At 50.8% G+C, this 69,840-nt stretch overlaps 3 protein-coding genes across 3 annotated transcripts; 1 reads left to right on the top strand and 2 right to left on the bottom strand.

Annotated features, from left to right (window-relative positions):
• Positions 1 to 22,657: 22,657 nt before the first annotated feature.
• Matn4 (matrilin 4) lies at positions 22,658 to 35,102 on the bottom strand. The gene is made up of 11 exons (XM_026408315.2): positions 35,020 to 35,102; positions 32,601 to 32,710; positions 31,319 to 31,888; positions 30,658 to 30,780; positions 28,712 to 28,834; positions 28,488 to 28,610; positions 28,279 to 28,401; positions 25,378 to 25,791; positions 25,144 to 25,296; positions 22,913 to 23,020; positions 22,658 to 22,832 (listed from the first exon to the last, which is right to left on the bottom strand). The coding sequence occupies exons 2-11, from the start codon at positions 32,677 to 32,679 to the stop codon at positions 22,774 to 22,776; spliced, it is 1,875 nt and encodes a 624-aa protein (XP_026264100.1). The 5' UTR covers positions 32,680 to 32,710; positions 35,020 to 35,102; the 3' UTR covers positions 22,658 to 22,773.
• Positions 33,086 to 43,389, top strand: Rbpjl (recombination signal binding protein for immunoglobulin kappa J region like). Its single transcript, XM_077800183.1, has 13 exons — positions 33,086 to 33,101; positions 33,423 to 33,813; positions 34,899 to 35,096; positions 36,373 to 36,498; positions 37,557 to 37,627; positions 37,813 to 37,928; positions 38,160 to 38,334; positions 40,697 to 40,834; positions 41,227 to 41,336; positions 41,584 to 41,736; positions 42,641 to 42,796; positions 42,913 to 43,016; positions 43,116 to 43,389. Exons 1-13 carry the CDS (start codon positions 33,086 to 33,088, stop codon positions 43,387 to 43,389), a joined length of 2,028 nt encoding a protein of 675 aa, XP_077656309.1.
• A 7,646-nt stretch (positions 43,390 to 51,035) lies between these two features.
• On the bottom strand, positions 51,036 to 69,402 carry Sdc4 (syndecan 4). Its single transcript, XM_026408325.2, has 5 exons — positions 69,317 to 69,402; positions 57,553 to 57,691; positions 56,365 to 56,411; positions 55,411 to 55,603; positions 51,036 to 53,112 (listed from the first exon to the last, which is right to left on the bottom strand). Exons 1-5 carry the CDS (start codon positions 69,386 to 69,388, stop codon positions 52,961 to 52,963), a joined length of 603 nt encoding a protein of 200 aa, XP_026264110.1. The 5' UTR covers positions 69,389 to 69,402; the 3' UTR covers positions 51,036 to 52,960.
• Positions 69,403 to 69,840: the final 438 nt, after the last annotated feature.

The following is a 69,840-nucleotide window of genomic DNA, read 5'->3' as shown; positions in this document are numbered from 1 at the left end:
AGAATGGAGCAGAATTAAATCTTCAAGCCAATTAGTGGGATCTGGGAAATGAAATTCCCTGACTGGTTTAAGTCAAGGTCACAAGACCCGTCGCTAAGTGAGGCCCCCAAACACAAGGCAGTTTTCAGAGTGGGAAAGAAAGTGGTTCTCTAGGAATGAATTAGGATTTAATACATAGTAGGTAGCTAGCAGAAGGGTGAAAGATGCTCTGTGGTCAGAACCATAATGTCCTTTTCAGTTTATCCCTCTGTGGCTACTTCAGCCTACATGACTCATCCTCATAACTGCATAGTTAATCTACGTCCACTCTCATCCGAACACGCTCTAAACCATCCCATCCTCAGAATGTACCAAATCTCCTTCCCCAAGAAATACAGTAGATTCCTCCTCTGGTCCTGCCTTCATCTCCAGTTCTGGAATCTGGATGAAAGCAGTTTTCTCCGTTAAATCCAGATAATGCTCCTTATAGTCTTTACAATTTAAGTTAAATTTAATTGAAATGTACCCAATATAAAAGGGTAAAGTGTGAACAGAATAACTGTAATAAAAACTCCTGTTTACAAAAGGGAAACATGTGTGGTCACTGGCCCAGAGTATATATTATATCCCGTCAATGAATGAATATATATATATGTGTATAGCTATATTTATATATATAGCATTTATATATGCATACATATGTGCTACCTGGTGGTAGAGGAACTTCCTTGTTCAGGAATCTAGAAGATCCAGTTCTGCTCTCTGGGAGCCCCTCCCTTACCAACTGCCTTCTTTGGCTCCATCTCAGAGAAATATTGCAGAGGATGCTCTTTTTGTTGAGAGAGGAAGGGGTGTGACTTTTGAGGAACTCACTTCATACGGGTGTGGTAGGACCTGGGGATGGGCACAAGCAATCAGTGGCCATTATTGGTGAGGCTTGAGTTTCTTGTTCAGTTGGTTCATGGTTCATTTAATTCAAGTCAAAGTGCAACCTAGCAGACTTATTCAGAAATGTTGCCCTGTCTTATTGCCTTTTATATGTTCTATTTAATTGTAAATGTGCACTTTTAATCTGAAAGTGCATTCTTAATTTAATTCTGGAAAATGTCCAGGATTTACCATTTACCTCTTTAATTACTATTTGTTTCTCCACTGTTTTCTCCATTCTCTTTCTGAAACTTTCATGTGGGCTGTTTGTTGGCCCTTCTAATCTATTCTCTTTGCTTTGCCTTCTTTCATATTTTTCTTTTCTTCATCTCTCTGTGCTGTGTTCTGCATGAATTCCTCAGTACTAGTTTCCAATTCACTAATTTTTCTTTTAACTGTATATATTCTAGACTTTATTCTAGACTTATTCTATATCAAATTTTTAAAACTTCAGCAATCTGGGGCTGGGGTTGTGGCTCAGCGGCAGAGCACTTACCTAGCACGTGCGGAGCACTGGGTTCGATCCTCAGCTCCAGATAAAAATAAAATAAAGGTATTGTGTCCAACTACAACTATATATATAAAAACCTTGAGTAATCATTTTTCCCCAGGATTTCTATTTAGTTCTTTTTTATATGTTCATGTTTTTCGGTTACTCTTCGGATAAGTTAGGCAGAACAATGCTTCGGTCAATTGTTAGGTATTGTTATGCCCTAAAAATTAAAAAAAAAAAAAAACAAATTTAAAGTCTTAGTTCTAATCAACAATAAGAACCTGATGACAACTGTCTTGTTTGGTGTTATTCTTCCTCCTGTGAATAAAAATAAAATCAGTCAGTGGTGTCCCTGAATGGATCCTGGTTCTCATATTCTCAGAGAGCCACCTGGGAGTGAAGGGCCACAGGCACTCTGACCTCATTTCTGCTGACTCATGAGCCGTGCATTGGCTGGCCTCTTCCAGGGTACTTGTGTGTGCCTCAGAGTGTGGAGTTGTCTGGGTATCTGCCACCAAAGGACAGCTCTGTTGATGCACACAATCAGAGACTCTGAGTTCTCCGTCACTGAGCAATTGGCAATGGCCGGCACCCTGTCTGAGAAGAACTCATGAGAAACGATTGCCTGTCTGATTAGTGATCCATGTGCATAGAGGACAGAATAGGACCTGATATCTACCATCTCTGGCCTAATTATAAATTGATTGTCATCTTGAAGTCAGAGACTGCACTGAAATATACTTCAGAAAAGATTAAGTCCCCAAAGGGAGGAACCCATCTAAAGTCACACAGTGAATTTATCACCCTATGTGAGGTTAGAATTTTCTGAATCTGGTCACTCCCAAGTAATCCCAAGAGCCTGCTCTGCTTGGCTGCACCCCTCCTAACTTGATCTGGATCCCAGATTCTTACTCCATCTCCTCCATCCAACATCTGTCATCTCCTATATCCATTAGTCTTAAGACACTTATCCATTTAATCACTCAAAAAAAATTATTAAATGCTTATTCTGAACTAGGCACTCTTTACACACCCTGGTGCTCACAGAGAGATCCCTGGTCTTCGGCCAGCTCAAAAGATCTTACTAAGTCCAGTTGACCATTAAGATAATATACTTCCAGATCCTAAAGCTTTTGTTATTATATTATTTTATGGTGTTGGTCGGGACACTGCAGCCCCCTCAGCCTCAATTTCCCCATCAATACAATGAGAGGTTGAACTAGAAGAAGAAGGGTGGGTCTCACCCGGAACTGATGTGTCTGAGACTCAAGACCCCCAATGTGGCCTGAAGACACCCTTCCACTGCCAGTGGTCTCTCCTGCTCTCCAGGCCCATCTTGACTTCACCGACAGGGCGGCTTCACTTTACCACCTCTTCGCCTCTCTGCACCTTAGACCACGATCTCCTTGAGGGAGCAAATTTATATTGATTTTGTTTTTTATAAGTGTGGTAACCAGTAGGTCTCCATATATGTAGTATATGTAGGTAGTAAATTTCATGATTTACAAACAGTGACTCTTGGGTTCTTTGCTGTGTCCTTAGTGCTTAGCCCACAGCCTGACACATTAAAAACAACTGAATGAGTGAGTGAATTAAGCACTGAGCCAATGGGTGACTTGGTGAATGAACCCAGGAACAGGCCATCAGTGGTCATCTATTCATTTTCAACCCTGTATAGTTTTCCTTTTCCTGGAGTGAAGGACCCCAAGACCAGAGTTCCAAGAGAGTGGCTAAATGCAGGTGTGGAAGTAGCTAGAGAGTGTTTAAACACACACACACACACACACACACACACTCACACACACACACACACACACACACACACACAGAAAACCTGGGAGGACCAGCATGTCCATTCAGCCCTGTTGTCTAAGAGCTACAGTGCACATCCAGAGAGACTTATGTCCCTTAAGCTCCCTTGGCTTGGAGTTCTGCTGTTTTTCGAGGTTGGCGTCTTCTCTGCAGTTCTCAGGAGACCAGAAAAGTGGCTGCCCTCAGAGAAGAAATCAGAACAAGAGAGGATTAGAGAGCTCAGGGCTGGGGAGGGCTGGCTGTGGGGACAGTGGCACGAATGTCTAATCCTGAAGTAGCTGCCAGGGAAAGGGCCAAGGCCTCTCCATTCAAGATAGGATTTCAGGTGGTATCAGATTGAAGACCAGGGTGTTTGTTCTGTTCTTCCCTCAAGGGCCTGAATATCTGCCCAGAGGAAGGCATCCGTGTTCTCCATGGCCAGCAGAACGGAGGCGGAACCCACGACAAGGAAGTGGCTTAGGGTTTGATGACACAGAGGGAAAGGTAAACGTAGCTCCTTGGCTGCTGCGCATGTGTTTGCTTTGTGATTATTCACTAAGCCTCACTCTTATTTTATGAATTTTCCAAAAGCCTATTTTACCATTTCAAAGTGTGAGAAGAATGAGAGTTGGGGGGTCAGGCAGTTGTCCACAAAACTAGAGCCCATGGGAGTGGCCAGGAGGAGAAAGGAAAATGGATGATCAAGCTAGGACAGGACGATGCAGACCCTGAGCTCCAGAATCTGGAAAAATCCAAATTAGTGGCTCCCAACTCCTGTTGCTTGATTTCAATGACATTCATTTAAAAACAAATCACAGATTTAGAATCAGGCTGTCTGATTTTCAGTATTTCCTTTAGATAACTCTAATAGTTCTGGCTCATAATAACTCTAATAGTGTCTGCTATGTGCCAGGCACTATGCTAAGTGCTTTGTATGATTTATCACATTTAAACCTCGTAACAATGTATTCAGTAGGTTCTGCAGTCCTCCAGGTTTACAAATAGAAAACTAAGGCTCCCGGTTGGCTGCCTATGGGGGGGCGGGGGGCGGGAAGGATACTAAGGACGAGGTCACCAGGAGGGCACTAGGGGCTCTCACCTAGCAAGTGCAAGGTGCTGGGTTCGCTCCTCAGCACCACATAACAATAAATGGATAAAATAAAGTTATTGTGTCCAATTACAACATTTAAGTCATTAACCCACATGGAATTTATTTTTCATGAAACATTTAAAGTAGAGACCTTATTTCTTTTCCTTTTTTTTTTTTTTTGCTCCAATTTGGATTGCCAATTGCTTCCTGTCTCATTGATCCCCCATTGATTTATAGAACCACATTTTTGTATCACATTTTTGTATATGAATGGATGTGTTTCTACTACGTTTTCTTACTCAATTTATCCATTCTCAAACCAACATTATCCTCTCGATTTAAATTTACATAGACATTTCACGTATCTTGGTGTTCATCGCGTCTTTTCTGTTTTATTTATTCAGAATTGTTTTGGCTATTCTCATGCTTTCACGTTACTATCAACATTTGGGTGAATTTGTCAAGGTCCTTAAAAAAAAATCTGTTGGAGGCCTGAGGTAGTGGCTCACATCTGTAATCCCAGCAACCCAGGAGGCTGAGGCAAAAGGATCACAAGTTTGAGGTCGGCCTCAGCAATTTAGCAAGATCCTGTCTCAAAGTGAAAAATAAAAGGTCTGGGGATGTAGCTCAATGGTAGCACATGCCTGGATTCAGTCACCAGTACTGCCTCCCCCCCACAAAAAAAATTCTGTTGGGACTTTTTATTACAATTGCACCAATGGTATGAACTACTGGGAGAACCAAACTGTTTACTATAGTAAGTCTTCCCAAGTATTAAAGATGAGTATCACTATTTAAGCCACCTTCTAATAATTTAATACAATTTTATGTTCGTTATATAATTCTTGCACTTTTCCTTGGTTTATTTCCCAGGGAGTTACAAATGTCATGACTTTTTGAATAGGATGTTTTTCTCTTTCCACTTCTTTGTGTCAGATACGTAAGCATGTGACTAATCTCTTGTATATTGACATTTGCGATGGAAAACCCAATGTGTTTTCCCACTAATTTTTAGTTTACCCAGGGCTTCTCTTGCATTTCATCTGAAGAGAGTCATATCATCTGCAAACATTGGTGCTTCTGTCTCTTCCTTTCCAATTCTTATACATATTTATTTTTCGACTAAATTTCATTGCATTGGACTAAGTTCACTAATCTGATATTAAAAGAGAGTGACAATGAGAACATGCCATCCTTGCACCTGTCTTTAAGGATGCTTTTCCAAAGTTTCGTCACGGGGTATACATTTGCTGTAGGCAGTTGGTAAATACCAGTTATTAAGTAAATAATGTTAGCTTTGTTCCTACTATAGGGTGTGCTTTTATCACCCATGAATATTGTATTAGTCAGGGGACAGGACCAACAGGGGACTTATTAGCTTGGCTTATAAGATCCGAAACTGGATAGACCCACATTGCTGTCTGCACGCTGGGGAGTTGGAGGAAAGTTGGAGTTAGCTGCTCAGCCAGAGCTGGAGCTTCAGAAGGAGAGGGCTCAGGGATGCAGCCCCGTCTAGAACTGCGTGAAGGAGCCGGAGCCCAGGGTCCTCAGGTGATCGCAGCTGCAATCAAAGTACCCACTAGAGGAGAATCGAGCTGTGTCTGTGTCCCCTCCTCCTCCTTCCCCTTGGGTTCAGAATTGCTGGGCTCTTCTAATGCTTCTACTCTACTCTCCAGACCCCAGCATGTTGGATGGGGCTACATTCAGGGTGGGTCCCCGCGGGTGGGTCCCCCCCTCAGTTTGCTGTCTCACATGCCAATCACTTCCGGAAACACCCTCATTGGCACACCCAGAACTCCCTTGATCTTAGATCTCTCTCAGCACAGTCAAGTTGACAATCCAGATTGACCACCACAAACATAAAACAATATGGAGTGACTTTTATGAACCTACTCAGATTCCTACGGGTCTTCTTTGAACGTTTAATTTGCTTAACCACATTGATAGATTTTCTCTTCTTGAGCTTGCCCCGCATTCCTGGGAAAACCCCTATTTATTCGTGAGGAGTTTTTGTTTGTCTGTCTTACCATACTGAAGAACCCAGTACCCTAACATTTATTAGACTTGCCACTTGGAGACAACTTCAAGGGCACAGGAAAAAAAACTGGAAGAAGAGTTTAAAGAACTGCCATGTTCCATCACCAAGATTCACTAAATAATGACATTTTGCTGCATTTGTTTTATATTGTTTTTCTGTGCATAAGAGAGAAGAGAATGTTTGATTCCAACCCTGAGAGTTGTAGACATCACATTCCTTTATCCAGACCTCAGTTCTCCAAACACCCAACGGCAATCAATTTGGAAGGTTTGGAGTTTCTCTTCCTACTCTCTGGTGACACCGTCATGCCCCATGTCCCAGAGCTTGCTTGTGCAACAGTTATATTAGGCATATATCTCATTGCATTAGTAAAGGAGCTGTGACAAAAGACTGTCACTTAAAAAAAAAAAAAAAAAAGGTATTGCTAAGGCTGAAAGACACTTATCTAGACAACGCCTAGAAAGATTCTGACCAGGATACAAGTCTGGGCTTATCTCCCTGCCACAGCAATGCCACGTCTCTTCCCGGTCCCAGCCAGAGATCCCAGCAAACCCAGGGGATCCCAACAAACTGGTAACTGGACCCAAGTCTGTCAGCTCACTGCTTAAAGCCAGTACTTGGGAGATGACAGTTTATTCATTGAAGGAAATCAGTTTATTCAAGGGCCAGCACCGTGGGATTCGGGAGATATTACCCCCCAAAGACCATTTAGGGAGGTCAGGCACATGAAAAGATTTTCCTGGGGAGAAAAAGAGGTGCAGGGACAAGGGGCAGGGAGGCTACATGCTGGGCAGAGTCCATCCCACAGTCCATGTTTTCTTTCCTCTTCTCCAGAATATCCTTGAGATAACAGTGGACATTCATCTCGTAGGCCCCAGACTCCACAATTCTTCAGAAGAACACACTATTCCCTTGCAAGTTAATGTTATTCCACCTTTAATTAAAGAACAAGAATTGGGGCTGGGGATGTGGCTCAAGCGGTAGTGTGCTCGCCTGGCATGCGTGGGGCCCGGGTTCGATCCTCAGCACCACATACCAACAAAGATGTTGTGTCCGCCGAAAACTGAAGGATAAATATTAAAAAAAAAAAAATCTCTCTCTCTTATAAAAAAAAAAAAAAAGAACAAGAATTACCAAATCCTTGACCCACACTTTGATTTATCTACAGATCATCAAATGTCCTGGGCTCTGAAGGTTGCTGAGTAAGGGTCTCAGGAGAAGCTTGTCTAGCTCCTTTTCCTGTGACAGCTGACGACAGCCGTCAGGGTGTTAGTCATTCAAACGTGGTTTTCTTAGAATTTATAACACTGGGCAAAAGGTGGAGGGAAAAAATATTAAATAACAACTTCACAGGGGTAATTTGCCAAGGAGTGCAGACCTGAAATAGGGTGCCTACCATGGGACCCAAAGGCACTGCCATGATTGCTGATACGAAGCCACTGTTGAAAAGAGAAGGCGACGCTGTGGCAGAATCCACAGAAAAATTTGCTCAACGTTCTTTTTTGACCACCTTTGGGGCCACCTCTCTAGAGCACTTTAAAATCCACAGTTTCCAGACCCCCTGAAACTACGGCTCCAGGGGAGATTTAGGTCCTGACACTCACACATTTTCTCACGTGCTGAGCCAAGACAGAGCTGGGGGAACAGGGTTCAGGACGCGGCCATCACGGTCCTGCCCTGGCAGAAGCACATGCTTCTCCAGCAGGTAACCTCCTGTGTGGGGGCCAAGTTGTGTGACTCAGGGGGAGGAAATATTTCCAACAGTCACTTCCCTCCTCCTCCAGTCCTTGAGTGATTTTGCAGGATACCTAATCCTGATAAGAAACCACATTTTTTTCTAGTTATTTTTTAGTTGTAGTTGGACACAATACCTTTATTTTATTTATTTATTTTTATATAAAATAAATTTATTTATTTTTATTTATTCATTTATTTTTATACGATGCTGAGGATCAAACCCAGGGCCTTGCACATGCTAGGCAAGCGCTCTACCACTGAGCCAAACTCCAGCCCCATAAACCACCTTTTGTTTAAACTACCTAGAGAGGTTCCTGGTTTTGCAATTGACCCTTAACCAGTACAGAGGTAGGAGGGAAACGGAGGCTTGCCTGAGGTCCATCAGCCAGTTGGTGGCAAAGCTGAAGCGCAAACCCATGACCCATTGGGCTGTGACCCCTGCTCCCCACCTCCAGAAATCCCCACTCTCAGGACCCCAATCAGAGAGGACGGGGGTAGAAGACATTCTTGATGAGATCCCACAGGCTCCTGGCGTGGTTGCCTCCTGTGCACCCCACCTTGAAGAAGGGATTGCCACTCTAGGGTATCAGGATGCATGTGCCATTCATGGTGGCACAGGTGAGACCACCTGGAGGCCCACAGTTGCATATGCTCACAGCATGGGGGTAAAGGACAACACATGCCACCCAGGGCCACCAGGGTTGTTCTCCAGAACAGAGTGAACTACCAGGGGCTGTGGGAGGCGAGATCTGTAGAGTCAAGGAGGTGGGGTGCCCTGTGGCTCCCACAGGAGGATAGGATGGACCTGCGGGAGTCACTCTGCAGGCTGGCAGGCGACTGAAGCTCACTACTGAGGGCTAAATAGAAACTGGGCCTGGCACCTTGATGAGGAGGTTAACTAGGGGACTTTATCCACAGGAGCTTGGTGGGAAGCGGGGAACTTGGGGTGAGATCATCCAGGTCCCCTGATCTTATCAGGTGTCAAATCATCACATAATATTGAGTCGTGATTTTTGCACCTTGGGCAAAATTTCTGAGACTGTGGAAGAAACTTTTGAAGATAGATATGCCAGGCAGATCCCCAAAGATCAACAGGCAGGTGACTTCTGATCAATGGCCGGAGCACCGAAGGTGGTGGTCTTAGTGGGTTATGCGGGGTCGGCCTCTCCTGGGTCATTCACAATGGGAAGACATGCCTTGTCCCACTCGCCCTTGATGGGCTAGGAGTCACAGCGGCCCTTTCTTCCCACAGTTGTTGGGGATTTGAGCCTGATGTACTGGCCTCGGATACTTCTAGGCCTCCATCACAGCAGGAGAGAGTGTGACCCCCTCCTCGGGCTGCCCCACCACTTCCTGTTGGCGCAATTCAGCCTGAGGATGGCCTTCGGGAAAAAGCAGTCTCCCTCTTGGCCAGTGTTCAGGTCTCTGGCAATTCAGCCTCGTCTGTTTGCTTCCAAGCAATGCCAGGGACTTGTAACCAGTGGCGAGTGTCCCGTGGTGAAGATGCTGATGTATTCATTCTGCTCCGTACTCGATTGTGCTTTTGATCTGATCACTCACATGATTCTGGAAAAGTGTCCCCTATTACTTCTTTATATACCCCCGCATTCTTTCTTCTGTGTTTTTAGAACTGCAATTGGATGTATTTATATCTTTTTATTTTTTCTATATCCATCCATTATTGATTCATATATGTCTGGTTTTATTTTATAACTTCTTGTTCTCTTTTTATTGATGTTACTCCTTCTGTCCTCTTAAGGATCTGAAATCATTTTATAAAGTGATTTTTTTGGAATCAGACTATTTGCATTTTGTTTTGAATAAACTCATCTCCTGGGCTGGGGATGTGGCTCAAGCGGTAGCGCGCTCACCTGGCATGCGTGCGGCCCGGGTTCGATCCTCAGCACCACATACAAACAAAGATGTTGTGTCCGCCGAGAACTAAAAAATAAATTAAAAAAAAAAAAATCTCACTCTCTCTCTCTAAAAAAATAAAATAAAATAAAATAAAAAAATAAACTCATCTCCTAGCTACTGTTTTGAGAGGGTCTTTTTGCAAGTGCTCTACTGCTGGGTTACATCCTCGGCCCGTTTTATATTTTTATTTTGAGACAGGGTCTCACTAAGTTGACCAGACTTACCTTGAACTTGCAATTTTCCTTCCACATCTTCCCAAATAGCTAGGATTACAAATAGCTTGTGCCACCATTCCCAGCTTCAAGGAATTCTTAAAATGACTTTCCTAAGTCTGCAACCTCCTAACACAATAAAATCATTTTTCTCTCTATTGGCTTCAATATAAAATTAATGGAGTATGATAATTAAGCAACTTATACCTAGATCAGAGCACATTTCCCAGAAACATGAAACCATTGCAATAAATAGAACATGAAATGATTACAAAGTACCCATGAGAAGTTTCTCTCGGGTCAGACACCATACTCCAGGGACTGTTTTGTTAAACACCCCAGAACAGAGAAGGACGCTTAGAGGATTAAGTGGCATTAAAGTAGGTTTCACCCTGAGAATCAATACTTCAAAGGAGATCAGGAAAGGGCACAGAAGAGTTCCCTTCTGAAAAATGAAGGTATAAGAAAAACCCTCTGTGCTCCCTCCCACCATTGCTATCCTCTCCCATAAACGTGGATATGAGTTTGGATTTTTGGAAAATAAAGAGAAATCAAACAGAGGATTGGAACCAATATGGTGTTTGGGGAACAGACTTCAGGGCAGCAGAAGACTTTGTGATTAAACTTTAGGTATCTTGATTTCCTAAAACTTCAGCTTCCTGGCTTGTATTAAATTCACCAAAATTAGCTCTAGCTTGAGAAAAGAGAGACTCCCTTGTTTTTGTCAAATGGCTAAAATAGCCTGCTCTCCTTGTTCTGTACTGAATTATTTCTATGCGTATGCTTTCCCATTTTAGTTTGCAGGCTTACCTAGAATGGAAGTTGTGTTTTTTTTTTCCTTGTCTCCTATTTCTGTGTCCACCCTCCCTAGGCCACCCATGGTTTAGTGGTCACTCCCTCCAGTCCCCAAATACCCTCCAGGCTAGAACCAGGTTTTATAGGAGTACCTCAGAGCCGTGCTAAGCAGGTTGTAATTGGTTTTAAACTTTAGTACCCTAGATAGGGCCTTGAAGATCCTCCAGGTCAAACCAACCATCTCTCAGAGGAGGAAAATCCAGACCCTGGGAGGAGGGTCTGCCCAAGTCACCTGTCAGGGTGTCACCCTGGGCACTTCCTGGGGTCTGCTCAGTGCTCCCATGCCCCTCTTGACATGAGCTGACTCCCGGAATCCAACTGAGCCTTCTCTATCGGACCTCCATCACTTCCTCCTAAGTCTTGCTTAACCCACTGGATCCTGCAAAACTGTCCACTATGTCCCCAGCCTTGTGCTGGACATTGGTGACATTACGTGAATAAGAAACACGTACATGCATTTGCAGTTAAGGGGAAGACTGAGCTGAGCATGACCTGAACCAAAGCCCAAATCTGCCCTTTGTTTCCTGAGTGAACTTGGCTCAAAATCAGGAGACCTCTGTTTTATCTGGGTCATCCATGTCAAGTAGATGTGATCATGCGTGCCTTTGTGGTGGGCTGGGGGGACTACCGACAGGATTAAATGTCAGGACAGTCATAAAGCACCCAGCTCAGAGTCTGGCATTCAGTAAGTCTAAAACAGCACTTATCATTAGTTCATTTCCCTTCCTGCTCACCTGGAATTCAAGAGCAACATCAGAGTCTTCTGTCAACTCAGATCCTTATCTTTGGGGAATTCTTGCTCAGGGTAGGTGACCACCATCCCCATCTGGTCTCATCCTTCTCTATCTAAGTCTGCAGTTCTCTCTTGAGTTCTCTCTACTCTGTGCCCCATCCTCTCTGAACTGGCTGCTCAGAGACCTCAGTGCTTAGAACCTTGCCCCTGACTCACTGTATCATCCTGACCAGGCATTTCCCCCATTTGAGCATCAGTTTCTCTGTCTGTACAAAGGGTGTGTGCTGGGTTAGGGGAAGGTGAAGGTCTCCTCCTAGCATGGACATTCCTGGGATTTCAGGAAATAACCATGTTTTCTGTGTCCCTCCCCAAGTCCTAGAAGCAGTCTGTGGATCTATTAATAAGAATAAGCCCTCCGTGGCTGGGTCTGTGCTAGCCAGCTCTGTTCAGGTTTCTCAGGGAGGAGGATTCCTTCTTAGAGGGGCATGATAGCTCTCCTCTGGTTCCACTTAACTCTAAGGCTGAGTCGAGCTCTGTACCTGCAGTCCATGGATCCTGCTGGATCACCAAATCCCAGGAAATGACATGTGCATTTTTTTCCAGAGGAGTGAATTCATCAATCTCCAAATGGTTTGGACTCCAAAAAGGTTAAGGCTCATTGCTGGGAGTCTAGTCCGGCCTCTGTCTCTCTTAACCTCTCATCTCTTGTTCTGTGTTGGATGCTCCTCTGCCATTCCCCAGCCCATCCCTTCTTTTTGGTTATAATCCCCTGTAAACCCATATCCCTCTACACTGGAATGAGAGCCTTTGAGAATAGGGACTGTGTCGGATCCCAGCAACCTAACACTGCACACAGGAAGCCCTCCGTGACTGTGGATGCTAGCTAGCCCGGTGAGTGCAGGGAATGCTTACGCTTGCTCCATTAACTCTATCTTAAGTGCAAGGCCTAAGAGATGACACATGGGCAGTGCTCAATAAACACTGGACACAGAAAATCACTGTGGAATGAATGAATGATGAGAGAATGAGAGCACTCAGAAAAGAGCCACCCCATTCTCCATGTCCGCCCACCCCTGGGGCCACCAGAATCTGTCTAGGGATTTATGGTTGTTCTTGTTCTTAATTAGAGAAGGTCCTTTAAAATTTGTAACACACTAAGCTGGGCTAATGGATTGGAGGGTCCCCAGGCTGAGTCAGGAGACCCAGGGAGCAGCCAGAAGATCCCCCGATGACAGGGCCACAGCAGGCGAACCTCTGCAAACCGGATGAGAAAGATCAGGAAAGGAGCAAGGAGTGGGAGCAAGGGAGATGAGGCTACTCAACCCTCCCTGACAACCAGGGTGACAGGTGTGGCACAACTCCCACACAGATGGCAACGGGGTGGCCCTGCCGCTCTCCCACTGGGGAAATCCCCACCCAAGCCTTCCTTCCAAATTGGCACTTTTGATCCCCCCCCCACACACTCACACACACTCTGGTTAGACTTCCCAGGATGTGACTCTGTGTGACGGGTGAGGAGGGGCTTCTCCTGAGCTGGAAATCCCTACAGAGCAGGGCTTTGGTTTTCAGGAAGATGAGAATCTGGGGTGAAGGCAGCAAAGACCCACCTCTGTGGGAGAAGATGGGGAAGCAGACTGAGAATGGAACAGCTGGAACACCTTCCCGTCACCAGCGACCCCAGAAATGACTTGTGAAGTTGTCAGAGATGCCCACGCATTTCTCAATCCCTCCAGGGTGTTTTCAGAAAGAAGCAAGACCCGGTCAAGATCCCACAGTGACTCAGGGGCCAGACACCGAGCACAGGACAAGACACGGAGCTGCCAGTGCAGATAGGAAGGGCCAGAGAGCAGAGGCACTCCAGCCAGAGTTAAAGACAGCATCCGTAAATCAGTTCACGATCCCCAGGGACTGTGAACACTCTCCCCTGAGTCTCAGGGACTGATTTTCATTTTCTTAACAGTTTCTTTGGAAGCTCAGAAGATTGAAATGTAGAAATCATTCTTGAGGCTCCACTGCAGCCCAAAATATGCTAGCTCCTGAGACCATTTCATCTATAGTCAAAGGAGAGGACCACAGGGAGGACATGCCTGGAGACTTCTGGAAGCCTGTTGTGGAGAGCCATACCTGCCAGGTTTGTTGTGCCGGAAAGAGCAACGGTGACAATAGTGGTCATCGGGGTCTGAGCGCTTGAGAGGTCCAAAGGAGCTTTAGATTCTTGTGGAATCCAATGGAAATAGGGGAGTGACTCAGCGATGTAAATTATTTATATCACACCAGCAAGAAGGGAAGGGTAAAATACCAGATCTAATTTATTTAAAAAAAAAATAAGCAAGTGAAACATTTCTTACGCCCAGATATCCTAGGAAAAAAATTGTAATAAGTACTTTCCAAGTTAGGAACTCTTCATAAGCAACCCTTTCCCAGCCGTGTGGCATCCTATCCGGTGAAATCCACTATGGTTTACTTAGCCAGTCTCCAATGTTGAAGGCTCATGTTGTCTTCTTGTCTCTGTGATAAATCACCCTGACATGAATGTCATCCCATCGCCTACAAACATTCCCCATGTTTTATGTATTTCCATCAGTTCACATTTCCTGGGGAAGATGTTCAGAGGTGTAATTATGTCAGTAAATACCAAGAGATGTAAATTTCTTTGTTCTTATTGCAAACTTGCTTTCCTGGAGACATGTACTAATTTTCGCTCCCACCAGCATGTCTGAAAGGGACTGAGCAACATTCTCAGTGACTAACTGGGTTTTCCATCTGCTTAAATAGCAGGAAGGGCAGAGAACGAGCTCCAGACATCATACCTGAGTGCTGAGAGTCTGGACAGGAAGAAACTCCCTGACATAAATGATTCCATTATCACCCAGACCCAGATCTGAATAGTAAGAGGGAAACTTCCAGGGAAACTTGACTTAGACTGACCTTGATTCTGAGTCCTACTTTGTCACTGGCTAGTTGCGCACCTGAGCAAGTCACCTCCCACTCTTCCCACCTCTCTCATTTATCTGCAAATTGGAGACAAGGCTACCTATTTCTGCAGAGGATCATGAGAATCAGATGATCTCCTATGTGTTCTCACTGTGTTATGAGTCAAAGCTTTTATTTCACCTTCCCAATATAGGACCAAGTCTGGGAACCAGAAAAGTTGGAGACTCAACCCTAGACCCAGGGGTGACTTCTACACAGGCTCAACATTTTCAGCTCTGAGAACAAACATTTCAGAAGCCTAACCTCTGCTTTTTTTTAACCCTCTCTTTCTTGGTGCAGAGAGCACTGAGCACTGTCCCCCTCAACCCACCCAGGACACCCCTTCCATGGGGTTAGTATTTCTGTGCTGGTGCCTTTGAGACGGACCCTCTGCTGGGCCTGCAACATTTCCCAACAGCTGCCCCTTAGCCTCAATTAGACATATCACAAAGGTTTTAAGTTACCTTTCTTAATGGTCTTCCTACTCATGATCACAATCTGACCATGAGAAAATATCAAGTGACCCTAGTTGGGAAGGATCCTAGAGAACTCCTGATGGATACTCCTCAAAACCACCGAGGTGGGGGAAACTTTTGTCGGGAAGAACCTAAGAGACAGGAAAATGAAACCTGGTATCCTGGACGGGCTCCTGGGATGTCAGGTAAGAACTAAGGAAATGGAGCCAGGCGCAGTGCCTCACAGCTGGGACCCCAGCCACTCGGGAGGCTGAGGCAGGATTCCAAGCTCCAGGCCACTCTGGGCAACTTAGCAAGACCTTGTCCCAAAATACCATGGACTGGGGATGTAGCTCAGTGGTAGAATGCCCCTGGGATCAGTCCCCCAAACCACCCACAAACACTAAAGAAATCTGAATGAAGTGTGGACTTATAATACTGAATCCATGTTGGTTCACTTGTTGTGACAATATGTCATACTAAAGTAAGATGTCAGTGACAGAGTGAGGGGTTTACAGGAACACTGTATACACTCCTCAGAAGTTTTCTGCAATCTAAACCTATGCTTTAACAAAATGTTGTTTCACTTACCTCCATAACTGGGTTTCTTTTTTAAAATATTTATTCCTTAGTTATAGGTGGACACAATATCTTTATTTTAGGTGGTGCTGAGGATCCAACCCGGGGCCTCGTGTCTGCTAGGCCAGCGCTCTACCTCTGAGCCACAACCCCAGCCCCATAAATGGGTTTCTTGGTCAAAGAGAAAGAAAACCGAGTTGTAGCAAAACTCCTCAAAACAAATATTGATACCTGCTGGGTCCGGTTCCTCTCCTGTCATCCTTTCTCTCCTACCCCTACAACAGGCAGCCCGCACCACCCACCACTGTATTCTTGTCAGAGTCACCATCGACCTCCAGGTTGCTAAATCCAAAGGTCAGTTCTCACGGCTCATCTTAATGACCCTTCCGTGGCACTTGCCCTCATCAATCACCTCCTCCTCCCTCATTTCCTTCCCTTGGCTTCCAGAGTTCCGTAACATCCTGGTTTACTTCTTCCTCTGGCTGACTCCTCAGGCTCCTTTGCCAATTCCTCTCTGAATGCTGGGCTGGCGTGCAGAGGATGGCCTCAGTTCTTGTTCTTCCTTATTTACACTTCTTTCCTTTCTGAACTCATCCAGTCTTACAGTTTTATGCACCAGGTCAATGCTAACCTCTGTCCAGATGCCCTCTCTGGGCCAGACCCCTCTCCGAAACTTCAAACTCATAAGTCTCAACTGGGACACCTCAAATGCGTCTCAAACCTGGGAGGCCTAAAACTGAACTCCTGACCGCACCTGCCAAAACATTTGGCTGGCTCTCTCACCTCAGCAGGTGACAACGTTACCTTCCTGTCATTCAGACCAAACCTCTTGATCTCATCTTTGACTCCTCACACCCATGACACTCCACATCCGTTCATCAGCAAATCCAATTTGTCCTGCCTTCCTTCAGAATGCGACATTGTGCATGAAGTACCACTAATTCCCCAAACTGAAATATTATTAACCCTCGTGGTGGGATGCCACGGGCGTAGGGATGCCTTTCCCCCGCCCACACACACACACACTTTTTTTTAAAGATGGACACGATATCTTTATTTATTTATTTCTTATGTGGTGCCAAGGATCGAACCCAGTATCTCACAAGTGCGAGACAAGCTCTCTACCACTGAGCTATAACCCTAGCCTCCCCTTCTTTTCTAAATTTATTTTTTATTAGTTCTAATCAGTTATACATGACAGCCGAAAGCTTTTTGATTCATTGTACACCTTTCCCGCCCCTTCTTAATATCAGGATCTACACAGACTGGCCTTGGAGACCTTCCCAGTTAGGATTCTGTTTTCCTAGGCACGTGGCTGCTAAGCATTATCCTTGAACCCACTGAAGAGCTGGCTCTACTCCCCCTAAGATCTATTTCCCATACTCAGTCTGACCCAGCCTGGCTTCCCTCCTCTCCTCCTGCCACCCCTCCTCACGCCTTTACTCTGACCACCGATCCCCACAATATGTACCTCTTCCCAGAAACTTCATTTCTGATACAGGAAGAGTTCCCAGCTGGTCCCTCATCCAAGATCATATATTTGTCTGGACAAGCCTCCTTGACTCTTTCCCCATTGCCGGATCCCAGGAAATCCCTCTTTAAGATCTTACAAGTCCCCGGCCTCTTCCCTCCTATTCTGCCTCCATTTACTGAAGTCTTAACTTCACCCCTTTGTGGATGTTCAGTGGGGAACATAACACCACCAACTTCCTGAGCCAGTTCTGAGGATTAACTAAGGCCATGAGCAAGGACCCCTACACAGCAGCCACACAAGTGTTTGTTGTTGTTACCTCTGCTGTTGCCACTGCCCTCTGAATAGGGTGATGAATTACATGCTGTAATTTAATCCCTTTGGGGTTGAGATTTATAAACAGAGGTGTTCCAACCTTTATAAACAGAGGTGTTCAATCCCTTTGGGGTTGAGATTTATAAACAGAGGTGTTGCTTAACTTATTTTACAGTTAAGGAAATGGAGACTCAGGGAGATTGCAAAGGATTTTTCCAACATCATACAGCTAGAAAGTGGCAAGATGGGACTCAAATTTACCTGGGCCTGGCCCTGAAACCTTGACTCTTACTAGGTTAGTCATTGCATCCTTGAAATTACTTAAAGTACATATTGGAGAAACATGCACACACATACACATGGAAGTGTGTATCCATTGTTTTAAAAGATGCTTATGCCTCTTATAAAATGTCTTAGTAGAATGGCTGATGTGATGTATAATCAATAGTATCTGCTATCTTTGGGTTAAGGAAAAGCAAATGAGACTTCATGCTAATCACTGAATTTATTTTTACTATTTCAAGAACACTCCTTTCTGGGTTGCAGACTGAAGACATGACAGTGGGAAACAAAGAGATCTCAGCTTCCCTGCTCTCCTCCAACAGGCAACTTTGGAACAGATGTGACACCCCCTGTTTCTGTTGGGGAATGTGACTAGGGTCTTAATCTAGTTTCTATTGAATACTGTTGTCATCAGAATTATTTCCAATAACTCATGGGCCTCTTTTGATTCACTTACATTTTAAAAGGTGCTATTTGCTTGATGTCTGTTTTTACCTTTCTACTCTCTGATCAACCTTGTGGTTTCCATATTTGATATAAATATTTAAATTAAACATGACAGAAGGATGGTATGCATTAGGTGTTGTGTTGCACTTGGCCCCAATACCCGGGGCCCAGGTGCAGTCCCCGTCCACAGCAACATGACATCATTCTAGCTGGTGACTTTTATTTTAAAATAATAATATGAGAAAGTCTGGTTAAAGATGGCAAATCAAGGTGACATAGTTCTGCTTTCCTCTCTGAAAGTCACAGCACTCCTTCCTTGTGGCATCCAGAAAGCAGCTTCAACCCTGAGCCACAACTCATTTCAAAAACAGAGAGGGGAAGGTAACAGGGAACAAGAGCTGCACCTGGAAGGATCCAAGAGTGGCTCAGATGGAAACGGAGCCGAGAGCTCCTGTGCGGAGCAGGCACAGGTGGGTGCTCACCAGGGAGGTGTGTTTCAGAGGTCTGAGCAGAGGGGCTGCACAGCTTGAGGCTGATTAGGAGGAAGGGTGTGTACAGGAACCAGCAAGGAGAGGGCCTTGGTCCCGAGAGATGGGCGCACGTGCACACACACACACACACACAATGGAGGGAAGGAGCCATGGAATGGGCTCCTGGGGTGGCAGCAGCCACAGGTCATCCAGCATGATGGGTCAAGGAAGCCTGGAGGACACACAGCTGATCCCCCCACTCCAACAAGCACTTCCTGTCCTCTGACATCCCAAACCTCCAGTCCAAAACCCTCTGCCTGGCGGCCAACTTGAGGCTGGGGAAGGAGCGTGGCTGAGCTTCAGTCCCGCTAAAGGCCCCATTCTGTGCCCAGCCACATCTGTGGCCCATATGAGGGAGCAAGTCCCTGGGCTGGGAGCCAGGAGGTGGGTCCCACCCAGCACTGGGAGTAAATTGACATGTAAACTTGGGTGAATTACAATCCCTCTGCGGCCCTGAATTTTCCCTTCTGTGAAAGAGCCGTAGCCACGTGGCCTTGTCTTCCTCCCAGGGTGGTTGTGTGGCTCCGCTATCAATGATGGGAAATTACCTTGTGCACTGCCCCAAACACTAGTCACGGTGACTGTGAGCATCATTATCCTCGTTATTGTTCCTCAGCTCACACACCCACTGTCCTCCGCCCTGCCCTCCTGGAATGCAGCTGAGTGGAGAGTGAAGAGCCCCGCACTCATGCCAGTCCTTCCCCAACTCTTCTCTCTTCTCCCAGAAGCTCGGCCTGTGGGCAGCTGGTGTCAAGTGAAGTCCTCCATTTTTCCCTCAAACACTCTTCCCAGTTCTGACAACTCTGATCAAGTGGGAGGAGGCCTGGGCATCCAGGAGCTGGTTGAGTGGTTGTGGGAACCTCCCATCCCCTCTCTGATCTCAGCTGCCTTATCCCTCAAATGAAAGTGATGGCACTAACCTCACAGTGTTGCCTTGGGGTCATGTAAGGAGCCCATACCTCTCCCTGTACGTGGCCTCAGCTGCCTGAAACCCACCACGACCAGTGCTCCCTTTGATCTGCCTTGCTTGCTTCTTTCCTGGCTACTTTTGAAGTGCAAGTACCCTAGGAGAGGGACACACAGATGACTGGCCCTGCAAGGTATCCCAGGTCTACGTGAGGTTGTTTCCCATTCTGCAGTGAGATGACGAGGACCAGTAACTGGGAGGATAGGCATGGATTTGGGGGAAGAGTGTCTTAGCATGAGGGAACCAAGCAGTCTTCCCCAGGCCTACCCTCCATCCCAGAATGCCCTGCAACTTCTGCCCTGGCTCACTGATTTCCTTGTTATTCTAAACCTTTGGTCTAAAGGCAGAAGATGGTCATAGGGAGGACAGGTTCTTCAGGACCTGTTAGAACTCTGGGATCCAGCTCCAAGCCAGAGCTCCAGGCCCCATCCAGCGGCCACTAGGGAGACTGCAGGAGAACAGGGCAGGTGAGAAAAGAAACCTGAGAAGGCGGAGCTGGTGACGGCAGGGAGCAGGGAAGGGAGGAGCCCCACTTTGGCCTCCTCCGTGATCCCAGTGAGCCCTGCTCAGCTCCAGCCCCCGCCATGCTGCAGCTGGCATCTTCTCACCGTGTCATCTTGAGAAGGCAACTGATTCCTTCCTCTAGGACTCAGTTTCCCCAGCTGTAAACCGAAGGGGTTGGAGCCAGGTGTGGTGTTGTGCACCTGTGATCCCAGCTACTCTGAAGCCTGAGGAAGTAGGCTCACAAGTTCAAGACCAGCTTGGGCAACTTAGCAAGACCCTGTCTCAAAATAAAATACACAGGGCTGGAGATGAGGCTGGGTGGTAGAGTGCTTATTTCGCATGTACAAAGCCCTGGCTTCAATCCCCAGCACCACCAAAGAAAAAGGTAAGAAAAGGAAAAGAAAAAGAAAGAATTGGGCAGGGTGAGGTCCACAGGGTACCAGCTCATCCAATCCTCATGGCCAGGTAAGGGCTTGATCACCCTCCTCTCCCATACTCCAGTCACTTCTGACCACACACATTCATGCTTCATTCACCTGGAAAATCTTCCATGGCTACCTGTGGAATTCCAGTCATCATTTAAGGTGTGGCCCAAAGGTCACCTCCCCCAGGTGTCTCCCTCCTCACCTGCCCATTGCTCACCCCTCTCATCCGGAGCCCTCTCTTCCTGCTCTAGCTGCAGTCAGCTGGACTTCATCCCCTTCAGCCCTGAGTCCTCCAGCCCAAGGGCTTTTCTCAATCATGTGTCTCCCTCTTCACCCAGAATGCACTGCACAGGCAAGGAGTGCTCCAAAGCACCTGCTCTGGAGTCAGTCAGCCTGGCTTCATCCCTAGGGGGAGGCAGAATCATGCCCCCCCAAAGATGTCCATGTCCTACTCCCAGGACCCTGCGATTAAATATGTGCTCTTACATACTAAAGAGCTCGAAGGGGGGTCACCCGTCATTTACCAGAATGGACCTCATAAGACAGGCCTTCAGAGAAGGGAACGTGATGATGGAAGGAGAGGTCAAAGGGATGTGGGGCCATGAGCCAAGGAATTCGAAACCGACACCTCCAGAAGCAGTGTCGCCCTCCCTGCCAACCCATCGTAGACTTCTAACCTCCAGAACTGTAAGGCAATGATTTGTTGCTTTAAGCCCCTCTGTTTGAGGTGATTTTTTACAGCTGCCATAGGAAACAACACATCCTGGTTCAGCTTCTTCCTAGTTATGTGGCTTTGGGAAACAGCCTCCTTACGCCTCAACTTTCTCATCTGTAAAGTAAGAACGACAAAGGCAATAATTCTTATCCCACCAGGTCATTGTGAGCATAAAATAAAAATACCTGGAAACCCATTGAAATGTGCCCAAGACTAACTGTGCTATTAGCTTAGCTACTACTCTAGGTATAATTAATAGCCAGCTTTCATTAAAGGCCTGATATGTTCCAGACCCAGGGTCAACGTCTTAGAGGAATTTCCTGGAGTTTCATCACCTTTGGTGGGATAACAATTTCAATTTCCACTTTACTAAGGAGAAAACAAAGTGCCCAGGGTAAAAATCACTCTAGAGCTGGGAGCACCTTAAACCTCGAAGTTTAAAGTGCTGCTCAAAATGGTACCAGTTTGTGTTCATTACTGACGGAGGGGCTTGCTTTGTTTCCTTTCTTGCAGGGAATGGCAAAGGGAGGGCCCCAGGTTGGGCCAAGGGTTCTAGCTGATACCTCCTTCTCTTCTCACCTAGTGCAAGGGAGAAATAAAATCCAGGTAAAACCCATCTGTGGGTCCCCACTCTGCCCATCTAAGGGTCCAATGACTGACTCCCATCTCCTCCCCAACCGCCCCCCGCCCCCCCGCCAGTCCTGGACTTTAAGCCAGATTTGGAAGCACCTGGAGACAGGCACAGGCCAGAGTGCTGTGTTAAGGCCTTGTTGGGAGGGGGAGCAGACTTGCTCAGACCCCAGCGGTTGCCACTGAGCCCCTTCCCTTCCCGCATCCTGCATAAGGAGCCATCTGTTCTGGGCTGAATAAACAAGTAGAGGGAAGTAGAGCCGGGTCCCCTGCCGCCCAGCCCGACCCCCGCACAATGCGCCTTTCTCCAAGGAGACGCCACCCGGGCGCCGCGCTCCGTCTGGCCTCCCCTCCTCCTGGCGGCACAGCCAGGCCCACAAACCGACCCCGTGGAAACCAGCTTTGTTTTTTTAAGAAAAAGAAAATAAAAAAGAAATACAACAAAGAACTGAGCGCAGCACACGGTTGAGGGCATGCGGTTTAGCACGCTCAGCTCCCCCTCACCTCCCGCCATCCCCTGGCCCCCAAAGTCTGGCTTCTGGTCCAGGCGAGGCCAGCTCGGGCACAGCGCTGGGAGCCCGCCAGCGCCTCCTACGGACGGTCCCCGCCCAAAGGGTCCGGATTCGGCCCGGCGCGGGCGCCCCGACGGCGCGCTAGGAGCACGGTCCGCAAGGCCGCGCCCAGCCCGGCCCAGGCCACCAGCGGCCGTCACTTCTTGTTGGCCAGTTGATTCTCCAGATCCTCCAAGCGCGCTGTCAACTGGGCCAGTGAGCGGTTAAGGAAGCCTTCGGGGTTGCTGGGTCCCTTCACCTTCCCTCCAGCCCACGCCTCCAGCCCCAAAGGATATGATTCTGCGTCAGGCTCTCGAGCGCCCCCAGCGTGCGGCCCTGGAACTCCACGAGGCTCTCGCATTCGCAGAGGCTCCGCAGTTCGGTCCCAGCGCTGATGCCCTCCTCTGCAGGTAGGGCACAGAGTCAGGGGAAGGAGAAACTGCAGGAGGCCAAGCCGGCCCTGGCCCTGGCTCTGTTTGCCTCCACTGGGCATATGGTTGAGTATGGGCTTTGGATTTAGACAGACCTCGGCTGAGTTCCAGCCACACCGCTGTCAAGTATTGGAAGACTCATTCAACCTCTCCAAGCTCGGTTAGCTCCTCTGTTATATGGATATAATGAGAAAACAGTTCATTGGCGGTTGTGAGGGTTCAATGACTTTAGAGTGGTGTGTGTGTGTATGTGTGTGTGTACACACACAACTTGCAAGAGAGTTTCTCAAATTGTACTACTCGTTGGAATCATCAGGGGAGCTTGTGAAAACATAGACTCTGATTCAGAATGGAGGAGGAACTGAGAATCTATATTTCCGATAAGCCCTCAAGTGATGCCAGTATTGCTGGTCCACAGGCCACACTTTGAGCGGAGAGAGTCCAGAGCAATAAGACTCTTCAATGGAACATTATGCAGTGATGGAAGTATTCCATATCTGTCCCATTTGATGCAGTAGCCACAAGCCACATGTGGCTATTTAACGTCTGAAATGTGTCTGGTGCCACTGAAGAACTAAAGTTTTTGTTTTGTTTATTTTAATTAAGTAGACACATGTAACTACTGGCTACTTTACTGGAAAGCACAACTCCTGACACAAGTCAACACTTCAGAGTGTATTTCAACTACACCAGTGGTCCTCAACTTGGTCACCTAGGAAAGTGTCACAAATGCAAATGTTCAGACTCCAACCTAGATTTACTGCACCAGAAAATCTGGAGTTGGAGTCAGCAATTTTTTTTACAAAACACTCCAGGGTGACTAATGCACACTAATGCTTAATAACCACTGATCAAACCTATCTTCCTACACAGTTCAGCCTTTCAGGGGCAGAGCCTTAGAATTAAAATTTGCACCTGTTTTTCTTAATAGTATATAAAAATGGTACATATTACCATAGTAAGATTCACTGAAATTCTGTCATTGTGTGCCATTTTCAATTTTCCAGAATATAAAGTAGTAAGCAAAATGCTTGGCACTTAGATTTCATAAAGAGTTGCTTTGATGATTTAAAGGTTATCTTTTAATCTCAGTTCTGTATCCTTAGAAAACTGCTATATGTCCTGTTATTAATGGAACCGACCATCATGCCATAAAACTTTGCACTTGGGGAAAACAAGGATCAGAAAAGGGGAAGGTTAATACATCTAATGGTTAAAGAAAGAGCCTCAACCACAGAACCCAGACTTAGAACTCTAGAGCTGAAGGCAACCTTAAGGTTGGGTGGGGTGTAAGGGACTTGTCCGAAGTCACACTGTAGGAGTGTAAAAGTCAGGAATGGAAGGGGCCTAAAAGAGCAGCTAATTCAGTAGCTCTGCAATATTCCGTATAATTATTAGAATTAGCCTCAAGAGAGAGGGGAGAGAGAAATGTACACACACACTGGCCAGGCTCAGCCCCGCCCTCAGAACCTGATAATCTAAAAGAAGAATCACATCTTGTGCCTGGTTAGAGTCTAAAACCCCTGTGGTGACCACTACCTCCAAGAACTTCTGAATACCATCTGTAAGGCATGCACACAGGGCTCAACCGGCCCCTGCTCCCCCACAGGTAGAGTGGTCCCTTTTCCCTCTGCTGAGGACCGAATGAAGCAGATGGATTACATTTATGGGCTAAGTCGTCCAAGAAGTACATGTCTTTGTGTACTTAAAACATTCAGTCCGGCCGCTTTGCCAAGTCCATAAAATTGAATTCCAACAAGTTCAAGGGATACATGCTGTAGCTCCACTTACAAATGTTAAATTTGGCGTGCCTTTGAAAGTTTTCCCAAATTATTCTGAACACTGCTAATTTGGGGGAAGGTCACCTGGTTTAGTGCTTCTTCGGCTTTGTCGTGTTAAAGTGCCAATTGTGATTCATGAGGTCTGGAGACTGCCTAGAATCACTGCATTTCTAACAAGCTCTCAGGGGCCTGCCCAACGGCTGGTCGGAGGACCACACTCTCAGGAGCCAGGCCGTGTCTGGTGAGCCCACCCCTTGCGGTCCCTCTGGTGTGGGGAAGAGTGAGGGGAGGGAAAGAAGAGGTGGGGGTGCTCACCGGGGCAGATGCTGCCTTTGAGGTTCTCCAGCAGGTGCGTCATGGTGCTGAAGTCCGGGGAGTAGGACACGTGCAGCTCCGCGGGCTCCGAAGCGATCTCGCGCAGCTCCTCCTCCACGGCCTTGCCCACGCCCACGGCGTACATGACGATGCCTACGGGACCGGGGACTCAGGAGGCGCCCCCGGCCTCGCGCCCTCCGCACCCCAGCCCAGTCTCCCCCGAGCCAAGCCCACCTTCCTCCTTGGCGCGCGCCGCCCACACTGAGATGTCGTCCTGGGAGCGCCCGTCCGTGAAGACCAGGCCGACTCGAGGCACATTGAGGGCGCGAGGCCGGGCACCCTGTGCCTCCGAGAAGCTGTGCTCCACCATGTGGCGAAGCGCCAGGCCGGTCATGGTCCCGCGCTCCATGTACTCCACAGCCAGGACTGCCTGCTTCACCTCGGCGGCGGTGCCGTAGCGACCCAGCGGAAACTCGGTGCGCACGCGGCTGGAGAACTGAACCAGCCCGATGCGCGTGCCCTCGGGGGACACATCCAGGAAGTCCACGATCTGGTTCACGAAGCGCTTCACCAGCTCAAAGTTCTGTGGGCGCACACTCTTGGAGCCATCCACAAGCAGAACAAGGTCCACGTGGCCTTCCCGGCACCCTGCACAGCCAGAAGGCTTGGATGGAGAGGGCAGTCCTTGACTACCAATAGCAACCATAATGACAACCATGACCACTACCGCCGCCACACCACCCACCTGGCCACTCAGTCACGTTTATAACGCATGGGCCGAGTTCAGCTGTGCCTGACAGTGGGAAATCACCAACATCATTTGGGTGGGGGGCGGTACTAGGGTTTGACCCCAGAGCCGCAGAAAGCTGGAGCTCTCTACCACTGGGCTAAGTTCCAGCCCCTCCTTTTCTGAGACAGAGTTAGCTATGCCCCCCCTTCCTAGGCTGGCCTCAAACTTGGGATCCTTCTACTTCAACCTCCTGAGTAACTAGGAGTAAATTTTTTGTTTTGTTTTCTTTTTGATAGAGTCTAAGTTGCCAGGCTGACCTTGAACTTGTGATCCTCCTGCCTCAGCCTCCAGAGAAGCTGGGATTACAGCCATGCACCTCCATGCCCAGCAAAGCTTCTTTTTAAAAGATAATGATAATTACCACCATTGCTACCCTTTCCTGAGCATCTGCTATGTAGCAGGCACAATTCTAAGCACCACACCAGTATTAATAAAAACATGATTTACTGACAGCTTACTGTGTGTGTGTGTGTGTGTGTCCTCAATACAATATGTATATTCTCAAACTTCCTGATAACCTGGAGTTTTATCCCCATTTTCTATAACCTGAGGTTCTGGAGGACAGAGTGATCTCCTCAGATTCCATAGCTAGCAGTCACTGAGCTGGGACTTGAAGCCAGGTCTGTCTGACCCCCAAACTCCTGCTCCTAATGGCTCTACAGTGTTGCCCACCCTGTTCAGAACGAGGGACTTCACGGGCCCCCGAAGGAGGTTCAACAGAGAAAACGCAATCCCAATCCATAAGGCAACCAGGCTAGAGCAGAGCAACGCAGACGTGCCATCTGCCACGTTAAGGAAAGTTCTGGATGAGAGGGGAAGGGCAGGGGGGGGGGCAAGTCCTCCTTCCTGGGGTTACTGAGGAAGGCTGCATAGAGGCTTTTTATTTGATCTTTCTTCTGCCTTGAACCATGTGTCCCCCCACCCCCTAGTGTGATGATCTTAACAGTGGGGTCTTCAGAAGGCAATCAGGATGGGATGAGATCATCAGGGTGGAGCCCTCAGAAATGGACTCAGCGTCTGATAAGAGTCTCAGGAGAGCCTCCTCCTCCTCCACCACCGTGTGAGGGCCTAGTGAGAAGGTGTCATCTACCACCCAGGAAGCAGATCCTCACCAGACACTGCGTCTGCCAGCGCCTTGGTCTTGAACTTCTCAGCCTCCAGAACTATGAGAAATAAACGTTGTTTAAGCCACTGCTGTGGGTGGACATGGTTGGCCCCACAAAGTTCAGGTACCGGAAGCTAACGATACTGGGAGGCAGTGGACCCCTTGTGAGGTGTGGCTTGGTAGGAGGTAATGTGGTTACAGGGGCACCACCCTAGAAAGGGCTGAATGCCCTCTCCACAGAATGAGTTAGGGCTGAGTTAGGGACTGGATTATCATTGACAGTAAATAGTTATAAAATAAGTCCACCCCATGTCTTGGATCTCCTCCACATGCCCAACCACTCTCATAAAAGCTCCTGACATGATGCCATCAGTTGGAAGGCTCTCATCAGAAACCAAGCAGATGCCAGCACCATGTCTTGCCTCTCCAGGACTGTCGGTTAAATAAACCTCTTTTCTTTATAAATTATCCAACCATGGGTATTTTGTTATAGCAACACAAAACAGATGAAGACAGCCACTCCGTCTATGGTACTTTGTTATAACAGCCCATATGGACCAAGACAGTCTTGAAGGACTAGGAGGATGGAGTTTGCCAAGGCAGACAGAACAGTCCAAAAAGTGGGAACAGCAATGCAGAGGCATGATTGCTGAAAAGTTCTCAACACACTGAGGAAGGGGCAGGCCAGCATGACTAAAATGTCTGCATGTGGCAGGAGACAGGCTGATGGGCTGGCCTGAAGCTAGACTGTGATGAGTTAAGTGGTAGTTTCAAAATTTTGACCACAACCCACAGTAAGAAAAAAATTGATAATAATAATACTACATCATGACGCACTTCATATAACTAAAGTTTCGTGAAACAATACTTACTCTTTCTACGTGCAGGGAACTCTATTTTCCCATCCATTCTCCTTTTTAAATGCTGGTTTTAAACCACTAATTTGATTTCATCATCCACTAATGTGGTTGTAGTCACCATTTGAAAAGCTCAGGGGTAAGGTATTGGATCTTTATTCTGTAGGCACTGGCGAGCCACAGAGGGATTTTAAACCAAGGAAGAATCTGATCCAATACGGATTCCTAAGTTAACCCTGGCAGCAGGAAAGAAGACTGAGGAGAAGGCTGGGAGACAGGCAGGGAGCCCCACCCCCGACAGGCACACCACACGTCCTAGGACCCCGCTCAGGCAGGGGGCAGGGGGCAGAAGCAGACCAAGCTCCCTCACACCCTTGACTCACGGAGGCAGCTCTTGCCGTCCGCCTGGAGTCGCCGTCCCTCTGGGCACAGGCAGCGGTAGGACAGGCCCTCGCTCACACACTGGAACTCGCAGCCGTGGTCCACACCATTGCAAAGGTCCCTGACTTAAAAGAGGGACAGACGGGATGAGTCAGGGTGCTGGCGGCAGATGAGGTCTCCTGCCCCTCCCCAGAATGCAGGACGCCCTCACCCTGACAGGTCCTCCCGTCGGGCAGCAGAACGTGGCCCTCTCTGCAGCGACACCGTGGCCCACCGAGAGTGCTGACACACTCGTGCTCACAGCTGTGGTTCCCAAAGCCGCAGTGGTTAATGGCTGAAGGGGACAAAGAAACACCAGGAAGTCCTTTCGGATCAGAGCCACCAGAGGCCTGGGTCCAGGGGACTGGTGGGTGGCGGGGGCTGGGACTTACTCACCCCTGCAGCTCCTCTGGTCCTCTTGGAGAACAAAGCCGGCTCGGCAACGACAGAAATAGGAGCCCGGGGAGCTGACACAGTGGTGGTCACAGCCATGGGTCCCTTCAGCACACAGGTCTATGGCTGAGGATGAGAGGGGGTCAGCTTTGGCCCAGAACCGCACCCCTCAGACCTAGCAGCATGAACACCAAGGAGCCTGTTAAGAATACCCATGCCTGGACCCCAACCCCAAAGACCTAGACCAGTTAGTCTCAGGGGCACCGAGGCACCTGTAACTTCTGTATGTTTTAGCCTCCTTCCTCGGTGCCAGGCCACCCTCCCTACTGGACACATCCCAGAGCCAGTGTGCCCATTACTGAGCCAGTCATGAGAATGAGAAGCCACAGTCATAGAAGGCAGGGCCCCTGTCTTCCAGATGCTACTGACTTCTAGGGGAGGACAAGGCATGGCCACTTGACCTCTCTGAGCCTCCATTTCCCCATCTGCAAAATGGGAATATAATGGAGGATGGCCATTGTTGTGTACAGTTTCCTTCTGCTAAAGGAAGGCTCTTGCCCTGTTCAGCACCTGGATGGTTTGGAGGTGTGAGGATGGCAGATTAGCGCTGGGAAGGGGGAATCTGCCTTGAAGAAAAAGAACACAAGAGACGGTTTGGAGATGAGCAGCTCTGTGGGCTGAAGGTGCCCATTAAAAGTCCCTGCAGTGGGCTGACCGACCGGGGGCTTCTAGGAATAAGGGCATCACACATTCACTTATAAACAATGGGGTTTTCTTTCTCATTTTTGACTTTATAAGTGTAACTCACATCCCTGACAGTCATTCTTTAGTAAAATGGATATACACACAGGCACAGGCGTGCACACACACACACACACACACACACACACACACACACACATACACCCTTGCATGCCCACAAGCCTATAAAACAAAGAAGAGGCTGATTTACATGCATGACACAAGAACAGTATGTACAGGGTCAAAAACTGAGAAAGGACCCAAAATCTAATGAATGCAGCAGAAGAGGAGGAATTTGAATGTTCACAGTCCTCAAATGGGGAGTTAAAACCAGACTTTAAAAAGTTTCTAGAAACCCAGGTGGCATCTGGGTTATTGGGATCACATGATCTCCTCTTCCAAGTCATTGTGAGGTCGAGAGCTAATGTTTAGAGTCCTCCTAGCACAATGCCTGACATTAACTTAGCAGTCAGGAATAGCAACAGTTACAATTACAAGAGTAGACTCTTGAACATGTCACAAAGAAAAACCCAATTGTGTAAGCAAGGAATCACGGGCCAGAGCTTCTCAGAAGACAAAAAAAAATGAAGAACAAAGTCGTGAAAGATGTATACACTCAGGAGGCTGAGGCAAGAGGATCACAAGTTCAAAGCCAGCCTCAGCAACTTAGTGAGACCTTGTCTCTAACTACAAAATAAAAAGGACTGGGGAGGTGGCTCAGTGGTTAAGCACCTCTGGATTCAATCCCTGATTCCAATGAAGGAAAGAAGGAAGAAAGGAAGGAAAGGTTTGCGGAAGCAGAGGGGAGTAGTCAAGGCTGCCCAGGTGAGCTCTACAGAAACAGCTGAGGTGCAGAGGCAGGAAGAGCAGCATGTGGGGGGACCCCACTAACTGTTGAGGACCCCAACAGTGTCCAAGTAACAGACACGGGGAGGAGACGGAAACACTTTGGGGAGAGGAGTGAAGTGAGTTAGGAGACTGGGCTAAAAGAAGGAAAAGAGGCTACAGAAAGTAGCTCAACTACGGGGTCAAGATTCTTAGCCCTGGTCCCACCAGGACCTGGTGATTTCCTCTTCCCTGGGCCTCTAAGGTGAAAGAGGCCAGTTTTTACTTCCCTTCCAAACTCCTTCGTTCCCACCAATTCTGGAGCTACACGGAGCCAAAGAAGGCTCGGGAGTAGTGAGATGGCAGGGCGGGGTAGTTCTCACCCAAACAGCTCTTGTCATCTGCTGCTAGCTTGTAGCCAGAGTTGCAGGCGCAGTAGAACGTTCCTGGAGCGCTGACACACTGGTGTTGGCAGATGTGTCCCCACTCAGCACACAAGTCCTTCCCTAAGGACACACAGCATGAGAATCAGCAGGAGCCAGAAGGGCAAAAGCCTCCAATGAGAGAGCTGGATGGGGTGCGGTCAGAGGCAGCACCATCCTCAAGTAAGGCCTTGGGTGGGATGTGATTCGTGTGAGGGGGTCTGTCCAGGTGGGAGAGCTTAGGGAAAGAGGAGGGCTTGAGCAGCTCCGATGAACAGCCACAAAGAGATGGCTCGGGACCCACGTGTCAGTAGGATAGGCAGGACCACACAGGGGTAAGGACGGTGCAGAGAAGCGCTTACAGAACAACTCAGAATGCTCAGACCACGCAGCGTTAGTGGAAATAGTTAAACGGAGTGGGAGGGGCCAAAACCAGGTGGGCGGGGCGGGCCTTGCTCTCAGCTTTGAGGGACAGTAATTCTTGCTGAAGGCATTTGGTGTTGGAGTTTGACCCTAAGGTCAGGGTGAACCGCACCCCTCCGCCGGGATGGGAGGGGACTCCCTGTGAGGGAACAAGAATCCAAACAGAATTGGAGCCTCGCTGCAGCGCCCTCCCACTCACCGCACAGCCGGCCCTGGAACTGCAGACCGAACTCCCGGATAAGGTCAAAGGACTCGACCAGGAAGACGTGCTCGTCCAGCGGGGGCGACGCCATGGCGCGCAGGGAGCCCACGTCGGCGCGCTGTACCCCCACCGCGTAAATTTCAATGCCGCGAGCGCGCGCCTGCGCCGCCACCTCGGCCACGCGGTCCTGCGGCCGCCCGTCGGTCACGATGACAGCGACGCGCGGCACGCGCTCCTTCGGCGGGCGCGCCCCTTCTGCCTCGCTGAAGGCCACATTCATGGCGTACTGGATTGCCAGCCCAGTCATGGTACCCTGTGCCAGTGGCACCAGGGCGCGGATGGCGCGCTCCATGTCCTCGCGGCGCGAGAAGGCGCCCAGCGGGAAGACGCTCTGCACTTGACTCGAATACTGGATCACGCCGACACGCGTGGCGTTGAGCCCCACGTCGAGGCTGCGGAGGAGGCCCACTAGGAACTGCCGCATTGTCTCGAACTCAAAGGGGCGCACGCTGCGGGAGCTGTCGATCACAAAGACCAAGTCCAGCGGCCCAGTATGGCACTTGGGACCTACAGTGGAGATCAGGAAGGACTTTCTTAGGTTAGCAAAGTCTTACCTCCAAAAAGACACGTCCACCCCGGGAAACCCAAGAGAAATGATGCTATTCCGGTTTAGCAGTGCCCAGCATAGCATTAACCTAGCCAAGGCAGGTTAAACACCCTCCCTCGTCCAGCATTTGCTGAGAAACTGGGCTAGGAGATTGCACACATTCCCATGGACACTTCTGAGGGCTACTCTGGGAAGGCATTATCCATTAAGGAAAGGGCGAGGAGCAGGTGTTGAAAACTCAAATGCCAATAAGCGTCAGGCAGGCAACAAAAATGAATGACCTGGCTGGCTTAGGGCCGTGGACACGCGGCTTTATCCCTTCTAAACCGAGCAGCTCCAGCCAAAAGTTGCCATGTGCTCACGAGGATCCAATATTATCAGGTCCTTGGATTTTTTTTAAAAAAGAAATCCCAAATCAGAATTTGTGTGTGAAATCTCTTAATTTTTCCATGTTTTCAATAAGTTTTTAAAAATCAAACCCTGAATGGACAGTTCTGCATGAACCCAAAACTAAGCCATATCCTAGAGGTGAGGCCCAGAGAGGCAGGCGAAGTGTGAATCTCAAACCCAGTGAGTGCCGTACGTTTCCAGGCTCAGGCTTCTCCCCCCCCCTTCCCCTCCCCTCCACTCCCCACCCCCCAGTTGGCTGCTGAGGGCGGGGCACCCGCTCACCTGCGGGCTGCTGCTGGGTTTCCCAGGGCTGGAGAAGGAGCAGCAACGTGGCCAGTGGCCAGCAAAGAAGGCCTCTCATATTGCTTGGGGGACAGAGAAGATGTCAGAGCCTGGAGGGAGACAGTAAATTAGAAAAGCAATAGTATTGACAGAGCTCTTATTCTGGGGAATGGATACTTGAAGGGGAGAGGAGAGGGTCATGGGTTATTTTACTAATCTCTATTTTTGTGTATGATCCAAACGTTTCTCTCTCTCTCTCTCTCTCTCTCTCTCTCTCTCTCTCTCTCTCTCTCTCACACACACACACACACACACACACACACACACACGTCATCACACTAGGATTGCTGGGAAACACAAGAGATTCTTTGTAGAACTGTAGAAAGTTATACTTTGTAGGATAGCAGAATAATAAATAAATAGTAGCTTAAATATACAAAATTTTGAAAGAAAAAGACCTTCCTAAATACCAGGTACAGCGTTAAATGCTTTTCACGCCTTGTAGCATGTAATCCTCTCTCCAGCTCTAACACCAAGGTTGCTGTTGTCCCCACTGCACAGAGGACAAAACTCAAGAAGAGTCAAGAGAAGTCAAGCCCTGGTACCCAAAGTCATGCGGCAAGGAAGTGGCTGCGCCAGGATAGTACCCTAGTCTGTCTGGTTCTGGGAGCCAGCCGGAGGGCTCCGTGCCTCTTTTCCCAAGAGGCGAACCTCGGCAGACAGAAACCATTCACCTCCTCGGCCCTCCCCTCCGCACACAGGAGCTTCTGTATGGCTGTCTTTGCAAACCCGAGTCCTTTCCCCTACACCGCCCAACCGCAGGTGGCGCCGGAAGGGCAGCCCCTTTCTCAGGCTCGAGTGTGGGGGTGGTGGGCAGTGATCGGCCAAAGCCCACCACGCACAACCAGGGCCTGGGTGCCTCGGTTCCCCGCCTGCTCTCAGGAGAGGCCGCCAGGGGGCGTCGGGCCTGGCTGTGGCGGTCTAGTGGCCGTGGGAAGCCCACATCTGCCCAGCAGGTGTCCCTGCCCAGAGCAAACAGCCGGCCAGGAGCCCGGAGCCTTGGAGATAAGACCTGCCTGGAATATATCCCGCACAAGGCTCTGGGAGCAGAGTTGTGCAGAGTTCCGAGGACGGTGGCACTGGACTTGCCCAAGGGCAGCGAGAGATCAGCCCGGGCCTTGCAGAGTGGCCATGGACCTTATGGGGGCAGCAGGTGAGCCCTCGCCCTCCAGTGGCCCCCGACGACATCCCTTGAGAATAACGGAAGGACCCCCACCCCCCCACCCCCTTGAACCCATGGAAAAATTGAGTCCCAGGAAGACAGCCCGCTGAGCTGCAAGGCAGGACTAGAATCCAGGGATCCTGGTTCCCGGCTGGCTCCTAAGCTGCCTAGCTCTCCGAGGCCTAGGAGTCGTTACACCTCTTTCCGTTCCTTTCTCTACCCCACCCCTGCGCCCCAAGTTGACACTGCGGTAGCCATTTTTCTTGTGCTGTTTCTTGGCAGAGAGGGCCACCCCCCCTTACCCAACTCCCCACCTCCCAATTCCATGAATGGGCCTATTCTGAGCAAGGCCGGGGCCTGAGGATCGCTCCAGAAGGCTTTCCCGCCTGGGATTCTTCTCCCCCTTCGCCTTCCAGGCCTAGTGGAGGAACAACAATCTCTCTGGCAGGGCCCACCGTGGCAGGGTGACTAAGCTAAATGTGCCCCTTGGATCTGCAGCTGCTAGTGGAGATGGGAGGGTGGGGAGAGCCTTCTCTTGCTTGGGTCACAGCAGAGGACCCCTGGGTAGCTTGTGGGTAAAAGCGGGAGGGCCCTTTGCCATTCTCCAACCCTTCATGCCTGCCTCTGGAGCCCCCCAAATCCTGATGAGGGTCCCCTTATCCTACTCTTGACCTGAGCCAACATACACTTGGCTCTGCCTCAACCCCAGGAATCCTAGAAAGTGGAAATAGGGACTGTGGAGAAGCCCATCACTCATCCAGCCCCCTACCCCCAGCCTACAGAAAGAACTAAGCCCAGAGAGGACCATGGGGGTCTTCACCCAATGTCACAGCAACGTGGTCACCTGGATGACACTAGAGCCCAGGACTCCTCTGAAGAGTTAATCCTTGGTTAAAGGGAAAGTTTGGCTGATGCACTTAGATTGGGGAGAGTGGACTTGCAAGGGAGGGCGGTCTGTGCAAACTCTTTCAAGGTCCCGAGATTGAACACCTGGGTGCCTGGGCCTGGGGGTGGAAGATTAGGGAAAGGGTGCTCCCCTTTTGTCGGCTTTTCTCGTGGAGACTCGATTTGGAAAGGTCACTGCAGGTCAGATTTAGGCACCGTGGCGGTGCCTCCTGGGTTAATTGCGGTCTCGGGGTCGGGCTTGACACGCGCTCCCCTGCAGAACCCTCAGTGCCCCCGGGCCCTCTGACTCACCTGAGCCTGCCGGACAGCTCGGAGGCGCGGCCGCAGATCGGAGCCGACGGGCGGAGCCTCGCGGGCAGTTGGACCAGGTAACGACGTGGGCAGCGCGCCCTAGGTGGGACTGCCAGGCAGCTGGAGCGAGCAGAGGCGGCGGCCGCATTTAACCCAAGGCTGGTGGGTGGGGAGGGGGAGCGCGGGCTGCGACCCTCCCACTGGCAGGGAGCGATCCCCCCCTTCCCCTGACGACTGGGGCGGGGCAAGCGCAGCGTCCCCTGTCCCTGCCGGGTTGGAGCTGCAGGCGCGAGCTGCCGGGCCGGAATTCCGCTGCAGCTGGAGACGGGCGGCGACACTCGCAGCCGGAATGCGCTGGAAGCCTACGAGGCACTTCCCCGAGGAGAGCCCCAAGAGGCGGAGCGGTCCTGGCTTTGGCCGCCCGACTGCCTGGCCCGACGTCCGAGGGCCCGCCCGACTCTTGCCCTCCGTTGTCCCTTCCAGGAGTGAGGAAAGGCCTTGACTCGGGTCCCACCAAGAGGGTAAAAGGCTCAAACGCACAGCTTCAGGGATAGTGGCTCTCTGGGCCCCAGCTTGCTAGTTCTCAAATTCTCTCCCACCAGAGACTCCTTTACATGCGCCCTGCCATGGGGCAGGCTTTGGGTGCACCCACCCTCACCCATTCAACCCCCCATGCTGCGAAGCCACCAGAAACCCCGGGCTCTGACCTGGCTTATCCTGCAGCGCCAATGTAATCGACTTTGATTCCCTGTAATCAAGGAAAGGAAAGCCCGCATGGCATTAGGCCCCTTCTCATGGGAGAAAGAGTGGAATGTTGCTTTGGGCATAGAAGATCTCAGCTGCCCCCCATCCCGGGACAGAGTTGGGGGTGCTTTTCATTTTTGTGGAGTCTGCTGGCAGGAGGTGAGAGAGCAGCACTCTGGGCCCAGTTCCAGCATTTCCCTTTGGCATTCTCTGGGGATGGGGAGGCTTAACGACCAGTCCCACATACCCCATCTCAAGGCCAGCATAAGTGGGGCCTTTGTGTCACAGCTATGTCTCCCTGAGGCCCCAGAGTGCCAAGGGGCAGGCAGGAAGCCAGACCCATAGAGTGGCACCTGGGTGGTCCCACTGGGCCCCATGCATGCTTCATTGAGTATCTCAAAGTCCAAATATTTAGCCCACAACTTGCATCTAAGTCCTCTCCTTGGACTAACACTCCCCCACACACACACCTTGATCCCTAGGAAGCAGAATGTATAGTAGCCCCATCCCAATCCCACCCCTGCCCTGCTTCATTTTACTCAACCGGAGTGGTGGGCTATGTGCCACCCTCCCGTGACTCTCCCTGCTGTGGGCCTGTCCCACTCCTAGGTCCTCCCCGGAGTGCACCACCATCCTGAGGGAAGGCGTGTGCAGGTGTCTGCAGCAAGGATGTGAACAGACAGTGCGGATCCTACATGCCAAGGTAGCCCAGAAATCATACGGAAACGAGAAGCGGTAGGTGCCTCCGTGGCCCTCCCAGCTCCCTGTGGCTTTCAGCCCCAGGCACCCCTCTGCCCTCCTGCCAGGGGACTTAGGGCTGAGACCTCAGCTATTGACTGATCAGGGGACCTGTCCCTCCGCCAGCATGCCCCCCACTTTGGTCTATAGCAGAACCTCCCCGTGACTCTACCATCTGCACTGTCTCACTCCACTCGTCATCCATTCAGCCACTTTTGGAGTGCCTGTCATGTGCCAGATTCTGCTGGGCACTGGGCACACAGTGGAACAAGACACAGTCCCTGCCTTCATGGTATTTTCCTTCTAATGTGAAGAGACAAACTATAACCTCCCCACAAGTGAGCAAATAAGATATTTCCAGATCATGGGGAAAGTTAAAAGGAAAATAAAACAAAGTAATGTCACAGAAATTGAAGCAAGGGTATTTTAGCTTGGAAGATGAAGGAGGAGACTCGAATGTTAAGATGGAACCAGCCATGAGGAAATCCAAGGGAAGAATGTTCCAACTACAAAGAACAAAATAATGCAAAGACCCTATGGCTGTACCAACTATGTTCGAGGCACAAAAGAAGGCCGAATGGCTGGAGGTAGAGGAAGAGGGGGGAGTTAGAGGAAAGAGTTGGAGAGGTAAGCAGGGGCCAGATCATGTGAGGACTTGGCATTTTAAGCCACTGGAGGATTTCAAGAACAGGAGTAACATGATTTGACTCATGTTTTTTAAAAAAGCACTCTGTCTGCTGTGTGAAAAATAAGTTGAAGGGTGCAGGAGGACAACAGAGAGGCTGGCTGGAAGGCAGATGCGTGGTGCAGGCAGAGCAGGGGTGGGAGGTGGTAAGAAGCCCGTGGATTCCGGAGGTTTTGAAGGTGGAGTGGGGGTACTTGCAGATGGATTGGGCAAGGGGTGTAAAGAAAAGAAAGTTCCGACCTTAATGGGGTTCACAGGAATGGAGGAGCCTAGGGGAGAAAGGGAGGCCGAATCAAGGGCTGGGTGGGTTGGTGATGCTTACCAGACAGGCGAGCGGAGATACGAACCCGGCACTCTCCTGTCTCGGTAGGTTCTTCTGCCCCCCGCCCTGTGTCTACCTCGCGGGTCCCGGCTGGAGGGTGAAGCCAGTGCAGGGTCAAGGTGAGGGCGCCCTCAGGGGACGTGGGTTGCTGGTCTCTGCAGGGAGGACTGCGCTCTGGGCCTGGGAACGGGACGGTTCGCCGGCGCAGCCTCGCTGCACCCTCTGGCGGTGAAAGCTAAGGTTGCCCGGCGCCTGAGTCCTGGGATCCTGAGTCCTTTTAGAGCCGTTCGCGTCCCCTGTCCAGCCCACCAGGCGGGGGAGACCGGGCCTACAGTCTGCGGTTACATGGGACTGGACGGCGCGTCCGGCAGCGCGGCCGAGACGCAGAAGCTGAATTTCGAGGAGCAGCCGGACTCCAGGGTGAGAGTGCACAGGGGGGAGCCCGGTTCCTGCTCCATGCCCGCCTTTCTGGAGAGGAGCCCCTGAGCCTCCTTCCTAACCAGGAGATAGGCCGGGAGGTCTGGAGGTCGGCAGGTCAGAGGCCGAGCTCCTGGAGCCTCTGGTCACCTCCATGGGCCGGACGTCAGATAACAGGGGGGCGGGGTGTGGAGGAGGGCTGGGATGTGACGGTCCCATGCCTCGAACCTGTAGGAATTCGGTTGTGCCAAGACCCTGTACATCTCCGACGCCGACAAGAGGAAGCACTTCCGGCTGGTGCTGCGGCTGGTGCTGCGAGGGGGCCGCGAGCTGGGCACCTTCCACAGTCGCCTCATCAAGGTCATCTCCAAGCCGTCGCAAAAGAAGCAGTCGCTGAAAAACACCGACCGTGAGCCGAGGAGGGGCCCGACGGCGAGGCAGGGCGGGAGGTGCCACCAAGTCAAGAGCCGCTGAATTGGGAGAGGGACGTGATGGGGGGCGTGGGGCGAGATGTAGGTGTGGGATCCGAGTGACCAGGGCCGAGTCCAGGTGAGAGGGGGTCCGGTCTGGATGAGTGGGTGCCGCTTAGGCCTGGAGATGTAGGGAGCCAAGGCTGAGGAAAGGGGAGGCATAAGCTGGAGTGGGAGTAGGATGAGAGCGGTGCTCAGAACAGACAAAATCACTGCGGCTGGCAATCTAGGGACAGATTCAAAGTGAGATAGAAAGGTCTGGGGTTGGATCAGTGCTTACCTGTTCAGTTCCCAGCACTGGGACCAAGGGGGATGGCAATAAAGTGACAGAGAAAATCCAGTTAATAGTATTTGTAGAGCAGGGTGTGGATGTGCCTATAATCCCAATTACTCGGGAGGCTGAGGCAGGAGGGTGGTTTGAGTCCAGGAGTTAGAGACTAGCCTAGGCAACATAGTGGAAACCCTAACTTTAAAAAAAAAGTATGGAGTGCCTGCTGTTTGCCTGACTTTGTGCTGGATCGTATATGATAAGACGGGTGTCTCTTTCTAGAGGAAATATAGCCTTGCAGGGGAGACATGCACCGTGGATCGCAGAAGCAATTTGAGATACACACTGTCCTGATGTCAAGTGGCAAATCCCAGGCAGGAGCTCTAAGAAAAGGCTGGGAGGGGTGTGTCTGAATAACAATGACACCCCACTCCCATGGCTGGGTGGTAAGGGAGTGAGAGGGGCTTTCTGAGCTAGTGACTACAGACATCACCCTGTCTGATGCTCATCCTGTCCCTGTGAAGTAGTTCCCATCATTGTTCCTATATGGAAAATGAAGAACATTGGGTTTGGAATATTCATCCATTCACTTAAGAAATAGTTGGAGCTGGGTGCTGTGGCACATACCAGTAACCCAGCTACTCAGGAGGATCGCAAAGTGAGGCCAGCCTGGGAAACCTTGTCTCAAAACAACAACAACCAAAAAACAAAACAACAACAACAACAAAAAAAAAAAAGCAAAATGTGCTGGGGGGTTTACTTCAGGGGTACAGTGCTTGCCTAGCCTGCATGAGGTCCTGGATTCAATCCCCAGCACCAGAAAACATCAGCACAACAAAGCCTGCAGAATGCCCAGATCCAGGCCGAGTTCTGGCAGGCCCTTGGCCTCATGGGAGAGCCAGGGAGGGTGGTGGCACAGTATGATGGTTGAGAGTGCAGCAGATTCCAGCCAGGCACGGTGACGTCTGCCTGTAATCCCAGTGGCTGGGGAGGCTGAGGCAGGAGGATCTTGAGTTCAAAGCCAACCTCAGAAATTTAGTGAGGTGCCAAGCAATTCAGTGAAACCCTGTCTCTAAATAAAATACAAAAAAGGGCTGGGGGTGTGGCTCAGTGGTTAAGTTCCCCTGGGTTCCATCCCCAGTACCATAAATAAATAAATAAATAAAAATCCAAAAGGCGTGCAGATTCCAGAGCTCAGCGGCCTGAGTTTCCAACAAGCTGTCCTACAGCTTGTGAGCTACATGATCTTGAGCAGGTTGCTACCTGTAGTAGGGATAGTGTTATCTACCTCAGAAAGTCGTTAAGAGAATCAAATGAGCTAATACATGTAAAAACATTTGGAAAAGTACTTGGCTCACAATAAACACTGCCTCTTATTCTGAGGAAGGCTTGGACAAAATATAAACGGAGCACCTGCAGTCCGTCCAGCACTGTAAGAAGAAACTGGCCAAGGACCCACCTGTGCCTTCTCTCCAGATGGTCAAAGTCCAACAGGAAAGTAAAGCTTGGCTCTGAGTATGTGCCATAGGCCGGAAGAGAGAAATGTCAAGCCCTAGAAGCTTCGTGCCCCTGTTTCACACCACGTGGTCTTTGCCTCTGTGTAACCCCACCTGCTTCACGCTCCCTGGCTACAAGTGTAACCTCCTCCAAGAAGATCCATAACTCAGCCCTCGTCACATCATATTGCCATTGTATAATTATGACCTTGAGATGGTGACCTCTTCCAAAGCAAAGCCAGGACTAGTTGACATGTTGGAACCCAGTACCCAGCACAGTGCCTGCCACAAAATAGGCCCTGAGTGACTTGATGGGATGCCCAGGGAGCACAAGGGAGAGGACAAAGGCCAGAGGCTGGACTGCAGCAAGCCCTAGATAAATAGCTGTGAAATATGAATGCAGTGTGTCCAGGCCAGTGGGCTGGGTGCTGCGGCACATACCGGTAACCCAGGGCATAGGATGGCACAGGGACAAAGGACAGGAGATTGAGTGGCAAGTCCAAGGAACCAGGGCACTGATTCTACCTCCCTTCACAGTGTGCATATCCTCAGGCTCAAAGGTCTCCCTCTTCAACCGCCTGCGCTCCCAGACGGTGTCCACGCGCTACCTCTCTGTGGAGGATGGGGCCTTTGTGGCCAGTGCAAGACAGTGGGCTGCCTTCACGCTCCACCTGGGTAATTATGTCAGCAGGCCCAGGGCCCGGCCCTGCATGTGCATTCACTTGTTCAATCTTCACCCCAACCCCTCAAGGAAAGTAAACCTGGCCCTGGGTATCCCATCTTGGAAATAAAAAGGCTTGCCCAGGGTCCCGGTGAGTCAGTGACTGATCCAAGCTATTCTGATTCCAGTGTCCATGCCCGAGTAAGTGTCTGCCCCAGGAGCAGACATTTATAATGATGGCCACATGTGACCTCCCCGGGAGTAGAACCTTCAGTTTAGCAGCTTCCCTGAGGGACCAGCAAGGCCCAGTGTGATGTGAGATGGGGTCAGGGGTAAAAAAGGCAGGGTTTGGAGCACAAGCTTGGGGCCCCTGAAACCCTTCTTCCTTCCTTCCTTCCACCCCCAGCTGATGAGCACTCCACGAAAGGGGACTTCCCACCTCGAGAGGGCTACGTCCGCTATGGCTCCCTGGTGCAGCTTGTCTGCACCGTCACCGGCATCACGCTACCTCCTATGGTATGAGGAAGGAGGGTGTACCTGAAGGGGTCCCCAGATTCATGGAGAGGAAGTGCCCACAGGGGCAGGGTGGGGGTGGTGAGACCCAAGGGTGAAGGCACCTATTCTCACTCTGGAAACAGTGGGTGGTTGGTGGGTATCTGCCAATGACACCATGGCAATCAGAGGAGCAGAAACTGGCTGGGACGACAGCCTCTGGTCACCTGGACACCTTGCTACCACTCTCCCTACCACCCGTGTGTTGCAGATCATCCGCAAAGTAGCCAAACAGTGTGCTCTCCTCGACGTAGATGAGCCTATCTCTCAACTGCACAAGTGTGCCTTCCAGTTTCCTGGTGGCCCTCCGGAAGGAGGTGGCACCTACTTATGCCTTGCCACAGAGAAGGTGGTGCAATTCCAGGTGAGCAGAGAATACCACAGGAGCATCCTCAAAACGGAGAATGCGGGGAGGTGATATAAGCTATCATCACCTCGGATGCTGCTTACTGAAGGCCTGCCATGGGAGGTCAGAATCATAGACTATCAGGACAGAATCACAGAATGTAGAAAAAATAATAATTAATGTTATTAAGCAATGCTCCTTCCCTAAGAATATTAAGATCATAGTAATAGGATATAAAATTACAGAACATAAGTAAAAATCATAATTGATAATAGTATTAATTATTGTTGAGTAAAGTCTATTAGAATCACAGAATGTTAAGAGAGAATTGCGAAGTGTGGAATATAATAATATTCAGCAATATTATTTCCCAAAGAATATTATCATAGATTATTGGGAGATAAAATCATGATTTGTAGAGAATAACTATTATTATTATTGAACAATATTCCTTTCCAATGAATATTTAAGTCGTCATAGTTTATTAGGGTATAAAATTGAATAATGTTTAAAAAAATGAAATTATAGGCTGGGTTTGGTGGTACACACTTGTAATCACAGCCACTTGGGAGGCTGAGACAGAAGGATCCCAAGTTTGAAGTCAGCCTGGGCGATTTAGCCAGACCCTGTCTCAAAGAAAAAACAAAGAGGGCTGGGAATGTGGCTCCGTGGTAATGTTCCTGGGTTCAATCCCCAGTACCAAAATAGATCAATAAGCTAATTAATTAAACTAAGATTATAGAATCCCACGAAAATAAGGCCATTAGGGACCAGCCGGTGCAGTGAACTTATTTAACTCTAAGTGAGAGGACTCCAGGGCTTCCTCCAGGGCGTGTAGACCCCGTTGGACCTGACGGGGCCCAGGCCCTCTGTGGGCCACCATCGACAGAAGCTTCCGCCACACCCTCGGGTCTCCCCCCAGGCCTCTCCGTGCCCCAGGGAGGCCAACAGGGCGCTGCTCAACGACAGCTCTTGCTGGACGATCATCGGCACCGAGTCGGTGGAGTTCTCCTTCAGCACCAGCCTGGCGTGTCCGCGGGAGCCGGTCACTCCGGTGCCGCTCATCAGCACCCTCGAGGTGGCCTGGCCCGGGGGCAGCCGGCGGGGGGGCGTTGGGGAGAGGCGGGGGAGCTGGTGGGGGAGGGCAGCGACTTCCTTCCCCTTCCTCATCCCACCGGTGGCGCTCTACCCCAGCTCAGCGGCGGGGGTGACGTGGCCACGCTGGAGCTGCATGGAGAGAACTTCCACGCGGGGCTCAAGGTGTGGTTCGGGGACGTGGAGTCAGAAACCATGTACAGGTGCGGGGCGGACAGGCGGCCCCCGGGCTCCAGGGAGCAGGGACCGGGGCGCACGGGCCATCAAAGTCCCTGTAGCCCTAACCCCTTGGCCCACCCCAGGAGCCCGAGGTCCCTGGTGTGCGTGGTGCCCGACGTGGCGGCCTTCGGCAGCGACTGGCGCTGGATGCGCACTCCCATCACGGTGCCCGTGAGCCTGGTGCGCGCCGACGGGCTGCTCTACCCCAGCGCCTTCACCTTCACCTACACCCCGGAGTACAGCGCCAGGCCCGGCTCTGCGGGCGCCGCGGAACCCGCCACGGACGCCGACGCGCTCCTGGAGAGCATCCACCACGAGTTCACGCGCACCAACTTCCACCTCTTCATCCAGACGTAGACGAGGTGGGGCACGGCTGCCGCCGCCAAGGCCTGCGCCCGCAACTGCTCCAGCTGTCAAGTCCTGCTCCCTGGCCCCTATGCTGTGAAAGGGCAAGAAACCTGGCCAGGGAACCGCAGTCTTAAGTCACTTGCTTGTCCTTAGGCATGTAGGAAGACACGACCCCAGTGATGCTATCCATATTCAGGGTGCGTGTTTCTCCCAATCTTTATTTCTTCTTCCTGCCTCTAAATCCCTCTGTCTCTATCATTTATCTGTTATCTGTCTATCTATCTATCTCTGCCTCAGTAACTTTGTCTGGTCCCTGTCCCCTCTGTCGATGTCTCTCCTTTCTCTCACAATTTCACACGCTGGGTGGAGGGATCCGAGCCAAGCCTGGGTCATTTGCCCTCCAGGCATCTGTGTCCCGACTTGAAGAGAAAACACATAATTTCACAAACCCTGCCAGAAGGGAGTCTTCTGAGTCACGGCCAGCATGCCCTTGAGCACTGGTTTTGCTTGGAGTACCAGATCTGATGGGCAGCACCAAGTCCCCGAGAACCCAGAGTCACATGTGGACACTGGATCCACTTGGAGCACTGGTCCTGTTATGGGGCACCGGAATATGCCACTCCCTGTACTCCTCCAGGGCTGGAGCCACCTCTGTACCCTTGCCTGTGTTTGCTCTCTGGCCCACAGCTGTGGTGGCCAAGCAGTGCCCGGGGCAGCAGGCTGGCTTTGCCATCTTAACCATCTCCCCAGTTATTTCTCCTGCAGGCCCAATAGGATGCAGCCCTGAGGATCAGGGATTCCTCTGCTCTTCTAGAATCAGTCTCTGTCCAGAGCAGATTCTGTGGTGCAGAGAGCCTGCCATTTTGATCTTTTCTAGAGGTAACTGGCATCCCTGAGCCCATGTCACTGCCCTGGGGGGCCACCTATCAGCTCCAGTGACTAATTACCTTACCAGCTACATCCACATCTCAGGCAAGAATGTACTCCAGGCTCAGAGGCAAACATGGTTGCCCTTCAGATAACCCAGACAGAGCCCTTGGGATAAGTGGGCAATAACACAGCCAAAAGAGGGCACTTCTTTGTATGGTCACAATCCATTCCTGACCAGGCTGCCCACATTCTTCTCAGGGAAGGAAAAATAAACAAACATCAGGCAGGACCCTGGCTTAGACTATGGGTGCCAAGGACATGGGTGGTGCCAGTTACCTATACCAGCCCTGGTGGTCTAACAGGGACACCTGGTCTGAAATGGGCTCAGCACTCAAACCCATGAGCCCTTCCTTGACCTCTGAGGAAAAGCTCATTTCTTATAAAACTCCTCCCCCAGCATGTGGAAATTCCCAAAAGACTCTATGGGGAATCCCTTTATGAGCAAATCTCTATTAGGTTTGCTTTTTAGACTCACTGGAGTCCTGTTTAAGTTCTGTGATCCACCATCAGCAAACCCACCGTGAGGAGGAAGGGAGAATCTTGCTCATATCGCATGTGGCTCCTGAAGCTGAATCCTAGCTGAGGAACACAGGGACAGGGTTAAAAAGAAAGTCTCCGAAATGAGTGCCTGCCTTGAAGGGTTTATATGGCATCTCCCGGTGGTGTGGAAGCCGGAAGGAAGCTAAGAGGGCTTTTGTAGCACACCCCGTGGGGAGCGAGGCTCAAGGGCCCATTCGTCCCAGCCCTCAAGGGCTTCCTCTGCCACTCCTCAAGAAAGGAGTCTTGGGAGTCAAGAACCTAGGTGGGCCTGGAAGCCCAGGCCTGGCCACGCAGCAGTGTCCTCCTCTTCTCTCGTCTCAGGGGATCCTACAAGCCTTGGTCCCACCTGTAAGTCTGTGGCCCCCAAAGCTCCGTCCCTGGCCTGGGCCCTCCTGGAGCACGTCACACACCTGGGCCTCAATCATCTAACAGCCGATTTTCTTTCCTCTCCACCTCCTCTGCAGCACCAGACTTTCTATCTCCTTCTCCCAGCACACTCTGTCACCAAGGCCTGAGGACTCTGCTTCTCCTTCCTCACCAAAATAGCCTTTCTCCCTTGTTTTCCCTCCGCTACTGCCCTGCCTTCCAGACCCAGGTCAGATGTCACCTCCTCCAAAAATTCCTCAACTACTTGAGGTAGAGTACCAACTCCATAATTTGTGGGGCCTTAAAAAAAAAAAAAAAAAGATGAAAATACTTGCCTCCTAGTTCAAATAACTTCAAGACGGAGACAGGAAATGATGAAATCAAGCACAGAACTCTTCTAAGCACAGGTCACACTCCAGCAAAAGCCTGGCCCCAGGCTTGTATTCCATCCCGTTGCCTCTTGACCTCAGGTCAAAGGGTTTTATGTACCTGGATTGTGAGCTTCATGTTCAAGTAACTTTCATCTCTGCGTGTTCTGATGTCCAAGGCACATCACAATGCCTCCTACGTTGAATTGGTATTCATCAAGTAAATATATTGCATTGCCCGGCAGATGATTTGGATTTTGCAAGTGCAAAATAAAACCACAAGGTGGCACTGTTCTCCTCCCTACCATTGAGTTTTCATTTAGAGTAGTGAAAAACTGTTGGGAGTCAAAGATGACCTAAAAATTTTCTATTGTTGGGATTTTTGGTGGTGGGGCTATATGCACAATTCTGCATACTTCTAAGGAATTTCCAAATACTCTACAACCTGTTTATCAGCCGGAGGCCTGTTAATCCTAGCAGCTCCAGAGGCTAAGGACAGGAGGATTGGGAGTTCAAAGACAATCCTAGCAACTTAGCAAGGCCCTAAGTAACTCAGCAAGATCCTGTCTCTAAATAAAATATTAAAAGGGCTAGGGACATGGCTCAGTGGGTAAGAACTGAGTACCAAAGAGGAAAAATTATGGATTAATTCAGTCCATTTCACATTAGAATCAGCTACAAAGCTATAAAAATTAGCTCTCTAAGCCACACCACAGATCAACCTTGGGGGTGGGGGATGGACATCTGTGTTGTTGGCACACTTTTCTCTGTGGTTTGAGTGAGCAGCTCAAACTGAGAATCATTGCTCACATTTCCTTCTCGTCTTGTAGATAGGGAAACTGAGCCTCCAAGGAGAGCCAGGTCACAGCAGGTCGATGACGGAGTCTGCTATTGATTGGAACCCTGCAACCCTGACTCTGAGGTCTTCTTAATTCTCATTCTTGCATGTGGCAAAATGTAGGTGGAGAGTGTGTGGAGCAGAGTGTGGGTGTGGGGGCGTGGGTTATGGAAGGATGGGGCACATAGTGAGGATAAAGCCAAAATGTCTGACCCCAAACCTTCCCGATTGCCATCTCTCAAGCTGCTGAAATCCCACCATTAGCAGACTAGTCTCAGCTGGGCGCAGTGGCACACACCTGTAATCCCAGTGGCTCAGGAGGATCACGGAGTTCAAAGCCAGCCTCAGGCACTTAGCAAGTCACTTAGTAGCTCAGCAAGACCCTGTCTCTAAATAAAATATTAAAAAGGGCTGGAGATGTGGCTCAGTAGTTAAGCTCCCCTGGGTTCAATCCCATACCAAAAAAAAAAAAAAAAAAAACCCTCTAAAGACTAGACGCTCTTTGTGGTTTCTAGCTTTCTTTTGTTTGTTAATTGGGTTCTCTGCAAAGAGAACTACCGTGTGGGAAAAATTCTCAGACATCTTCCTCCTTGGGGAGGAAGTGGACTGCCGAGGGCACGCACCATGAAGATGACAGGGGGGAGGAAGTGGCTTTAAGGGAAGTGAAATCCAGGTGACATCTACAAGGGTTTGCCAAGTGCCAGTCCTGAACAAACTCAGACACACACACCAAAAGCCCCCCCAGGCTGGGCCTGGCTCTGTTCCAGACCCCAAGAGACAAAGGCAGGTGGTGGTGCCACAGGAATTCTTTCAGTGGGTGAAGTGGTCAACACCTGCCGCAGCTGGCTGCTTGCCATGGGGCGGGGCGGGGCGAAGTCCTGGGGCAGGCTGAGCCTTGGGTCAGTTCTTAACGGACTCACCTGGTTAAAGAATATCAGGTGGGGCCCATCCCACCAAGCTCACCCCTGAGCCCTGTCTAGTCCAAAAGATCACCTCTGCCCCTGGCTGAGCCTGTAAAGGGGCATTACCTTTAGACCTGGCCCTGGGTAGGGGTGTCCTGGACTTGGCTGGTTTTGTCCTGAGTGTGTGTGTGTGTGTGTGTGTCGGGGGGGGGGGGGTCATCTTAAAGGAAGGAAGGTAGATCTAATGTCGACAGCAGGCATCTTAGAATCACAGCTGTGTGTCCTAGTTGGGTGAGTTTGGCAAGTTCAAGTCACTCAACCACTCTGTGCCTCAGTTTCCTCATCTGTAAATGCAGCTTGCTTGACGTATGTATGTATTTATTTATTTATTTATTGGTACAGGGGATTTAACCCAGGGTATCGTTAGCACTGAGTTACCTCCCAGACCTTTTATTTTCAGACAGTCTCACCAAGTTGCTTAGGGTCTTGCTAAGTTGCAGAGGCTGGTCTCAAACTTGTGATCCTCCTGCCTCAGCCTCCTAAGTTGCTGGGATTGCAGGCATAGGCCACTATACTTGGCTGTTAATGTGGATCTTAATCATAAGATGTTATGAGGAATGAGGGCTGGGGTTGTGGCTCAGAGATAGAGCACTCGGCCAGCATGCATGAGGCACTGGGTTCAATCCTCAGCACCACATAAAAAATACACAAATAAATAAAGGTATTGTGTCCACCTATAGCTAAAATATAAGTGTAAAATAAAAAGATGTTATGAGGAATGAAATAATCGATATATGTAAAGCGCGTTCAATAGGTCCTGACCCATAGCAGTCACTGTTGTTACTCCAAAATCACTTTTTAGAAATGATCCACACCCTACACACCTCCTCCATTTAACAGATGGGGAAATTGATGGTCCAAGAGGTGAGTGACCTTCGAGTGTTTGTTTTCCAGGTTGCGTAACAAATTACCACAGTAGCAGATCACAACTACACATTTATTGTCCCAAAGTCTCCACGGAGCCTAAGCACTGTTTGGCTGCTCTGCTCTGGATCTTCCTAGGCTATAATCAAGGTGTCTGTCAGGGAAGCGTAGAGTTCTCTTCCACACTCACAGGCTTGTTAGCAAACTTTTTTCCTCATAGCCGAAGAACTCAGGGCAACATGCTTCTTCAAGCCTCACCCAGGATAATCTCCCTTTTAACTAAGTCAAAAATCAACTAATTTGGGACACTAAATACATTGACAAAATCTCTTCACCTTTGCTGTCTAATGTAACCTAACTAGAAACCTAGTGGCATCCTATATTTACAGGTCCTATCATCTGTAGAAGGAAGGGATTCTACAAATTATATACACCAGGTGGGGATCAGGATCCTGAGGATCATCTTGGAATTCTGCCTACTACCCAAAACCATGTAGCAAATTATTGACAGTGGAGGTCTGTTTAGCATACAGGGCTGCCATGCCCCGTGCAGGAAATGTTGCATGCAGGGGTCAGTTCTGCAGCCTCAGATGATTGGCAGATCATGAAGAAAATGGTCCAATATTGTCCAGAATCCACTTTGCATTCCTTGTTCAATTCTCATAATAATATTGTGCCCTATCAGAGTTAGGTCTCCACATAACTAACCCCTGTCCAGTACTGACCAAAATGGAGCCATGGCCACCAACCTTAATCATGGTTTCCAAAGAGTGCTGCTTCCTGGTGTTCTAGCCTTTTGGAGTCTACTCTCACAATGAATAGGGTTGACTCGTGTTACCAATAAGATTTTACAGGACTGGGGAAATAGCTCCATTGGTAGAGTGCTTACCTTGCATGCACAAGGCCCTGGGTTCAATCTCCAGCACCACCACCAAAAAAAAAAAAAAAAAAAAAAAAGATTTTCAAAAGAAGAGTGTGTAACTTCCAAAGCCAGTTCATAAAAGGCATCATAACATCTACCCAGATCACTGACTCTGGAAGAGGTCAGGTGACATGTCATGAGGACACTTCACTCCACCTTATGTAAGTTCATAAGGTGAACTAAGGCCTCCTGCCAACAAGTTGCCAGACACGTGAGTGCGCCATCTTGGGTCCTCCCAGAACCAAACAACTAAGCTGCCCCTTAATTTGATTCACAGACACTATGCGAAATAATGCTTGGGTTATTATAAGCCCCTTAGTTTGGGGATAACTTTATATAGCAAGAGATAATATACAGAAGCCTTCTGAAGCTAATATCTCACCCACAGATGGCACCAATGAAGAGGGTGCTAGTGCTCACTTACTCTATGCCAGCCTCTGACCTCCTTCCCCATAGGTTGTGTGAGCCCAGGGTAACAGCTGGTAGGAGTTGAAATCAGAATCAGAGGTTTTGACTCACACCACCCAACACAGGGATTCCTGGGACAACTGGACAGTTCTGTGCCTGCACTCTCCAGTACAGTGGCCACTAGCCACATGTGGTACTGAAACTCTGAAGATGAGGCTAGTGGTGGGATATACTTGTATCCCAGCAACTAGGAGTGCTGCGGTGGGAAGCAACTTAGAGCCTGTCTCAAAAGAAAATTAAACAGGGCTGGGGATGCAGCTCAGTGGTACAGCACTTGCCTAGCATGTGTGAGGCCCTCTCTGGGTTTGATCCTCAGATTGCAAAAAAAAAAAGATGAAGCTCGTGAAATTGAAGATTATTATTATTATTATTATTTTTGGTACTGAGAATTGGACCCAGAAGCTCTACCCCTGAGCTCTATCCCCAGCTCTTTTTAAATTTTGCAACAAGGTCTTGCTGAGTTAAAGGGGCAGTGGGCAACACAGCCCTCTAATAGGCAGCGTGTTTACAAGCAGACTCCAGAGCCTGTGGTTCACATCCACCGCTATCCCTGGCAAGATGTGTAGCTTTTTTTTTTTTTTAATATTTATTTTTTAGGTGTAGATGGACACAACACAATGCCTTTTTTTTTTTTTTATGTGGTGCTGAGGATGGAAGCCAGGTCCCGCCCGTGCTAGGGGAGCGCTCTACCGCTGAGCCACAATCCCAGGCCCAGACGTGTAGCTTTGAGCAAGTCCTTCCACCTGTAAAATGGGCCTACAATGTCGTCTACTTTGTGGCATTGTGACAATTAATGAGTTCAAGTGTAAAGCAAGGCTCTGGGCACATGGTATGTGTGCTGTTGAATTTGCCATGACGACTACCAGTTCCTCTTGGTGTCCTCCCCTACCCAACCAAGCAGCATAGTGTCAAGGGAAAAGAACCACCGGTGTCCAAGGACTTGGAATTAAGGTTCAACTCTGCATGACAAGCTAAGGGCAGATTATCCCCTTGGTAAAAAGGTTCTCACCACCTCAGAGGGTTGTGGTGAGGATCTGAGAGGTTGTCAGTGGTATTTCCAGAGGCTTCCAACTAGAGCAGAGCCCAGGTCTAGCAGGTGGCCCTTCCCAGCAGCACATACCTGGTGGTTGCCATGCAGGCTGACCTCTGCCTTTACACATTTTTTTTTTTTTCCCCAAAGAAAAGGAGGAATCTGGAGAAAGAGACCGAGTTGCGTTTGTTTTAAACACAGCACCACCCAGCAGCAAGAAGCTGCCCTGGAGTCCTCCCTCCCCACCTCTCCTGGCACCTGGCATGGGACGGGGTGGGGTGGCGGTTCTCAGGCTCCACTGAGTTCAACAGGTACAGAGCACAAGAATGACTTGGGACTGACATTAAAACGACACAGGCAGGCAATCTAGAAAGTACCAGGCTTTATTATCTTTTTATCAAAAAATCAGTAACAGACACAGTGTGTACGGGGACAGAGGGGGCAGGGGACAAGAGGGGGCAGGCTGCAGAAAACGTGCTCACTCCAGCACAGCAAGAGGACAGGGCCCTGAGGCTAGAAGGGGACCCAGCCGGCTGGGACCCTGGGTTGGGGTGCAGATGGCAGGGAACAGCCACAGGGCACAGCCAGGGAGGGCGATTCTCCCTACGCCAGCCAGTGGGGTCAGAAGAAACCTCCTACCTGGGCCTCTTTAAGAGGGAGAGCCCCAGATAACAGACCCCACTGGGCCCATGGGCTTTCCTCCCTGTCCCTCCCCCTTGCCCAGGGAGACAAGGGTCATCCCAGCCAAGCTGGGCGCTAACTCACCAAGCCAGTACAGCTCTCTAGAGCAGCATGTGGCACCCCAGAGATGGAAGGGCTCGCTCTCTGCAGGGTCAGTACCACAGCCAGGAGTCCCATGTGGTGACTGGATGGTCATAGGTGATTAGTGCAACTGACAGATGGACTTCTAACTTGACATGATTTGAAGTGACCTAATTCAAACAGCCACATGTGGTTACTGTATCGTCTCGCACAGCCCTGGAGCCTGGAGAACGCAAACCCTAGAGCTTGAGCTAGGCCCCGAGCAGAAGGCAGAAAGGTGGGGATCACCTGCCCTCCACCATCCCAGCCTGGTCGGAAGGCACCAGGAACAGGGCAAGAGAAAGGCAGAAACCCGCTCGCGCAGCCACCCGGCCAACGGGAGACTAAATATCACACTATATCCTGAAAAAATATACTTATCCATTTTTCTAAAACCAAGGGCAAACAATAATACCTTACAGGAACGCAGACACAAATACCACACCACCCTATATTATATTTTGGAATCTGCTATAAAACTATGTTTCAGCAAAAGTTACTTCTTAGATGAAGCAGCTTCAGAAAGGGCCAAGGTCATGGGCAGGGGAGCAGGAAGTTGTTTAAATGGGGAGGGGGTTTTCAAAGAAAAAAAAAGGGTGGGGGGAGAGGCCCTGTATGAAGCTATAAATAATAATAAAAAAAAAAGTTAATAAAAATCACATCTCCGGCTCTTCTCTTGTTTTCAAGAAACAAACAAACATAAAGTCCATTAAATACAAACTTAGCAGGTGCTGTGAAATGCGGGGGTTAAGAACATCCTCACATCTCCACACTCCTGCCCAGGCAGACACGCTCCGCACAAAGGAATGAACTGTTTTAAAAAAATAATAATAACAACAAAAACGCCCTAAAGATGACTTACAAATACTCTACAGACCCACTTCAGGGTGCACGTTCAGGACTTCTCCCACCCTCCCTGGCCAAATGAAAGAAGGTGGATTTCCACAAGTCGCTTGAAAGAGCCTAGGATGGCCCCAGGTGGACCACAAACACTCCCACGGTCCACTGCAAGGACCCATGGGTGGACACTCTTGGGGGTGCTGGGGGCTCTGGTTCTTCCTCCCAAGTCCCAGCAGAGGGATGGGCTGTGAAAGGGGAGGAGGCAGCCAGGGCAGACCTCCAGGCAGGACCCCCCACAATAAATACCCCTTCGTCCCTGGCTCCAGGGGCCTCTGATGAGGCATGTTCAGAATAGGCTCGAAACTGGTCCTAGATCCTAATCTGGAAATTTAAAGAAATGATGCAACCCCAGGCTTGCTCCAGAAAGGCCACACGTAACCCCCACTTTCCTCCAGGGGCAACCTTGGCCCAAAGAACCAAGGAGAGCTAGGCAGCGCGTGGAAGATGACGTCGCTTCTGACCCAGGGCCGGGGTCAGAGCTGGAGATAGGGACAGGGAGGTGTCCAGGTGCCTCCCCTACTCTAACGCCCACCGTCCACAATCCTTCGGCTCCCTTCCCCCGCAAGTCCAGGCCGGTGGCCGCGGGAAGCTTCAGGCGTAGAACTCATTGGTGGGGGCCTTCTTGTAGATGGGCTTCTTGCCCAGGTCGTAGCTGCCTTCGTCCTTCTTCTTCATGCGGTACACCAGCAGCAGGACCAGGAACACGGCGAACAGGATGCCCACGATGCCGCCCACGGTCAGCGCTGCAGAGAGGGAGAGATGAGAGCAGTGAGAGCTGCCCAGCCGACCCCCGCACCACGGGCACTTCCCACGGCCCGACGTCACCACTGCCTGGGCCAAGCGAGCTGAACGCCTCATTAAGCTGACCCTCACCACCCCAGTTATGACAAGGGGACGCTCGGCATTGTAAGTCACTGAAGACCTTCAGATTCAAATGGCGAAGTCGTCCAGGCAGACTCCCCAGCAACAGCCAGGAGAAGAGCACGTGAGCTGCAGAAACCCCGGCACATCCGCAGGGAACTCTGGAGCTCCCCTGAGCGCCCACGGGTCCACCTGCCTAGGCCTGCTCCGGTGTATGTGGGCAGACACTGTACACCATGTGGAACCACCAGTGTCCACCCCGGGGTGTCACAGATAATCGCCTACTGTGGTGCAGGTCCTCGGGGCCCAGGGCTTGGGCAGTTTCCGCTTCCACCTACTAACTGTGTGATTCCAGGCAAGTGCCTTAGTCTCTCTCATTGCAGAACAGATTTGCCCTAAAGATTAAATAAATTATCTAGTGGCTTAGAACAGTGCCTAGGGCAGAGCATATGCTCAAGGCTCAGGAACTGTAAACCTCGGGGATTTATCTCTCTGTGTCCCCAACACCCTGAACTGGGCCTGCTTAATAAATGGCGCTCACAGTTAGGCTCAGCGAGGAGCGCCTGGCCAGTGTCAGGCAGAGGTGAGCATCTGTTCTGTCCACCACGCCAGGTGGCCTGAGTGACTCATTCCTGTTTGTTAGGGGTAGGGATGGCTCACAGAAGCCTTTCTGAGGCAGATTGAGTCACTAATTCAGTCTTACTTGGGCTAAGAAGATTAATTTTCCATCACTGCACACCCTACTGATCTGGGCACAGAATGGGATGGAGCAGCACAGGGGCCACGGGAGGTTCCATCTTGACCAAAATGCCATAAGAAGCCCCCCCAGGTGCCAGAAAGAGCACATGGAACATGAGGCAGGGACCCCATTCCCAATTCCATCGCCTCCCCCTGGAAAAGCCCACTGAGACTCCTCCCCATAGGGTCCAGGTCCAAGCACAGGCTCATTAGTCAACTGTGCTCCTAGGTCCCAACACCACTCTTTCTGGCTTTGTGACTTTCAGATTGTTGGAGGGACTCCCTCAGGGGCACAGGAATCATCCGGCATACAGCAAACATACGGCATATAGCCCCTGGGGACTGTTTTAAACGACTCATGGAGGATCCACATACACATGAGAATATGAGAATACTGGCTAATGCTCAAATGGAAGAGCAAACAGCTGGCTTCAGTTCTTCTCTTGCCTTGTGCCCCAAAGCCCGGGCCTGTCTCTCCATGAATAAGAAACAGGGCTTGGACTAGATCCCTGACTTTTATGTTTTCCTTTAGAAACAGTAGCACTTTTAGTTGCTCTCAGCAAAACCTAATCAACAGATCTAGACTCTGTAAATGTGCTGGGCTGGTGAGGCACACTTACAATCCTGGCTACCAGGGAGTCAGGGCAGGACGATCTCAAGTTCAGCCAGGGGGAGAATCTGGGCTGAACCTCCAAAACATTCCCACAAAACAGTTTGGAATATGGAAGACTCAATGGCCCCTTTCCCTGGGACAGAGCTTAGCCACACCAGCATGTTGCAGTCAAAAGAGTTGTCATTTGCAACCAAATATTTAACCTCTCTTGGCCTCAGTGTCCTGTTCTGTCACAGGAAGATATCCTATGCCTCACTTTCTGAGGGGACACTGAAGATTCAGTGATGTCACACTGACTCAAGGAGTAATCATCATACCCATTTACAGATGAGAAAAGTGGGGGTTCATTCTGTTCAAAAAGCTTCTCAGCAAGATCACAAGGTGCTGAACCAGAGAGCAGGGGAAAGGGAAGCCAACCCAGTCCTAAGGAATCTCAGACTTTCAAGGGAGCTTAATGATTAACTCCCAGATGCCACACCCAGGCTGTGAAAGAGCTTTGAAAAATGCCCCAGAGGGGCATAGAGACGGGAAGTCACAAGGCCTATCCTTTTTTTTTTTAGTATTTATTTTCGAGTTATAGGTGGACACAAGATCTTTTATTTTTACGTGGTGCTGAGGAACCCAGTGCCTCTATCCCAGCCCACAAGGCCTATCCTTTAGAAGACTTTGGTATGCGATTCCTCGCATCCCCCACCAGGCTGCAGGGGCTAAAGTTCTTCAACCCCCAGGGCAAGCTGAAGGGCCTGGAGGCGTCCCTGCCTACAGGCCCTCTGTCCTTCAAGGCAGGTCAGGAAGAGCCGCCCGGGGCCTGACCTATCAGGGGCCTTACCTATCAGGACCTCCGTTCTCTCAAAGATGTTGCTGCTCTGGGCAGTGCTGGACATGGACACCTTATTGGACACATCCTCCTCAAAGGGCGAGCTCCTCTTGGGGATGACTTCATTCTCTTCTAGCTCCTTAGTTTCAGAGGGGGCCCGGTTCCCAGGCCCTGCCCGCTCAGGGATGTGGTTATCTAGAGGCACCTGAATGTGGGGGAAAGAAAGAAAGATAAACAAAAATTCAGTGAGCTTGGGGAGGAACCCAGCCAGGGCTGGGACAGGAAGCAGGTGGAGGATGGGGCTGAACCAGGTGGTCCTGGAATAGGACCTCACAGCCCCTCTCAGAATCATGCTGCTCCACCCTGACCTTGGACTTTTCCAGTACATCTGACCCAAATGGGAACTGAGCCTGACCCAGAGAAAAGAGAGACGGGAGATGGGTGTTCCCACACCTGTGGATAGGTGGTGTTCTGGAGGCCAGGTGGTAAAACCCTAGAAATCAGTTGCCCTTTAAGGCAGCCATTTTGCCTCTGAGGCTCTATCCTAAAGAGCTTGCCACAGTGTTTTAATTTTAGGATATTAGAAAATTAAACGCAGTTTCTCCATCAATAAGCAGAACCAAGTGAACTAACTATGCAGCCTGTAAAAGTGACGAGAACATTTGATTACACAGGGGAAACACTCAGGACCACTGTGGTGACAAATGTAGGAGACAGAACTGTGTGTGCTATTTGGAAACAGTTGAGAACAGCCCTAAGTCATGGAAAAGGAGCTGGCGTGGACAGTGACTACCCCCCTGCAGGGAGCATGTGGCCTACCAGTGACCCACAGTTGTGCCTGTCCCAAAATAAGCCCAGGACCCCAGAGGGAAAGGCTTCTTGCAGAAAGGAGTCAGACCCCTGGGAGCTGCTTTCTGCCCCTCAATGGGTGTGTGACAGGGGTGGGCGCCAAGGCTGCAGACTTACCAAGGGATGGATCACTTCAGGGAAGATCCTGGGGTCCCCCAAGTCATCTGTAAGGTCAGAAGAGCTCTGTGAGCACAAGGTCCGCTTCCCCCAAGTAAGTGATCCCTGAGGCCAAGGCTAGTGGGAGTCCTAACTTACAATCACAGCCCCTAAATCTCCAGGTCCAGCAAGTGAGCTTGGTCATCTCAATCTCAGTCACCTAGTCTGAAAAACGGAACTGCAGAGACCTGCCTCGCTGACTCTCTCACAGTGTGCTGGTAGCTAGGTAGCCAGGCAGAGCCAGTCAGCTCCAAACCCTTGTTCAGAACAAGGGACCAGCAGCAACTCCTGGGAGCTGGCTAGAAGTGCAGAATTTCAGGGCTGACTGAATCGGAATCTGCATTTGAACAAGACCCCTGGGAATTAAAGTGTAAGAAAGAAGACTAACTGTAATATTAAATACCGTATATTGCACCTTAAAACATGTACTGAGAAGACGGATATTTCACTACAGAACCTTTTACTATGTGTATGTATCCCATAACATCATGTTGTATACCTTAAATCTACAACAAACACACAGTCACCTGGGTGCTTGGTCCATGCCAAGAGCTCTAACTCAGTTCAGTTCCACAACACTGATGTACGGTCATTTTTATTCCCATTTTACAGAATGGGAAACCAAGACTCAGAGGTGACACAGAGTCAAGGTTTGAAGTCAGGACTATGTGACTTCAAACTTGGAATACTGACATGTCCCTGAACTTAAGAGGGATGATTCTCAGCATCGGTCCACCCTGGAGGTCAGGGCCAGGACAAGACCATGAAGGGCACGGCCCCTGGTATGGTCCCAGGAAGCCTCTGTCCACACATGCCCCTCCCACCCCACCTCCATTTCTTTCCAAAGGAAGAACACCACAAGGATCCTTCTTCCCCCACCCTGCCTCACCCTTGGCCACAGGGAGGAGCCTACGGGACAGGTTCAGACTAGTGCCTGAAAACACAAAGCTACAGTGAATTCACAGCAACACACCACTTGCCTCAGAAGGTCTCAGGGATAGAAAAGGCTAGTACAGTTACTTGTTTCTCCTTTTGAGGAGGAAGAGGGGCTCTGTGGAAAAATCCCAGGCTCCACGGTCTACTTCTCATTGGCTGGGCTACCATTCCCTCCAGCCCTGTGACCCAAGCTTGCCCAGCACGTGTCCATACCCAGATCTCCAGAGCCGGACAGCTCAAAGTCATCAGGTTCCTGCCCAGGCCCCCCAACGTCCTCATCATCAGGTAGGTCTCCAGAGAAGTACTGGCCTTCCAGGAGGTCCTGGGGGTCGATGACCTCAGTTTCTCGGATCTAGGATGAAGAAAGGAGAAGCCTCAGCCAGTGGTCCCCAGTGATCTACAACACTATTTTTACTCAAGTGCCGGCTACCAGGAACCCGAAATCACGCCGTGTAGCGCAGGCTGTGACTCCAGCCACTCCGAGGATTGCAAGTTTGAAGCCAGCCTCAGCAACTTAGTGAGACCCCGTCTCAAAATAAAAAAATAAAGGGGCTGGAGATATAGCTCAGTTGGTAGAGTGCTGGTCTCGCATGCACAAGGCCCTGAGTTCTAATACCCAGCACCACGTGTGTGTGTGTGTGTGTGTGTGTGTGTGTGTGTGTGTGTGTGTGAAATCTGCCCCTGGAGTGGACTCAGTAATACATTGAAGACAATAAATGAAGAAAAATAAATAAAATTAAAAAGGGCTGGAAATATATCCAGTGACAAAGTGCCCTCCAGTTCAATCCCAGTACCAAAAAGTAAAAAATAAGTAAAGTGGGCATTCAGGTGCCAGCAGGGGACAGAGCCAAGGTCTGGAGACCCAGGTCCTAGATCATACTCTGTCTCCTACTTGCTGTGTGACCTTAGGTAAGTCTCTTTCCCATTCTCTGTTAATAAAAATAATAAAAGTGGTAATAATAAGTCATTATTATTAGGTACCCTTTACTGAGCGCTTGCTAAGTGCCAGCCAGGTTTTTAATAATTCTGATGGCATGTTGTTAACTTATTTTACAACCAAGGAGACTGGGCATTAAAGACTTCATAAATTATTTTCTTTTGGTGACAGAGTTGGCAGGAAGAGGAGACAGGATGGGGCTGCCTGGTTTCAGAGCCAGCAGGTCCCGTGTGCAATGGCTGCCCCAGCCTGGGGGTGCCATGCTGCAGGGTCCTGTGAGGCAGTGGCAGCTGATTCACACATGGCAGGGAGTGGACTCCTGGCTCTGGTCTTGCCCAGTCGGGGACACCTTTCCCAGCTCAGTCAAGCTGGCTGGGACAGGCTCACTCACACCAAGACCTCTCAGGTCAGGGTGTTGCTCAGCTGGTGACTCAAGCGCAGGCTCCTGAATTCAGCCTTGATTTCTAAACATCTGCCACCAAGCTGTTCAGCTGCCAGCACTGTGCAGGGCATAGGGAGGCACAGTCCCTGCCCCCGCAGACCATCCAATCCAGCATCCCATCCCGTAGAGACCCCTGGTCATAGCAGTCTGAGGGCCACCCCTACCAAGCAGCTTTCAAAGGGAAGTACCCAAGGTCCAGGGGGGCAAGGACCCCATAACTGCAGGAGGCAGGAGAGGGGTCTGCTTAGAACCACAGAATATAAGCCAAACACCCGGGGAAGTCCTGTTCCCTTTTCACAGAATTTGAGAACAGAACAGGACAGTGACTTGGCTAAGGTGGCACAGTGTTAGCCACACAGCTCCGGGTAGAAAGGCGCCAGAGCCCTCTAGCTGCCCTGTGCCTAGCTGAGGCTGCCAGGGGCACAGCAGGGATTCTGAGAAGGAACCTCCTCCAGTTGGGTTCCCAGGACAAAGCTGGGCAGCAGCAGAGGTCTAGGAAAGCCTCTTCGGAGACCAGCCTCCTCTTCCACCCTCCCGCGGGCTTCCGGGGAGAGGCGCGGAACCTGCGCCCTCCTCCACCCGCGCGGGGCAGGAGGCTGGGTTCCCGGAAGGCAGCGGGGTCAGGCGGGAAGAAGGCAGGGACGGCATCCCTCGCTCCCCGGGTGGGGAGCCTCCGCTGCGACGGCACCCGTGGGCTGGGAGTCCGAAGGGGTTAAGCCCCGGCCAGGGATGACCTCACGACTCGGGAATCGGGAGCTGCTGAGCTGCCGGCGCTGGAATTCCAGCCCCCGCACTCCCGGCCTGCGCCTGTGGCTTCGGTTTGGCAGCGCAGGGAAAGGCTCCACAGGGTTGCGTAAGGGCTGCACCTAGGGCGGTTCCGCTGCGGCCCCAGCTCCCGCTCCTGCAAATGCCCTGGGGCTCAGATCTGAAACAGCGCGGCCTCCACGGTCTACCGGGTCGAAGCACTTGACATGATGTTGGCCCTCTTAGTAGACCTTTCTGCGGAGATGGAAATGAGGGCTATGGAAAGTAGTCACTTGTCTAAGGCCACACAGGCAGAAAGTGGCCATGCTGAACCAGAAGCCAGGCATGAGTCTCCTGGGCTTTTAACCACATACACAGGAACACATGTGTTCACACATGAGCCCTGGTCATGTGTGAACACATGTGTTCGTCAAATCCAGCTGGGACAAAGACGGTTGGCCACTTGTTGACCTGGCCTGAAAACCAGCCTGCTGTGGGGTGTCGCAGTTCCAAGTCTGCAGGACAGAAGTGAGATTCCAACAATGGGGCCGGGATTCCTGCAGTCTCCAGTCCAGAGACCTGTCCTGCTCCCTGGTCACCAGGAGCCATGGAATGCTGTTTATGCACTAGGCCTTTCCTTTAGTATGTGAAAATGCTATGGAGTGTTTCAAAACCACCCATGGGACCAACATGCTGACTGGCTGCTAAGAATCCCTCCATCCTCCACTGAAGATGACAGCAGGTGTGAAGGTCTGGCAGCCAAGACAGCCCCCAAACAGGCTGAAACCAAGCTTCCTCCCTGGTGAGCCCTCCTGGTGGGCAACTGGCCACCCCTAATCCTTCGTTTCAATAGCAGGTTCCCAGAAGATGGAGTTAGTCCAAGGTCACCTGGGGACCAGTGGCATGGCCAGGCCCAGACCTGGTTCCTGGGCTCTGACAGGACAGATTCTTCATCAGCAGCATTGGAGGAGCCTAGGAGGAGTCCCTCCTCAGTAAGTAAGAGCACGTGAAGTGGTCTGACCAAGGACACAAGGAATTCAGTCCTCCTTGGGCTCTGGGGGCCCCTCTCTGCCTACCAAGAGGGAAACTCCCAAGTGAGCAGGGGTCATTTAGGACAAGCCCCATGGGATTGTGGGTAACCGTCCCTCTTTTTTGTGGCAGCTGGGAAGGCACCAACAGCCCTCCCCCACCACCTCCCTCCTTTCAGACAAGGCCCATTCAGTCTGGGGTGGCTTTGAAGAGCCAGGCCACCCAGCAGCCAGGCCCAATCCTGACCAGAGAGGGACCCCGCCCTGCTCCTGGCTAAGGATGGTCTGTTCTCCTCAGCTCACCCCACCCCTGCCCAGGCACGCGTGTTCACGTGTGTGTGCATGCACAGGCACCCTCTGTGGGGCCCCGGGCCTCTCTGCATCTTTGTCTTTTCACAGATGCACAACAGAATCACCAGCTTACAACGGCCGGTGGCTGGCCCTGCGGCTGCTGGGCACCTGCATTGGTACCTGGGGGGTTAGGGGTCCTGTATTCTTTCCCAAGCCATCCAGGGAAAAGAAGATGGGGGAAGGCAGGTACACTCTCACTTTATAGCAACTAGCACCTGCCAACAGAAAGTATCTGAGGCCGTGGAGCCCAACCATCTCATTTTATGACCTCTCCAACAGACTGGGACAAGGGACTTTGCCAAGGTCACATAAGCAGCTGGCAGCAGAGCGGGACTTGGAAGCGGGTCTTCCTCCTTGTCAAGAGTCCTGGCTGCGCCAAGGGTCTCAGCAAATCCATGGGCAGCAGCTGTCACTTTGGTTGTGCTCCCCATATAGTTTTCAGACTGTGGCAAGAAACTAGGAACAGGTCACCAACCCTATTCAAAGTCCGTCAGCTTCTGTCACCCCAGGAAAAGCATGGAGTGTCCACCACGTGCCTGGCACCCTACTCGGCTCCCTCTACACCTGAGCTCACTGAGTTGGTCCTGCGGTTTTGTGAGGGGCTCTACCTGAGGCTTGGTGGGGCTGTGGATCCAGAGTCACAGCGAGAAAGCAACAGAGCTGGGCTTCGGACCTGGATCTTCCTCAAGACCTCCTGCTAACCACAACCAGGCTCCTCACTGCCACACGCTCTTCACCTCCCCACCCTAACCTGACCTCCCACACACTGCCCAACCAAGGCTCCAGGGTACCCCTTCCCTGGGCCAGGAGTGAACAAAGGTGAAAGTGATATTGCTCCAACAAAGAAACAGAAACTTGGCAGTCCCCCACCAGGGAGTTCAGGGTCAGGGCTTGGTTCACTGTGATCTAATGAGAGCCTCCCCCGCCTGCCTCCTCCTCAGGGAGGGCAGGGTCAGGGCCACACTTGATCCTTCCTTCAGGAGGCAAGACCAGGAGAGCAGGAACTGGGCAACGCCAATGCTGAGTGGGCCGGTGGGTGAGTGCCTTGGGCTCCGATGCTGGGCCCACCAGAGTGATTCTGGCAGGAGATACAGGGTCCATGGCAGGCACCCCCATTCCATTCTGAAGGATCAGATATTTCCCAGAATGGGCATGTGGAACTACACGAACCCAACAGTTTATTTGGGCTTTTAATTCCTCAGTTTCCTCACTTGTAACCTGGCTCCTTAGCACTTTGCAGAGTGATAATGATTAAGGGAAATGCATATTGTATACAAGCAACCCGGCTCAGGCAGGGTACACAGCAGATGCTCAACGAGTGGTGGCTATCATTAATTCCCACCTGCCTTCCTTTTTGGCTAAAGGGGACTATTAATACTCAAAGGGTCAGAGGCCTGAGAAAATTTGTAGAAGCAGCTCCTGTGCTGCAAAGAAGCTGGCCAGTGGATGGAGCGGTACTTCTGCAAACTCCAAAAGGACATAACCTACCGTGGGTTGTTATTTTGCTTCTGAGACCAGAGACTTTCAATAACCAAACAGATTCCTTCAGACTATGCAAGAGGGAAAGACCAGAGATGGGTAGAGTAACACAGTTGTGGGTCCTAAGCAAACGGAGAGAGAAATTTTGTGAAGGAGTAGAGCATTGACCAGAGACATGTGAAATTCTGCTTGGGACCTGGATCACCAAAGTATTTCATGACATGCCTTAGGGACCAAACAAACAAACAAACAAAAAACCCTAGAAGGCAAAAAGAAATCACATACAGTCTGCAGTTTGGGGCTCCGGTACCTGAAGGGTTAAGCAAGGTCTGGGGGTGGGGGTGGGGGTGGAGCGAAGGTTCAAATGTCAGCTCTGCCCACTTCGAGGTCAGGTTACTCTGAACACAATCACTATGAGGAGAGCCAGGCCTGGCACTGCCAGCAGCCAGCTTTTCACCAAGCTCCAGGGCAGCCCATTCCCAAGCAAGGACTCGGGGATCCTGGGAAGGGGGAGGTGATTCTGGAGCTTCTGGACAACCTCCTACCAGGAGCCAGTCCAGCACCCTTGTCACTGACTCCCTAGGTGGTCTCGGGTGATTCCCTCTCTGGGCCTCGGTTTCCCCACCTATAAAAGACGGGTCTCAAAGAAACAAACCTCTCTCTGTCCTGGGGCCTGGTAACCAAACTGGGCATTGCTCCGATTACCAGTGGAGACAGCGGGGAGGGGCTGGCTCCCTCAGGGCCGGGGAGACAGAGGTGCATTGAAGCTGGGGCTTGTAATCTAGGCAGCCGATCCGAACTCCCTGCTGGATCTGTGGAGGGGAGGCTCTCCGGGCGCACACAAGCCTCTTGTGTTCTGAGAGCACCGTTGAGAGCCTCCTCTGCGCCTTGTCGCAGCAGATTAGATCGACCAGGGTGCTGGCTTCCTGCCCTTTTCCCGCCTCCCCCGCCACCCAGGGAAGCCACTGCTCCAGAGCAGCTCAGTCTGTTCCCTAATCATCTCCTGGTGGCTGGGCTTCCCCGAGGCAAGGAGCGTCCCCACTCGGGTGCCCAGCCCAGCCATTTGCAGCCAGTCCCCTGCCGGCCTGGCTGCCACCACCCAGCTTCACCCAGTCACTGTTTCCACACATGCCAGCCCCTCCTACCCGCCTTTCCATTACCCCAGGTGTCACCTGACAGTCTCTCCTCTGCCAGAGAAAACTGGGGCAGCTGAGCTCCCTGGCACGAAAGACCAGGGAGGGACTGAGTAAGACGGTGTGGCCCAGATGGGGGGAGAAGCAGGGGTGCCAGAGAGTGTGTTGGGGGTGGGGAGACTGTAGGAAGTCGAAGCTGGAACAAACTGGTAAGATCAGAGTCATCTTTTGAGGGAGTCCCAAGCCCTTTGAAAAGGACGAAAGGTGAACCCTGAGAACTGGAAGAAGCCATTTACATTTTCATTTTCACTGTGTACAGACACCACCTACCCAAGGCCAAGCCCTGGCCGGCCAGGCTCCCTTGTCTAGCCGCTAATAATAAACTCAACTGCAGCCAGCGCTTTACAAGTTTGCCAAACACCGATTATGACCCTTGAGTGACACAGGTGTTTTATAGAGGACACTAGGGCTCTCATATCAACAAAGTGACTGATTAACCAACTCTGTGTCCCTGGGTGAGTGGCAGAGGTGGGACAGAGATGGGTTTTCTGGCTGTAAAATGTACCCACTTTTACAGTTACCCAGCCTCTAGCAGACAGAGCCAGAGAGACCTCCAGGGCCAGGAATACGCCCAAAGGTCACCAGTGAGTTAATGACAAACCAGCTCAAGAAGCCAGGCTTCTTATTCTCCTGGGGTTAAACCAGAACCCAATATTGACATATGCCTCCCCTCTCCAGGGCACCATGCATCAAAACTCGGGCTAGCTGCCTTCTCAGAACTCTGCCTTTTTCTGTCCGTCATCACTTTGCCCCTCCCAAGCCCAGAGTGTTATATGCAATCATTCAGCCACCCTTACACGAGAATTTGCTGGGCACCATGGCGGGACATGGGAGGCTGAGATAGGAGGACCAAAAGTTTGAGATCAGCCTCAGCAACTTAGTGAGGCCCTAAGCAACTCTGGGAGACCCTGTCTCAAAAACAAAAAGGGCTGGGGACCAGGCTCAGTGGTAAAGTACCTCTGGGTTCAATCCCCGTAGCAAAAAAAAATAAAAAGCCTAGAACTCTGTCCCTCCAAGACAGGAGAGTGACATGGGACCTGGGCAATGTCCTGAGTGTCCAGTACCCTTAGGAAACACCCTGCCCCCTCTCTCTGCAGGCTGCAGAGTTGCTCAAGTTGCTCAGCAATAGGCTCCTACAGGACAGGTGTGGCTGCTAAGAACTGGTTCTTGTTTAAATATAAACCCATCCAATAATTAGCAAACAGCCCACTTCTAAGATAAACAAATAGGAGATTTGGACTCCATCAGCCCCACAGGGGACTCCTCCCTTTCCAGCCACCAGCTGTGGGGTTAGATGTGGGGGAGGGGAGAAAGCTTTCTAGAGTCTCTACAGTACCTTTATTTGCAGCCTTGTTATCTTTAAGCTCTCCAGAAAGCATGATGATTTGGGGGGGGGTTGGTACTGGGCATGAACCCTGGTGTCTACTCCTTACCTACTGCTTCAGTCCCCCTTTTTTCCTGTTTTGCAGAGGATGGAACCCACCTGGAGCAGGCGAGGTAGCTCCCACTGAGCTACACTCCAGCATGACCAGCCTTCTTAACAGACTGGGAAGCTGGCCGAGAGGCTGCCCAGCATGTCCACAGTCTGGTCACTAGTGAGACGAAGACAGAATACATCTGGAGTTGGGTCTGCCTCACACCAAACCAATGCTTCCAGGCATCCCAACAGCCCCAGCAGCAAGGAGGAGGCCTCAGAAGTGTCCCAGAACCCTGGGTCACGGTGCCACCAGCTTTGTTCTGAGCTCACACCATTCAGTTTTGCTGTGTGTGTGGGGGGGATGTGCCCCCAGTTCTGCAGAGGTCTAAAGACCCATTTTGAGGACTGGATGAACTCTGACCAGTGTCAAAGTCCTCACGCGGGGCTTGGTACAAGTACTTCCTGTTGGACTCCTGGACACTAAGATGCTGACCCCCCAAAGGACAAGGTAAAAGCCTTCATATCCATTCCACACCCCCACCACAGAGCCATCCTATTAGCCAAGATGTTGAAAGGAAATGGGGCTTCAGGCAGGTAACAGTAGCCCACAGAGACTCCCAGAGCCCCATCCACCCCTTCCCCCATTTTAAGGGTTCATTTGGAAATCACTCCCACCCATCCAGCCCAGGAGGCCGCAGGACAACTAGAAGCCAATTCCTTTCAACAGGGAGCTGGGGCTGGAGCCCAGCCTGGCCTCTCTAGCTCCTCATTCAAGGCGGCTCAGCACTCCAAGTCCTTGGAAGAGCCTTCTGTTTCCAGGAGCTGGAGATGGCAGGAGCTGAATGTCCATCCCCACTTCTCTTTGAGTCGGGCTCTTGTTTGGACTCTCTACTAAGGGGGCCAAGAAGCTCCCCTCTCCTCATCAATGGGCTCTGGGGTGGGGGGAGGAAGGACCTGTAGCAAGCGAAGGGCTCTAACCCCTTATTTTAGAGGTGGGGACACTGAGACCCAGACATAGGGCATACTTGCTCAAGGGCATCCAACAATGTAGAAATAGGACCATCAAACCCAGCAAATCTCCTTATCTGGAATGTTCTGAGAATGATCAAACCAGACATCTTGCACTATCAGTCGACCTGGTTTTGACCTTGGCAAGCCACTACATTCCTCTGAGCATTAGTTTCCTATAAAAAATGGAGATAAAAATACCTCACAGTATTACTGGGAGACATTCACACTGGTAATATATAACCTCAATGCACCTTTTAGAATGAAGTTACATGCATGAATTTATTCATTCATAGAAACATTTCCTGAGAACTAACTATGGGGCAGGTATTTAACCAAAATAAATGAAGCAAAGATCCTGCCCTGGGGTTGTGTGTGGGAGGGGCTTCCCCCATTCCAGAATCTGGGGCAGCATATTAAGTCCCTAGAGGGAATGTCTTGGTTGTCTTTGTGGCTCCACAACCCCTTCTGGATAGTTGGTACTTAACGTTAATGGAATATCAGTGCTGGAAAGGGCTCTTGAAGCCATCCAGCTCAAACTCCTCATTTACAGATGGGGTCATCGATTCAACAGGGCAAGGGACCTCCCTCCAACCTCATGAAGCCCTCCACAGCCCAGCCCAAATATTTCCCCAGATGTTTGGTAACTCTCTGGGCTCCCACAGAGTCCCAAGAGTTCTCACTGGATACTCAAGGGTCCTAGAACCCACTGGGCTTCCTCCCCACCCTCACTTTTGTGCAATCAAGGAAAGAATTCTCAAGAAGACCAGAAATGTCTTTAAGTACACCTGGTGGCTGGGGAACACTTCCCCAGAACAGCCTGGGCTTGGTGCCGGCCTGGATTGCGCCCCCAGGCAGCAACACCTTTGCCCCCCTTCCATCCCTCCCCACTCCCCAAACAAGGCTGCCTTTAATTGGCCAAGGAGGGAGTGGCAGGAAGGCAGACCAGGAGAATACTCCCAGCTGGACAGGAAGAACTGGTTTAGGATGGCAAACCCTGCAGACAGAGGAGAGGGCAGCTGGGGGTTCGCTCTGGGGTTCCTTCCCAAAACCTGTGGCACCAAGGTAGGGGATGCACCATCCCAGGAAAGAGCTGGCTTTGGATCAAACCTAGAATTGAAAAAGGACTACTAGTTAGACAGGACTCTGATGGTCTCAAGTTGGATGCTCTCGACTACCCCAAGGTGCTACCATCTTACCTCTCTCTCGGTTCCCTCATCTGGAAAGTGGGTATAATACAATATAATCGCCACATACTGGGCTTTTTGTGAAGATAAAATGCACTAGATGACATATGGAAAGCACTCAACAAATCATAACTGCTAGCAAACTCCTTCCTGGGCCTTATTTTTCTCCACCAAAAAAGGAAGGCTGGTTCATCTCTATGACGAAGTCAGTTGAGACTTGGTCTGATCTTTTGGGCCACAACGAGGGAGAAGGAAAGTCAAATGGGAAAGACCTGTGCCCCAGTTACAGGCAAGAGGTCTGACATTAGCCAGGAAGGGGAGAGCAAAGGTCAAGTTGAGAGACTGATACCTCTCTCAGGAAGCAGCTGCCCAAGTTGATGGGTCGGTCATCCTGGGTCACCCTACACAGGATAGACACAACCCCTCCCCCAAACCACATCCTTCTGACTGTCCCAGGACACAGCAGTCTGCTCCTCCTGTGAAGCACCTGCAGGCTCAGCAGACCCAGAGCTGAGACAGACATGTGACTGTCCTTGTGGTGATGTCAGCCACCTCTGGGTCCTTTCCTTTTATCCCACAAGGCCCAGCTAATGTTCCTTCAGATGCCTCCGTAACTGCTGATCCCACCCCTTAAGGCCCCACTAGCACTGCAATGGGGCAGAAGGCTGGTTCCAGTCTTGGCTCTAACCTCTCTGCAAAACTGCCCTTGTTTTGGGAAACGAAGTGCCCCGCTCTGGGCTTCTGTGTACTTGCACTGTAAAATCCCTTAAGGCTTTCCAGCCCCCCAATTTCAACATATTCTAGATCAAACCCAGCAAATTTCAGTCTTGAGTTATTCCAGGATGGGACACAGCAACAGCCCCTCAGAATAAGATAAAAGCAGGAACTTGGAACTTGGCTGTCTAATTTGAATCTGACTCAACCTCTTATTAGCTGTGTGACCTTAGGCAAGTTACTTAACCTCTCTAGCCTCAGGACCAGTTTAAGAACAGCAAACAGTAGGGTTGTTGAAATTGATAGAGCCATTAGAAAACTATTAGAACAGGACTAGACACACCAAAAGCACTAAATCTTTGCAGTATGCAAGGTGAGCCTGGAATTGTGCTGGGGGGATGCGGAGAAGAGGGGGTATTGCTCAGGGTCTCACTCACTCCACAACTAGAGACTGATAGAATCAACTTGCCCCTAAGTAGAGAGAAAAAGGAGACTCAGGGCTTTCAAAGGAATGGACATTAATGATTAAACCCCAGGAACTCACTCCCCTCAACACTGGGGCTAAAGGGCACACAGCTCAAGCTCCTGGAGGTAGATCACCACTCCAGCCATTCCTGTGCCCCCAACTTCCCAGAGGAGATACCACCCTCCTCCCCAGCTGGCTGCCACCATGCAGCTTCAGGTGGCCCAGGGCTGTGTAACCTATCCTGGGGACCTGCAGAAAGTGGAAAGGAAATATCTCTCTAGGCTCACGGAGGCCTTCCCCACTCCAGTCCCCTGTAACCCCGCTGGAGGTGGGTGCCTCAGTTTCCCCCTGTGCAGTCAACACTTGGAGAAAACGGAAGCTCAGCTGCCTCTAAACCACCGCTCCTGTGTGCCCTTGAAAGATCGAGGTCCCCACTTTCTAGGAACCCCAAGAAGCAGCAGTCGCCCCATTTCTCCGAAGCCTTGTGCAGCCGGGAAGGTGGGACTGGAAGGGGCAGGCCTGCTCCGAGTCAACGGCAAGGCGGGGGCCAGAACTGAGGTCGGACTCAGCCGTCCACTCCCCGTGCGTAACACAGAGGCCGGCACGACCTCCAGCCCCAGCACGACCTCAAGCACACGCGGCCCCTCGTCCCCAGGCCACCTCCGCCTCTCAAAGCTGTCCCCTCTGGGAGCCCGGGAGCGGGGTTCAGCGCTCAGAGCCTGCGCCAGGATCACAGCGAGGGGCGAGGGTGTGGGAGGTGTGACACGGGCTGAGTCACGTCTGAGCGGGAGCCCGCGGGAGCGCCGAAACCAGGCGAGCGGGAAGAGCAACAGGCTGCGGCGCGGCGCGGCGCGCGGCGGGGCCACCGAGCCTCCCTGCGACCCGGGGGCCAAGTTCCCCACAAACTCCCTCCGACCTGGGATCCGGCTGGGAGCGGCGCCCCGCGCGCACCTCGGGACCCGGCTCGCTAACAAAGGGGCGCCGGCCCGCCCCCGACCCGCGAGCACCTACCGACTCGGCCGAGGCTGCGGAGACGCCGACGCCGAGGAGCAGCCAGAGCGCGAGCGCGCGGGCGGGCGACATGTTCGCGGGGCCCAGGGCAGCGGCGAGTGGCCCCGGCCGGCGCGGGCCCCTCTTATAGGCGGCGGCCCCGCCCCGGCCCGCCCCCGCCCCGCCCGGAATTCCCCGCCGCGGCCGGGCCCGGGGCGCTGCGCCGCCCGCCGAGCTGGAAACCCCGGGGACCGCCCCGCGCGCAGCCGGCCTCCGGGACCTCCACCGCCCCGACACCCGGGGCACCGCCAGGCGGGACCCCGGGGAGCACTGTCTCTGTCCCCATTTCATAACTGGGGAAACCGAGGCCCAGGAACGGAGGACCTGGCCAAGGGCTTTCGTGAGGGCCACCCGAGGCGTCGTCGGTCGGAGGCTGCGGGACGAGGACGCGGGTAGCTTGGGGACAGCAAACTTTCGTAAAGGACTAAATCAATCCCCATCCAAGCCATCCGAACCTGGTGGCTCCAAAGCAGCCATAAAGTGTT

The sequence above is a fragment of the Urocitellus parryii genome, chromosome 6, assembly GCF_045843805.1.
Source record: "Urocitellus parryii isolate mUroPar1 chromosome 6, mUroPar1.hap1, whole genome shotgun sequence".
NCBI classification, from domain to species: Eukaryota; Metazoa; Chordata; class Mammalia; order Rodentia; family Sciuridae; genus Urocitellus; species Urocitellus parryii.
Note: the sequence above shows the minus strand (reverse complement) of the source record. Positions and strands in the feature narration are given on the sequence as shown.

What these genes read in the sequence shown, in the direction of transcription:
- Matn4 (XM_026408315.2), bottom strand. Translation starts at nt 32,679, where the DNA reads ATGAGAGGCCTTCTTTGCTGGCCACTGGCCACGTTGCTGCTCCTTCTC. An exon ending in CGACGGGAGGACCTGTCAGG is followed by an intron (nt 28,402 to 28,487) that starts GTGAGGGCGTCC and finishes CCCTCTTTTAAG; the next exon opens with TCAGGGACCTTTGCAATGGT. An exon ending in CGAGAGCCTGACGCAGAATC is followed by an intron (nt 22,833 to 22,912) that starts ATATCCTTTGGG and finishes TTAACCGCTCAC; the next exon opens with TGGCCCAGTTGACAGCGCGC.
- Rbpjl (XM_077800183.1), top strand. An exon ending in GAAGCCAGTGCAGGGTCAAG is followed by an intron (nt 37,628 to 37,812) that starts GTGAGGGCGCCC and finishes TCCCCTGTCCAG; the next exon opens with CCCACCAGGCGGGGGAGACC. An exon ending in AGGAGCAGCCGGACTCCAGG is followed by an intron (nt 37,929 to 38,159) that starts GTGAGAGTGCAC and finishes TCGAACCTGTAG; the next exon opens with GAATTCGGTTGTGCCAAGAC.
- Sdc4 (XM_026408325.2), bottom strand. Translation starts at nt 69,388, where the DNA reads ATGTCGCCCGCCCGCGCGCTCGCGCTCTGGCTGCTCCTCGGCGTCGGC. An exon ending in CCGCAGCCTCGGCCGAGTCG is followed by an intron (nt 57,692 to 69,316) that starts GTAGGTGCTCGC and finishes TCTTCATCCTAG; the next exon opens with ATCCGAGAAACTGAGGTCAT. An exon ending in CTGAAGTGATCCATCCCTTG is followed by an intron (nt 55,604 to 56,364) that starts GTAAGTCTGCAG and finishes CCCCACATTCAG; the next exon opens with GTGCCTCTAGATAACCACAT.